Raw genomic sequence first — 71,529 nt, 5'->3', positions numbered from 1 at the left:
AAAAAGGCACCAGGCAGAGCTTGGAGGAGCTGGTGACTGTCTGGGTGCTGCTCCCAGCTGTAAGGACAGACAGCGTGTGGTTTCTATGCACACAATTAGCCATCTGAGCTCCCTGCAGGAGTGCTGCTCCTGCCAGGATCCTTGGAGAAGTGCCCGCATCCACACCACGCACTTCCTCTTCACACACCTGCTTCTTCTAAGTGAACGGCCCGGAAGTCCTGAGTGAAGGGTTTGTGGCCTTCACATCTTCCTTTTACACTGTTCACCCCGCTCTCCACAAGGAGGATCTGACGGGGTTTGAGGGAGGGGGCAGGTCTTTGAGGAAATGAAGCTCCAAGCAGCCAAGAAGCAGCATCCAGCACAGAGCAAGGTCTGAGAACTCAAACCAAGCATGAGATGGAGGACGCTGACTCCCTGCATTAAGCCAGGTTGCCTCTCAGCAGGTGTGAGGTACCCAATTTCTGGGATGCCTATGCTTTACACGTCAGGGTCTACTTGACACTGTACCTCTGGGAATCACGAACTCATCCAGCAGCTGCCAGCCCAGCCCTCCTGACTGTTTCAGATCCGTATGAGCACAAATGTAGCTGAAAATGTCTTTGGGCACAGGAAAGGGAGGGACCCCCGGTACCACCTTTTGGGAGTTGTTCCTGTAAAGCACGTGGTCAGCCCTCGCGAGGGAGCCGGTCCAGCTCCCTCTACCCTGGTCAGAGGAGTGAGCTTGAGACCCACGCTGCACTAACGGCTCTCCCCCACCTGCCTGCCTGGTGGAGGGGAGGTGGGTCACATGACCCATGATCCTTTTTGTTTATCTGACTTAGGGCTGGGTTTCTACCAGTGGAACCAAGGATCCTGACTCACGGCAGAGTAGGAGGGGCAGGATGAACCTAGGCAAGCGGGGCTTTGACAAGGGATTCTAGTACATGCACATAAAAGACACCCCATTCAAAACCTATTAAAATACTGCAAACTCAGAAGCATACAGGGTTACACAGGTGACATAAACAAGCTGTACAGGTTCCAGTCAAGGCATCAAGAATTGTTCACTCTCCTCTTGACACAATTAGAAACTATGCCCTGAGAAAATCGGGGATTTGGGGGACTGTGTGGACTAGAAAGGTCCATCTCTAGGGGCTGTCCCAATTCAGAGTCAGCAGCTGCTGCCCTATGGAAGTGAGACCCCAGGAGCATCAGATCTTCCAACTTCTCAAGTGAGGTCAGAAATCAGAATTTGTATATAAAAATGATATCAGCTGATTTAGAAAACTGTAAAGCACCGCATGGTGAGTTATAATGATAGGCAAGGAAACCAAAACCAAAACCAAACCAGCAAATAAAAACCAAAACCCTGAACCCATCAACCCTCAATTGCACTTCTGGAGGTTGCTAGGGTAACGACTCACTATTCTGAAAACTGATAAAGAGGCAGAATCAAGCATTTATCCTGTTTTTGTTATATGAACTGTACTTCAAGGTCATTAAGTACTTAACCAGTGAACAATTACTCTTTATAAGAGAATCACAGTTGATAAATTTAGATGAAATGATAGAAATAGGAAAATCACCATTCTGTAACCTCTAACAATGGTGATGATTAAGGCTGTGAAGACACTTGTTGAAAGGGTAATGGAGGACACTTCATACCGCACAGAACAGGCTGATGCCATGGGAACACACTGATCAAACTCAGCAACACTGAAAATGAGAGGGGCAAACATCAGGCACTCTGGGTGTCACATGAGAGAAATATGTTCACAGTATCACCTCTGCCGCAGTCTGGCAGGAAAAGAAAATAGAGACAGAAAGAAAAGAAGGAGCCTGGATTCCATCAGTCTTCTGGATCCAAACAGTAGTTTACAGGAAATCGAGAGAATAGAGGAACAGGTAAAAATGAGGGTAAATCTGCCAAATCCAGAACGGGGGATATTCTACAAGGCAGTTTCTTCCACAAACGGCACAAGAAACAAACGCAGACACTTAGCATGCAGACCTCGGCTGCTCATACCATTTTCTAATTAAAGGGACCAGGGTTCCTTGGAGAAGTACTAGGGCTAGGGCAAGGAAAATACAGGATGAGCCTGGAGCATCTTGGAGTGTCAGAAAGTGAGGAAATGCTGAAGAGAGAGAGAAAAGGTAAAAAGGGGAGAGGGCTACATGGGAAGAACACAAGAGCCAACCTGAAAGAGCCCCCAGTGGTCAAAGCTGGAACAATCTGAGCAATAAAATAAAGTATCACTGGATTTTAATCCAAAGGATAAAATGAATATTCTTTTAAGTTCATGGTGATATAAACAAATGAACAGAATAAATAATAACGGAGGAGAAAAAGACAAAGCTTCCTTACATAAGAATTCTAAACGCAGATACCAGGAGGTGGGGCTTAACTCCCATCCTTGGGAATGCGGGCTGAATTTAAGCGTTCTTTTCCAAAGAACGGAGGGAAAATTACTCACTTTACAATGAAGGAACCTGGCAGACACCACCTTACCTGGCAGCCAAGCCTAAGAGCACCAGTGACGACTCACGTGAACTTCCTGTAACCCCTCATATGATATAATAAGAAGGACACTTCACTCCGTGGTCTTATTCCCCCCAGACCCCAAACGTGGTCTAATCATGAGAAAAACATCAGACAAACCCAAACTGTGGAAGAGTCGACAAAAAACCTGACCAATACTTTTCAAGACTATCAAGGTGGTGCAATAAAGGAAAGACTAGGAAACTGTCCCAGATGGAGGAAAGCTAAGGAAACATAATGACTAAGTAAAAGGTTGCATCCTGGGACAGTAAAAGGACATTAGTGGAAAAACCAGTCAGATTTGAATAAAATCTGTAGTTTAGTTATGCACCAGTGTTAAGTTTTTGGTTTTCATGTAGTTAGGTAAGATGTTTTCTTTAGGGCAGACAGTGACAGTTACATGGGAACACTCTGTACTATCTTTAGAACTTTTCTATTCATGTAAAGTTATTTCTGTATGCAAAGTTTATTGCTTTTAATGCAGAGGAAATGTTGTAGAGGTTTTACTGAGCAATCTCTGTTTGGATTCATTTCATCCATCCCTGAAACACTGACCACATTCTTGAAGGGCAGCTAGTTTCATGTCTCCCTACACATGGTACCAGAATATTTTCTGATGTATTTCTGGCATTGTGCTCCTCTTGGATCAAAAGCCCCCAGAGCTTCCACAACCCAAGCTCTAAGTATCACCATGAAATTACTTTGAATAGAGAATTCCAGACTGGGTCTGAGTAAACCAAAATGTTGCCGAAAAAGTATAACTTGGGGAAAACTCATACAATTCTTCCTCAGAGTTGATTTTTATAGAATGCCCTGAGAGTCAAGGAGCTACGTTAGTTTTCAGGAAGGCTCACAGAAGTGAAGGTTGATGCCCTAGCAATGCCAGGCACTATTTTTCTTGGTCCTCTGATCTCGGTGCCAAAAATGCTGAACAGTCCACCACTTTTTCAAATGCAAGAAGATAATGCTTTGTTGTCTTCTCTTTGATCTGGGCCATCTTGGCATTGTTTTGATCAGGTGGGCACACTGGCAAAAGCATGATCATTTCACCCCAATCTGTCATACCCTCTGCATACATATATGTCTGAAAGACAAAATGACCAAATTGTCAAATGTCTCCTGCCTTAGATTTTACAGCTGAGAATGGATAAGAATGGGTCATGACGAGGTGGCAAAGTAATTCACCTCCATTGGGTACATTTTTCTGTGCCAGTCATACAGCTATGATTTTTATTCATTTTAACATTTCATTCTAGAACAAGCCATTGAGTCGACATATGTCTAATATTTTTGTTACTCACACGACCACGCATGGGGACAGAGCACATCAGGGACCCATGCAGAGGAACAGACAAGAGAGAATCAGGTGGAGTCACTGCAGGTAACCACTGAGACCACACGTAGGGTTTGCCATCTCTGCTGTGATGTGTTCTGTGCACAGTTAGTGTGACGCATTGGTACCACTTCTGTCATGTCCAGGGAGAGTCCAGGCATTATGGCCCCAGTCACATCTCTCTCCCTGTCCCATCCTGTTACACTGCCAGGCCCATTTAGATGCCCGATACCAGCACTTCCTCCAGTTATTCCCCATAGAACACGGTTCCACAATCCTCTCCACATACTGTTGCCCAACTCTGGCCTTGTTTGCATTTTTCAAGACTCCACCCAAAATATCCCCTGAAATAGTGCATTTCTTCATATGGTGCCTGCAGTGCATATTGCAGGTAATTTTGTTGTTTTTCTTCCAAGCATGGTTTCCTACAAGATTGTTTTTAGATAAAAGTTTTATTGAAATAGAATTAACGTGACATAATGTCACCCTTTTTTAACTCACTCAGTGGATCAGTTTATTGTGGACCTACATGATCTCATAGGTTCAGACTATACAGACAATGAGGTGTGTGGGCAACAATGTATAAAGTGTCCAGGTCAAGACAACATAAAGGATGTGGGTGGTCACTGTGGGAGGATGACCGAGGTGGGATGGGACTCGCTTGTGTGATGTAGTTTGTGAGGCTGATGGAGATGGGTGGGGTTGTGAGGATCAGCCTCTGAGCTCAGAGAACCCAGAAGTCCTGACCAATGGCCTCTGGTAAGCCTTGCCCCACACCCTCCTCAGTCAGGCTGGGCTGCACAAGGGAGGCCTGGGATGCTCTCAGCATCTCCCCCTACCTCACCCTCCTGTGCTGAACTCATCCTCCCCAGGGGCTCTGAACACATCCTGGAACCCCAAAGCTGAACCCGTAGCGAAAACTATGGGTTGTTGATTTGTAGAAATTAAACAACCTAGCCTGGCACTGTTTGACTTTTTGTGTATTGTCTCTTCATGAACTTGAGAACCTATGAGGCTAATGTCCTGTGCATTCATGAAGCAATCGAGAAAACATAATCCCGGGGCTTAGGTAAACACGCTGTTAGGAGGCCCAGGGAGCACACCAGAGGTTCCCTTTGCAGGACAACACCTCACCTGAGACCCTCCTTTACTGCTTGCTCTTCCCTGGGGGACCCGATCTCTGGAGTCTGTCCATGACTCCCTCCCCAGGAAACCCTCACAGAGCTGCTGGCTCCCTCTGACCTGGGCTGGGAGGTGCTTTTCTCAGTGACACCTCTAGAGGGCAGCACTCAGCAGAGTCCCACAGAAACCTACAAGTTTGCTGCTGGGTATCTGGCATTTTAACAGTGTAAAATGCTTGTGTCCCCCTAGGTGCTCCCCCCCTCTTTTAACTACCCACTTACTTGTCTGCAACCTCACTAGAGTGTAAGCTGCCTGAAGGCAGAGACTGTGTTTGTCTTGTTCGTCCCTGTATCTCTAGGACCTGGTAGGGAACCTGACACTTCAAGGTGCCCAACCAATTCACTGCTGAGTGAGTGCCTTAAACCTACAGGCCGTGTGTTACCATCAGCCCCTCACCGTATTTCTGGATTATGTTTTAACTGTAATTACATTAATTTTCTAGTATTTATATTTTTGTCTTTTTATCATGGAAATTAGTGGCATGCACAAAATAAACAGCAAATTACAATGATCCTCCCTGTACCCATCAACCAGCTTGAGTAATTATCAGCTCAACCCAACCAGGAGTCATCTACATGCCCATCCCCTCTCTCCCTCGTTGTAATTTGAAACAAATCCTAGATATCATATGTCATTTTAAAATACTTCAGTGTGTATTTCTAAAGCATAAGAACTATTTTAAAACTAAACACAGTATATTAAAACACCTGGCACATTAACAATAATTACTTATTATCAATTGATATTTAATATTCACATTTGTAATTGTTGTATCAATGTCATGAATAATAGTTTATAGTATTAAAAGTCAAAATCCAGGGAATTTTTTGTGGCCCAGTGGTTAAGACATGGGCTTTTACTGCCTTGTGCTCAGGATTCCATCCCTGGTCAAGGAACTAAGATCCCGCAAGCCACGCAGCCGAAAAAGGAAAAAAAATTACAAGTAAGGCCCACTCACTGTGATTAGTTTCTTAAATTTATTTCAGTTGTTTATTCTCTTTGATAAGAAGAAACTTTAATAACATATCTGTTTATCTCTCAATACCTAACAGACTTTTTAAAATTCTTGAAGGGTCATTTAATAAGAAAATCTCCTAGCTTATGTGAGAAAAGTAGTTTGATACAATCAATTTAGATCCAACTGGAGAAGAAAAGAGCTCAGGACCTACCCTCCACTCCAGCGGCAGCCAGGAGCCACCGGATGCTCTCCATCCTGCCCCGTCCATTGAAGTAGTGAAGAGTGGGCTTCCCCGCCATGATGGCAGTCTCCTGGCTTCTCTAAACCTAAGGAGAGAATGAATGAGTGAATGAATGAGTGAATGAGTGAATGAATGAACAAAGAATAGAACCACAGAAGCAAACTGCACTGTATGATATATGGCTGAACAGCACCAACAATGCTGAAGTATCTGCCTCCCTCGGGGCAGAGTTGGAAGAGTCCCTGGAATGTCTTCCTTGGCCCACATTCCCACCCCCAATAGCTAACTGTCAGAAATTGCACCAAACCATTCTCCAGTCTCCACTGGCTAAAATCTGATTGTCTTGGCAGCCTAAGAGGTGAGTCCGTGGTAAGGATGCATGGGTGGGTATTAGGGAGGGGAAGGACTAGAGAACTAGGATTTACTGAAAACCTAATGGGCCTGACGCAACACTAACACCTTGGATGCATTATATCTTTAGTCCTCACAACAGTCAGTCGCATGAAATATTTATAATCTCCATTTTTCAGTTGCTGAAATGGGACACTCAGAGCTTAAATGACATTCATGGAAATTCCATGCCCAGGATTACAAAGAGGGCAGGGCTGAAACTCACACAGATACAGGCCCTGGGAGCCTGGGAGGGAGGGGCCTTGGAGCCAGAGGGCTTCACTGACAGTGAGAAGGAAGAGGCAGCAGAGACTGTCTTCAGCTCTTTGGCTGTTATGCTGCATTTGTTCAAAAGCTGAAATTAGGGCTCAGATTTGCACAACTGTTGCTCAGAAGATCCTAATTGTTTCCATAGACACAAGATGCTAATTCTTTCATTCCCTCCCCCGAATTCTACATTGCCTCTCTGGGTACATCTTATATCTAGAAAAAGGGATGTTGCTGCATTAACTTTACAGTCAGATGGAACTGACATTTGTTCAATGTCTGTCATAGGCTGGGCACTCTCACAAACTGATCTTCATTTAACCCTACAAAAATCACCTGCCGTGAAGGTTGTCATTGCTCTCATTTTATAGTTGATGATACTGAGGTTTCTAGAAAAACATGACTAACCTCAGAATCAAACTCAATTCAATACAAAACCAAGTCTCCCCACAACAAATAATTACCCAGGGCAAAATGTCAATAGGGCCAAGATTGATAATCCCTGCTTCAGCCAATATCTAGGTTCCCCCATGAAGTGGTTGAACTCGAAAGACAGAAGGGGACGTGCCAGCTGGCTGACCACAGCAAAGACTGAGTGAAAATCTAGTTTTGCTGACGATGACTTAGTTATTCCTCTTATAATAAATCTTAATTTTGAGTTTCCAAAGCCCACGTAGTATTAAAGCATCACAGTTCACACCTGCTGTGTGTTGACTGCATCTACAGAGCAAGGAACTTTAGCATAAACACCTACACTCTCTCACACACTAGTCACTTTCTCTGATTGTCTAAAGTACTACCATTCTCTTTTCTCCTCATATCATTACTTTTTCTCAGATTGAAATTCTCATGCCTGAGTTTCTAAATTCTTCATTTTTATATTTCTGTAACAATGTGTCCAACAGCAATGGACTAAAATTGTGGCCTAAGCACAGCAAGAAGGCAAGATGTGAGTATAAAACAGTTTTTCTTGTGCTATGGGCATATTACACAGATGTATAAAATCAGTACTTACCCTATGAAAGTGTGTCTCCCACTTGGCTCAGCACCTCAAAGCCGAGTCAACCTGTGTTTATAAGCTGTGTTTACAGTTGACTAACTCCTCCTCCCTGAAGGGGAGAGGGTCCACTTAGGGAAAAGCCGCTCCCAAGGTATTCAGGGCCTTGGGTTCCAAGCTAGATTAAAAAAAAAAAAAGATAAGTCGTCCTTCTATCATGATACAATTGGTTAATATGTTTCTTTCAAGGTTGACAATTAAAAGATAAACATAAACTTTCAGGTTAATTGGACCCTCTCTGCTAGTCAGTGAATTATGGCATCTTGAAAACACTAACTGTAAGGTTCTTATGAATTGGATGCAAGCACTAAGGCAGATGGTAAACCTCTCCTGTGGGGATACCAGGGAGCTCCGGTCCTAAAAGGGCGGGTGGACCTCTGCAACACTTTTTACATTGAGTTGCAGATAAAACACAGGACACCCAATTAATGTGAACTTCAGACACATAATAAACAACATTTTGTGAAGTACATCTTAAACATGGTATGGAGCATACTTATAGGAAAAAATTATTTATTGTGTATCAGAAATTCACATTTAACAGGTATCCTGTATTTTATCTGCTAGATCTGACAACCTGATGTTTTACACCTTTTCCTCTCTGCGACACTGAAATCACCCTTCCTAGGCTCTGTGCCTTTGCACATGCTATTTGTTCTGTTTGGAATACTCTACCTTGAGCTACTACTGTATTTCCCCTATGAAGTCTTTTCTTACATTATCTTGACCTTATAGGTTTAAGATTATTTCCCCCATAGACTATGAGCTCCTGGGAGCCAGGCCTTCACTTTGCTTTCACTCAAGTCCTCACAGTTCAGCATAGACCTGGCACATACTAGGAGCTCAATAGATAACAGAGCTTTTTCAAAGTTATTAAGTGGAAAATTTGTAACAAATACAAAGTAATAGACTACTATAAAAACCTCAATGCACCCATGCCGTGCTTCAGCAATTGCCAACAATCTTTTTTCATCTCTACCCCATTTTGAGTGGTATGGTAGCCTCCGGAAAAAAAAAAAAAAAAAAAAAAAGTCCATGTCCAAATACCTGGAAGCTCTGGATGGGACCGAATTTGGAGAAAGGGTCTTTGCAGATGTAATTAAGAAACTTGAGGTGAGATCATCCTGGATTACATGCATAAGCCCTGAACCCAAAGACAAGTGTGCTTCTAACAAAAGAGAAAATACACACACACACACACACACACACAGCATGAGGTGATGTGAAGTTGGAGGCAGAGACTGAAGCGACGCAGCCACAAGACATGGAAAGCAAGGTTGCAAAAAACGCCACCAGCAGCTGGAAGAGGCGGGAAGGACTCCCCCTTAGAGCCTCCGGGGGAAAGGCAGTACCTTGACTTTGGGCTTCTGGCCTCCAAAAGTGTGAGAGAATTCATCCTGCTGTGTTAAGCCCCCAGCTGTAGTAAGTTGCTATAGCAACTGTTGCTGACACTGGGCCTCTGTTCACAGGGGCCCAATAGAAATGTGGAGACAGAGTTTTGGGTGAAGTAGAAAAGAGAAGGTTTTATTGCTTTGCCAGACACAGGGGGCCACAGTGGGCTCATGCCCTCAACACTGTGTGACTCAGCTGGAGGGGAAGTGAGGAGTTTATAGTGTGCAAGGAGCAGGGCGTGATCAGCTCGCGGACAGTTCTCGGATTGGTTGGCAGCAAGGTGACGTTTCAAGCATCCTCAACCTTCAGGTTTCAACCAGTCTAGGGTCTATGTTCTTGTGGTCAGCAGTTTCCACCTGGTGGGGGTCTGCTTCCTGTGAAAACAACTTGGGAATGTGTGTCAGGCCTTTATCTATATCTTCTAGGGAACTGGAAGTTAGGTGACTCTGCTATGTGGCAGAATTATTACCAGTTCCCTAGCCCAACAATTATTCTTTGTTTCTACATATTCACATATGTTCACATTTCCCAATCATTAACTCTTTCATTTTTAAAGACATATTTCATTATTTATTTTATTTATTTATTTTTTGGCTTTGTTGGGTCTTCGTTGCTGTGCATGGGCTTTCTCTAGTTGTGGTGAGTGGGGGCTACTCTTTTTTTTAAAGAACTTTTATTGAGATATAGTTAGACAATAAACTGCATATATTTAGAGTGTACAATTTGGTGTCCCGATCTCCCAATTCATTCGAGTGGGGGCTACTCTTTGTTGCGGTCCACAGGTTTCTCACTGCTGTGGCTTCGCTTGTCGCGGAGCATGGGCTCTAGGTGTGCGGGCTTCAGTGGTTGTGGTGCACGGGTTTAGTTGCTCTGCGGCATGTGGGATCTTCCCAGCCTAGGGCTTGAGCTCATGTCCTCTGCATTGGCAGGCAGATTCTTAACCACTGGGCCACTAGGGAAGCCCCCCAATCATTAACTCTTGAGTCAGCATTTTACTTTGAAAAACAAGGACACAGGGGCTTATACACGGTTCCACAACTACAGGAAACCAATACACACTCCCGCTTACTCTCCCACACCGCAGGGTTACTGGGAAGCAAATCCTACACAGCTCATCACCTCACCCATCCAACATTTAGTAAGTTACTCACTGAAAGCTAAGGACTCTTTTCTAAACATAATCACACTATTCTATCACGCTAACATTTTACAATTTATATAATGTATAATTATAGTTTCTTCATTTCATTAAATGTTCAGCATTCTAATCTTCCCCATTGTCTCATAGAGATTTTTGGGGAGTGGTTTACTTCCAATAGGACCTGATGCTATCATTGGAGTGATAGGAATACGTATGTCTTGAAGACTTGGATGAATGAATACAGCTGTCAGGCAGATGAGAGTGTTGGGGATTGTGATGAATTCCCACAGCCCAGACCTGCACTCGGGGGGCATGAGGTGTGTGTGGAGCTGTACATGGTGTTATGACCGCTCATGGTTCAGTCCTGAGGAAACAGCAGGGCTGGGACCACAAAGGAACTCACAGACTGGGGGGAGGCCAGTGGTCTTCAGGGTTATTGGAGGTTTACTGGGCTCCAGAGGGAGGCACAGAGGCGCACCCAACTCTCCCCAGAGAGTGCGAAGGCGAGGAGATTAGTGCAGCCAAGGGGATGAGCCGCCCAGGCAGGGAGCAAAGGTGCTGAGGCCGGAAGGAGATGGCCCCCCAGGCCCCAGTGTGTGATGGGGCTGGAGCTCAGGGGGTGAGGATGGAAGTGAGGAGGCCACCCTGCAGGCAGCAGGAGTCACTGAAGGAGGGACAGCAGGGGGTGAAACTCAGGTGTGCATTTTAGGGAAATAGCTTTGATGTCAGTAGAGAACAGAGCAGTGAAGCTGCAGTCAGGGAGCCTGTGTGTCTGTCTGCTCTGGCCTCCCCGAACATTACCTGGGGGGAGGCTCACCCTAGGAGGAAGAAAACCCAATACTCTGAAGGCCAGATTTCCTGGGAAGTGTTCACTGCAGGCCGTGTATGTGACTAAAGCCCGAATTACTCCTAATCCAGGCTCTCTGGCTCTGTGACTCTCAGGCTGGGAAGTCGACTTTCTGGCTAGTCCTCAGTTTGGCTCAAATAAAACTCTTTTACATTCTTTTTTTTTTTTCTTTACAATTTGATGAGGGTTTTTTAGTAATGTATCGTATATATAGCAAACCCAATCTCCCAACTCATCCCATCCCAACTCTGCCACCCCCTGCCTTCCCCACTTGGTGTGCATATGAAAAACTTTTATATTCTTATTAGTGGTTGTTTGTTGATTACTTTCGTTGACATCAGAAAGATAGCTCTTTCCTGTGGAAACATAAGAATGTCAGATATGAATTTCTCTACCTGATTCTCTGATAGGCTATGTGACAGGTGTTATATGACAATTCCTAAAAAAGATCAAGGGGACTACATAATCTATGTTTCCCTTTTGTATTTAATTTTTAATTCCAAGAAAGAGACAGGCTAGAAGGAGATGGAAAATCTGATTTTGTATTTGATTCTAATGAAAAAGAGTAACTCAATCTGCTCATAGGAGCTTTATTATTTAATGACCACTAAAATTTTGGAATCATCTACTAGCCTCAACACCAAGGATCTACACTTAGGTAAAAACTTCATTGCTGGAAATTTCATAAGATTGGTCCTGCGTGTCCTAAGTGGCCCTGCCTGCTTTATTAAAATGTGAAAACCTTCCTGGCGTCTTCTATAGTTTTCTCATCTGGGCGAGGCTTCCTCTGGCTGCCAGGCTGCAGAAACTTCTTCACGGCAGGGAGATTGCTGACTCTGGTTTTCAGGGCCTGCAATGCACAAGAGCACAGCTCAGAATGAAGACAAAGACCAGCCCCGTCATGAGCACAACTCAGGGACCTGAAGGCCCTCCTGGACAAGGGCCAGCTGAGGCCCCTCCATCAGCACCAGGATGAGGCTGGACACAGACCCCCAGTGAGACAGGAAGATAACAGTGCAGCAGCGTTTTCCCCAGAGATGTCTTAGATTAAGACTCCACTCAGCTCAAGTCTTCCTGATCTTCCGCCTACACGTAAATCCTGCAGATTCACCCTCTCATGCAGTATGAGGAAGAGTAATGTATCTCACATCACAACACAGATAAAGGCTCCAAGATATCAAGGCAGGAAGTTATAGGGGAATTGCGCTAGAACTGAGGACAGAAAACATGAAAGATAAATGATGAGGCCAGTCAGAACCAATCTGCCCTCAGAGAGGGAGAGTCGGGCAGAGAGAAACCAACATGTGAGAGAAGGAACAGGAGCTGAGGGGAGGAAATGAGATGGTGGGAGATGCACTCAGACAGACTCAGGTAGAGAAAGAGGAGGACACAGCTGGGACAGAGGGAGGCAAAGAGGAAATGAGGACAGAGACTGAAATGGAACAGCAGTCGGGAGATGCCCAGTCCTGGGTCTCTCTCCTCAAAAAAGGCAGGTCATTCTGTTTGGGGCAGCGTCCACCTCCACTGTCCTTGGCGTGACCAGATTCTTCCCATGCCCCAGACCAGGGCCTTGGAGTGACGTGTGGAGACCTGGGGACAGTGAGGCCTGGACAGTGTGGGGGACCCTCGCATCACATCCCAGGGTCCAGAGAGCAGATTCCGAGGTGGGAGGTGTGGGTGGCCCCCCGAAGGCGGTGGGAGAGCTCACCTTCAGCAGAGGGAAGTTGGCCAAAAGGCTGGGGTCCAGCTCTTCCACATAGTAGAGAAGTTCCACCAGCTGGATGTCAGCCTTGCTCAGCTTGTTGCCCACAAGGTAGTCTTGTCCGTGGCCCTTCAACACCTGGTGAGTGGAGGGGTCAGATCAGGAACACAGGCCCAGGCAGGCTGGGCGCCTGCTCCTCCCCTGTCTCCCCAGCCCCACGTCCCCCTCCGCCCCACACTGAGCGGGCAGGAACCTCGAGACCTTCTGTTCCCCATTGACTCAGTAAGACGGGCCAGGTGGGTCCCTGCTATTCACTCCTGATCCTCAGTGGAAGCCTGGCCACCATTTCCTTGTCCTGTTCCCACCTCGCTGTGGCTGTCTTCCATGCTTCTTCCACTGGGTCACGGGTTTAGCACCGTCTGCACTGTGTTTCTGTTGGCCCCACACCCTAAAGTGTGCAGCCCTGAGCTTAATAACACAGCCCTTCATCTCTCTCTCATCTTTCTCCAGTGGGCGGTGACTCCAACTTCTTGACAATCTTCTTCAACCCTGAGTAAACTATTTCAGAGTCCACATTTCTCCCCTTCTCTGCTTCCTGATTTCCTGGTCTCTCTCTGGGATCTGAAATAAACCTGGACCAACTTGAACTCCCATCTCCCTGACTCCTAACTTGCACTCTGTTACAATCCATATGCTGTGATGTTGCGAAGTGAACTTCACTGATGACTTAAACTCACTTTGTCATATATCCAAAATAAGATGTTTGATTGACAGAACAGGAATGGAGAGATAAAGAGATATGATAAGGGAAAACAAAGCTTAATTTTGGAATCCATGTGGTGGGTTCATATGAGTTTATTGTATATATCTTTAAACTTTTCTGCATGTATGTGATTTTTCATAATAAATATTGGGGAAGCATGTGATATTTATTAAAATATTCCGGCAATATGGAAATCATAAAGTACAAAGAGAAAATACACATACAGCACCACCAGCTAAATATAATAACATTTTGGCAAATACACTTTCTGATTATGTATACATACAGAAGTATGGACAAATGGATAAATATTTGGAAAAGAATATAATAACATCAAAACATATTCTGCAATAGGGAATTTCCTGGCTTTGTCCAGTGGTTAGGACTCCACGCTTCCACGGCAGGGGGTGCAGCTTTGATCCCTGGTGGGGGATCTAAGATCCCGCAGGCCAAGCGGCACAGACAAAACAACAAAAAACAAGCATATTTTGTAATATATGATTTTCACTTATGTGACATGGGGCCCTTTGTTTTCAAAGTACAGATGGACTCAAATTGCAGTCACTGAATAGCTTGTCATCAGGTGAATGTGCCCTAAACTCTCAGCACCACAAGGGCCAGGAGGATGTGTTTTCTGATTTCTGTTAAATTCTTCACTTCCTTGGATATGGCCAGACATGCAAGCAATGAATGAGCTTTTGCTGAATGAATGAAAGAATGATTCTATGCTGTGTAAAGATGAGGGTGTTGGTTTTAGTCTTTTTATTTATGTGTAAGTAAGTCCCCTGAATCTCTTACAGTCATTTTCAAATTATTTATTTATTTATTTAATTTATTTTGGTTCATGATTTTCATTTAGCATGATTTCAGGTAGTTTTCATCTTGAAATGTTCTCCTCTTACCTTCAGAGGGAAACATTATGATGTACACTAGGTATAATGATGGAACATGATTTCCCTGGTTTTGTATGACTGTCTTCAAAAGTCTGAGAGCCATGTCCTCAAAATTTTTAGAGTATTTTTTCCTGAACAGCTTTTCCTCTGTCTCTTCCTTCCCACCCCACTGCCCCATCTCTGTTTAGAAACATCTCATCCATCCCCTAAACACTACCACATTCTCCTGAGGGGCAGCAGGTCTCATGTCTCCCTCCACAAGGTACCAGAATATTTTCTGACGTATTGCTGGCATCGTGCTCCACTTGGATCAAAGCCCTGCACTGTGTTCTACAGGATCCATCTACTCCAGGCTCCAGTGTGGCTCTCAGAGCTTCCACAGCCCAAGCTCTAAGCACAACCATGAGATTCCAGTGAGCAGAGAATTCCAGATTGGGTCTCAGTAAATCAAATTTTTTGAAAAATTATACCTTGGATAAAACTCATGCAATTCTTCCTCATAGTTGAGTTTTATAAAATGCCCTGAGAGTCAGGGTGCTCCATTAGTATCCAGGAAGACTCACAGAGGTGAAGGTCAATGCCCCAGCAATGCCAGGCACTATTTGTCTTGGTCCTCTGATCTCAGCGCCCGAAACTCTGAACAGTTCACTTACTTTTTCAAATGCAGGAAGATAACGGTTTGTTATTCTTTCTCGGATCAGGGTCATCCTGGCATCTTTTTGATCAGGTGGGCACACCGGGAAAAGCATGATCATTTCAGCCAAATCTATCACGCCTTCTGAATACATATCAATCCTGAAAGACAAAATGACCAAATGTCTCCTGCCTTCAATTTTATAGTTTAAGAATGGATAAGAATGGGGCATCAGGAGGTGATAAAGCAAATCTCCTCCACTGGGTGCATATTTCTAAGCCAGTCATTCAGTTATGAGTTTTATTAAGTGTAACATTTCATTCTGGAACAAACCATCAAGGTAGATATACGTCTAATATTTTGCTTACGCACATGATAAAATATAGGGAGAAAGCATACCGGTGACCCGTCGAGAGGCACAGGCATGAGGGAAACAGGTGCAGTCACTGCAGGTAACACCTAGGGTTTGCCGTCTCTGCTGTGGTGTGTTCTGTGCACAGTGTGATGCATTGGTACCACCTCAGCCACGTCCAGAGAGCATCCTGGCTCAGTCATGCCCGTCACGTCCCTCTCCCTGGCCCATCCTGTTACACCACCAGGCCCGTGTAGAGGCCCAGTGCCAGTCGTTCCTCCAGTTATTTCCCATAGAACATGGTTCCACACCACCCACCACATACGACTGCCTGCCTCTGCCCTTGTTTGCATTTCTCAAGACTTCACTCAAAATATCCCGGGAAATAGTGCAAATCTTCGTACAGTTTCCACAGTGTATATTCCAGCTGATTTTTTGTTTTTGTTCCAAATAGGGCTTCCTATAAGGAGTTTTTTTAAATAAAAGCTTTATTGAAATATATTTACATGGTGTCATTTTCATCCTAAAAGTGTACTATTCAGTCGTTTCTAGTACATTCTGAGCCATCACCATGTTCTAACTCCAGAACACTGTTATCATTTTATCCAAAAGGAAACCCAGTCCCTTGACAGTCACTCCCGGTTTCCTCATTCCACATTCCAGCCCCAGGCCACCACTCAGCTACTTTCTATTTCTATGGGATTGAACGTCTAGACATTTCATACATTTGGAATCACACAATACGTGGCTTTTTGTGTCTGGTGTCTTTCATGTAGTATTTTTCAAAGTTCATTCATGTTGTCACATGCATCAGTACTTTACTCCTGTTCACGGCTAAAAATATTCCATTGTATGGATGTACCACTCTTTGTTCATCCATTCATCAGTTGGACATTTTGTTTGTTTCCACTTTTTGAATATTACGAACAACATTGCTATGCACTTTTGTGTGCAAAAGTTTTAGTGTGGATATGTTTTTGACTCCCTTGGGTATATACCTAGAAGTGGAAGTGCTGAGTCATATGGTAACTATATGTTTAACTTTTTAAGTAACTGCTACCAGTTCATTACATGATTTTAGTATCAATCTTGTGGCCCCATCACAACAGAGAACAAATGTCCCTCAAATATGCTTGTATTGAATGAATCTGGGTGCTTCAGACTTATAGTGAAATGTTGCAGATAACCCTGGCATCTTTGTCAACTCTGTCAAGTGACCAGTCCATAGAAAGGACTGCTAAATTAGGTTCCTGGTCATCATTATAAAATTTCTGAAACTTAAGAATCAATTCCTTTAGATGCTTCCCTTTCCAGGCTTTATTCTCTAGACACTCAGATGCTTTGAGCCTTGTCTCTAACTGGTGGTGGGTATCCACCTTGAGCCCCTGGAGGCATGGTTCTACCATCCTTCTGGCTTCATAGTTCATCAGTGTCTGGAAACCTCCGTCACTGTGCTATATCCATGGACCACATCCTCTTACATAAGCTCTTGATTCCACTCCAAGTTTACTGTTCCCTCATCCTCACAGGTCTCTGCAGTACTGGACCTCAGTTATACCCACTAAGGGCATGTTCCCTGTGAGTACATCCTGCTCACCCAGGGAAGGACCTAGATTGTTCCTATTAACCCTGATGAAAGAACAGAAAAAGTACCGTACAGCGCTCTCTCCTTCATGTCTTTTCCATAGAGGTTGTATTTGCTGGCAATGTAGTTGAGAATGGCTCTGATCTGCACTAGCTTCATCCCATCAATTTCAACCAATGGCACTTGCTGGAAGAGCAAACTCCCATCTTTTGAAAGAAGAAAAGAAATAGAGTGAAATATTTGATGAATTACACCCTTCTAGGATAAAAAACTGTTGAAATAACTGCAGATATAAAATGAAACACTACAATGATCTGGTGCACATAAGCAGGATGGCATTTTGCTTTTAGCTTCCTATAGTCCTTCTTTTCCCTATCAATCTGCCTCTTACTTTTTGTTTAAGAGTTATTTAATTTATTTATTTATTTATGGCTGTGTTGGGTCTTCGTTGCTGCGCACAGGCATTCTCTAGTTGTGCTGAGTGGGTTCTACTCTTTGTTGCAGCGCCTGGGCTTCTCATTGCGGTGGCTCCTCTTGCTGCAGAGCATGGGCTCTAGGTGCGCAGGCTACAGTAGTTGTGGCACATGGGCTCAACAGTTGTGATTCATGGGCTCTAGAGCACAGACTCAGTAGTTGTGGCGCACAGGCTTAGTTGCTCTGCGGCATGTGGGATCTTCCCAGCCCAGGGATCAAACCCGTGTCTCCTGCATTGACAGGTGGATTCTTAACCACTGTGCCACCAGGGAAGCCCCTGACTTTTACTTTTTAACCTATTACTTCATTTATCTTTTTATTTTCCATTTAGATACATGGGAGTTCCCTTTGAATTCTGCGTCGATTTGCCTTCATGGATATTTTAGAAGGAAGTTGGAAGAGGCTGCCTTGGTCGCCACTTCAAATGGGAAGTTCTCAAGGAAGTCTCACATCATGTAAGGTAGGTTTTGAGAGATTTCTATATGGGGTCCCTTTCCCTGTTCACTAAGTCTGCAATATTGCTGGGATGTTACCTTGTCAAACCTGCCAGAGAAAAGAACTCACAGCCACTGCTGGGCCTGTTTCTCCCCCTCTTCTCTCTGATGCATGTATTTTCCTGTCCTTGGGTGGGATGGCTGTGTAGTATCCTGAACTGATTCAGTCACTCATGGTGCAGAAAGGCAGGGAGAGCACAGAGAGGGCACTCACAGGGCACCAGTATTTGTGGTTCCTTTAGCAAATACTCAGAGTCCCAGCCCTTCCTAGTCCTGAGTGAGCCACAACACCTGCTCAAGGAGCCCCACCCCTTACCTTTAACCACATTTCTCCCTCTCCACTGACCTTGCTCCTACCATGCACACACATGGCATTGCTGGGGTTCAGACCTCAACTTATGACTTCTACTAGATCCTCCCATCAGAGAAATTTAGTTTCTTGGTCTTACCATTTCTTAATTTATCCAAGTCTTCTGAAGTTTCCAGAAATTTCTCTTCAAACTGGAAAGCAGAAACAGTCAATGAGTTCTCGTTATTTGATTCCACAGCATAACTGAACTCGAATGACCCCTGTCTGGTGCAGACTATGGAGAAGGGAAGCTTTCCAAGTGTGGGAGGGTGCACAGAGGACAGTGATCATGGCCATTTGGAAATTTAGATTAGAGCCACCACGATAAAGTCATGGGTTGCAGCATGTAACAGCTCATTGTACAAGTCAACTCACCTCCACCGTGTCCCCACCTCTGTCCGTGATTAAGTAATGATTTGGGAGGGGTATGTTATTGGGGAGAAGGGACTTGGAAGTTCTTCTAGTTATAGAATTTTAATACCTCTGGGAAGCCTCTCTCTCCCTGTGAGATCAGGACAAGGTACTGTGTGTCCCCCAGCACGCGGTATCCATGGGCCATTGACTCCCAAGATGCTGCCTCTGCTGTGCATTCCCTCCCTCCATTCAATTTTAAATTTTAAAAAGGGGTCTTGGTCGTGAAAAGTCTGAGAATTGGGGGTTTCGAACCTGCTTAGTGTAACAGTTTATTGTGGATCTACGTGGTCTCATAGGGTCAGACTATACAGACAGTGAGGTGTGTGGGCAACAATTTATACAGCACCCAGTTCAAGACAACATACAGGATGGTGGGTGGTCACTGTGGGACGGTGATCGACGTATGACTCGCTGGTGTGATGTAGTTTGTGAGGCTGATGGAGATGGGTGGGGTTGTGAGGATCAGCCTCTGGGCCCAGAGGACTCAGAAGTCCTGACCAAGAACCTCAAGTCAGCCTTGCCCCACACCCTCCTCAGTCAGGCTGGGCTGCACAAGGGAGGCCTGGGATGCTCTCAGCCTCTCCCCCTACCTCACCCTCCTGTGCTGAACTCATCCTCCCCAGGGGCTGTGAACACATCCTGGAACCCCAAAGCTGGACCACAGTAAAAACTGTGGGTTGTTGATTTCTGGAAATTAAATAACCTAGCCTGGTACTGTTTGAATTTTGTGTGTATTGCCTCTTCATGAACTTGAGAACAGGTGAGGCTAACGTCCTGTGCATTCATAAAGCAATCGAGAAAGCATAATCCTGGGGCTTAGGTAAACACGCTGTTAGGAGGCTCAGGGAGCACACCAGAGGTTCCCTTTGCAGGACAACACCTCACCTGACACCCTCCTTTACTGCTTGCTCTTCCCTGGGGGACCCGATCTCTGGAGTCTGTCCATGACTCCCTCCCCAGGAAACCCTCACAGAGTTGCTGGTCCCTCTGACCTGGGCTGGGAGGTGCTTTTCTCAGTGACACCTCTAGAGGGCAGCACGCAACAGAGTCCCACATTTGCTGCTGGGAATATGGCATTTTAACACTGTAAAATGCTTGGATGTCTTCCTAGGTGCTCCCATTCCTCTTTTAATCACCCACTAACTTGTCTGCATCCTCACTAGAGTGTTCGCTGCCTGAGGGTAGGAGCTGTGTCTGTCTCATTCATTTCTGTAACCCCAGAACTTAGTACAGAGCCTGGCACTAAAGATGACCCCCCTCAAAAAAAAAAAAAATCATTGCTAAGCAAATATATGAAATCTTTAACAGATGGTTTGTTACAGTTGGCTCATTCCCATATTTGTGATTGTATCAACTTTAAGTACATTTATTTTCTAATATTATATGCATTTATCCATTTTGTGGAAATTCCTAGCATGTACAAAAATTTTTTAAAAAGTACAGTGGTTCTCATACCCTTCATACAGCTTCAATAATTATCAACTCAAGCCAATCGCATGTCATCTATCTGCCCATCCACCCACACCTTCTTGTAAAAATGGAAGTAGATCCCACATATCATATCACTTCATCCTTATATACTTCATGCATATTTCTAAAATGGAAGAACTATTTCGAACATAAACACAATGATAAACCTAAAATCACACCTAAGATATTAACAGTAATTGTTTAATAACATATTCAATCAACAATCAAGTTTCTACTTGTTGTGTGTGTCATAAATAATATTTACAATTTGTTGAAATGAAATCCAAATAAGATTCGTGCAATTGTATTAGTTGATGTTTCTTTTGTTTCCTTTAAAATTCAAAAAAAGTTGTTTAAATGCTCTTCCATAGGCAGGATTACTTACATATTCATTGGGTCAAATCGGTCCATTTATTTCTTAATGTGCAGCTATTTTTATGTAATGCAAAATCACCCCCAGCTTCCTCCTGGAAGTCTCCCAGCTTATGTGAGAAAACCACTATGAGAGTCAGTTTAGACCCAACTTAAGAGGACCTATGTGAGGACCTACCTCCACTCCAGCTGCAGCCAACAGCCACCGGATGCACTCCATCCTGCCTCGGGCGTTGATATAGTGAAGCTTGGGCTTTCCCGCCATGATAGCAGACCCTCAGTTCCCCTGAACCTGGATGAATCAGACCACAGAAGCAAACTGCAATTCATAATGTACATTCGAACAGAAGGGGTAGTGTCTGCCTTCTTCAGGGTGGCATTGGAGGAGTCCCATGTGGTTCTTGCTTGAACCAAATTCTCACCTATCAGTGGGCGTCCTTGTGAACGTGCACCAAAGCAAGTCTCAGGTTGCCTCTGTCCTCACTCTGAGGACATAAGTAGAGCAGCCTCGATCATACACAGCTGTCACCTTGGGCCTATGAGGGGCTGTCAAACCAGAAAACTTCACTGACGGCGAGGAGCAGGGACAGAGTCAGTCTTTGGCTGCCATGCTGCACTTGTTCAAAGACGTTACCTGGGGCGGAATCCTGCCTTCACTGTCCCCAGAATCTTCTAATTCTCTCCACAGAAGAGGAAGCGCATTCTTTATTTTTTTCTATTGGAATTCTATATTTTCTCACTGCTGGGTGAATTTTAGTTTACCATCTAGAGAAAGAGATGTTACTGCATTACCTTGACGGAAGGAACTGACCTATGTTTAGTGTGTGCCACATAGTGGGCATTTTCTCATTTTTATCCTCATTTCATCGTCACAGAAATTGCTTGAGGTAAATTCTGTCATTATTCTAAGTTTACAGCTGGGGATTTTGATGTCTCCTGAGGTTAGGCGACTAGCCTAAAATAAGTGGTGAACCTAGTCAAGGGCACTTTTATTTGACCCCAGTGTCTAGGAGCTTCTCTATCCCAGTGCTTGCCAACTGCGGATTGTGGCCCACTGTGGACTGTGAAATCAACACAGCAGGATCTCACTACCATTATTCAATCGAAATAAAATAGTATAGACCAGGGTGAATCATACCTAATAAGGGTAAGTACTTTTTGCTAAAACTTTCATTTAAGTTACATTTATGTCTTGTGTGAAAGTCTGTAACAGAGGAGGTGGAACCTGCCTCCACATCGGATCTATTTCCAACCTTTGTGCTCTGTAGCCTGTGCTTAGTCATGCTGGCTCTGCTCCTTGTATAAAGAAATGCTGCCTATAGCCTGAAATACACAGCATAGCCCAGTCTCAAGGCTCTGACCTTTACATAGAGTAAAAAAGTTGCAGAACAAAGAAGAACTTCTGTCTTGCTGCCGGTTTATAGGGACATCATGACCAGACCTATATAGATAACTGCAAGAACAAAAGGTTCACGTCCCCTACAGTTAGGGGCTGGCCAGCATCAAGAACTTTGCAACCACCAGCCACATCCCCCTTCCTTTTTAGTATAAAAGCAGGCTGAATTCTAACTCGGGTAAGATGGTTCTTTGGGACACTCGTCTGCTATCTTCTCGGTCTGCGGGCTTTCCCAATAGAGTCGCTATTACTTGCCCCAACACCTCATCTCTGAATTTATTGGCCTGTGGTGTGGCGAGCAGTAGGAGCTTGGACTGGGTAACGTGTCCATATGTGATTGTGTGGTCTGGGTTGTAAAATGTAAGATATACATTTGACTGGGACTAGCCAAAGAGGTCTGACAGATGTTGCTCTATTCTAAGGTGTCCCTGCACATTTGAGGCTGGGTCATTCTTTGCTTTCCTGTGCATCAGAGGATATTTACTTAGCCTCAGAACTAACCTCTGCCCACAAGCTGCCAGTAGCATAGGGCCCCCATTCCCATCATGACTGGGCGAGTTCAGCAGTGGTCTTGGGCAAGTTTTATTAGTGATGTGAGTACAGAAGCACAGGAGTCATTAAAAAGCAAGGATTCAATGGCCTAGACTCAGGGAGGGACAATTTCAATCCCATTTTTAGTCATCAGACCTCTGACCAGAATTTGTTGTTTTAGTTCTGGTAAGATTTTGTGGTTGTTGCATTTTTAGCACAAATTCTTTGCACAATATTTCTATTTCAAAAAAGGCATGTGAACCTAAAACCATAGCCTGTAACTTACAAGGCCCATAAAGTAGAAACAAAATGATACACCAAGAGCACCAGCTTGTTTTGCAGAGTACCAGAAAACTGCAGATATGGAAACACCTTGATGACAGCCCCTCCAACAGAGCATGGCCCACTCACACTGATGGACTAGGATGACTGATCATCACCTTTAGCGGTCACAGGCTGAGAGGATACCACGGTGCACAGAGAACGCTTGAAACTTACATTGAAACATTCACTTATTTTCCATCAGCCATTTCTGACCCCTGTTGCTCCCTACTTCCAAGATAAATATGCCACTCAAAAGGGATCAAAAGAGCCCTATTTCTCAAAAGCCTGCTTGTTTGCTTACATAACAAGTTTTTATTTGTCAAACTAGTTTAAATGTTCCAAGGACCTGTATTTATTTGTATATCTATTTTCTTAGTGGACACCTTATTTCTGGTTGACATGCAATGCATTTCTTCTTTGTAATAAATTTCCTTCGGACTTCCCCCCCGATACCCCTTGAGTACTTCCACATATCAAGCGATGATGGCTGGTTGGGAATAAGATAGGAGACTGATGTGGTCCCTGCCCTAAAACAGTTTAAATCTAGTCAGAGAAACAGCTTTGTAGACAACCTACAGTGCACAAAGAGCCCAGCGGTGAGTTCACTTTAATTGGTTCCAAGCCAAGAATCATGATCTCTTAGCCAAGCAAGTCAGAGCAAGGTGATCAGCTGCAGGCTGGGAAAGCTGAGGATGGTGCCCACCTGCCCAGGTTGGCCTCGCCTCCACGGCTGCATCATCCAGGCTGTGACTTCTCCATTCCTCGGGTGTTTGCCTCCCTACCCTACATTAGGGGTGCTACTCGTGTTTGTCTAAAACCTGTTCTCAGACATTATAAAGTGCTTCTTCTTCATTTCTATTTCAATATCTTCTCCCATGGGCCTGTTTTATTTTTTCCTATGAACTCTAGCCCTGGAAGCTCCAACATCATTGTGAATTGTCACAGGGTCTTTGACATTCCTAGGCTTCTGTGTATAAGACCTTTGTTTTATTCTTTTTAAGTTGGCATTTCTACTGACTCTCATTATGCTGCATCCTACTTGGTGACTTCATGTACCTTTTAAAAACCAATTCTGTGCTCCACTGATGTATCTAGCTCTCCCCTCAAGACCTCCCAAGTTATAAAAGTAGAATTCAGGTAGCCGCTTCTCCAAGTGTGTGAGAAATACACTGCACCCCAGAGAGAGCATGTGTTGGACAGCTATCTAGTGGGAAAGTCTGCCTTAGATTCCAGTCCTCCTGACAGACTAGTTTCTTCCTATTATATCTCTTCTCTTATTGAATTTTTGCAGGCTGCAGAGATTACAGTTTCTGTGCCCCGCACTAAGCTGTGAGCTCCCAGAAAGCAGAGACATCACCATAGTCTTCAGCACCAGACTTTGCTCAAAGTTCAGTACACCCTCTGTGTGACATGGCGTGATTAGATAGCCCAAGAGCCACACGTTTGTGTTTTAGCATTTCCCTTAGAGGGCTTGCCACTTTGCAATACGGTAGTATAGAACAATTAAATAATCATGACGTAGCCAGTCCTGATTATGAAACCCAACATTGTGCTGTTTAAACAGCACTATCAAAACAGTAGAACTCTCCCATATCGTGAAAACTTAATGACTATGCAAAAAAAATGGGACAGTGCTTTGGCAGGGTAACCCAGGAGATTATTTAACTTGGCAAATAGATGCAGTTTGCACATTCTCCGCTGGACTGGGAACAGGACAGTTCAAGAGAAGGGCATTATTTTCTTGAAGTTGCCTAAGAAATAAATCCAGATGCACTTGTCTTACTATCCTAAAAGCCCTATGCACTTAGATTCACTCATAATTTTGAGTGTTTTCTCCATACGAAACCCTGCCTGTGCTTTGGTCCCCAAAGACTGAACTCAGAAGAGGAGATGGAGGAGGAAGGATGGAGAGGAAGAAGGAAAGGAAGGAGGAGGAGAAGGGTAAGTAGCCCGCTACTCTGTGCTCACTCACAAAGTCAGTCATATGAGCAGCAAGCTCCCAGCTGTGAGACCAGCTTTGGAGGTGTAGGTTCAGATTCTGACCCTCAGCCACTGATGACTGACTTGCCAACAGGAGATGCCAGTTCAGGTGGCAGGCAACCACTCCGATATATTGTCTCATCCTCACTGAAGTGGGATTCCCAACATGTGTGACTCTGCCTAATTCAAGTCCAGCACAGTTGTGTGTTGACTCCTACATGAATCACACTACTATCCCATCTATAATAGAGCAAGCAACTCTAACATGAGCTCATGGATCCCTCCCAGCACTGGCTTAGTTGTATTTTCAGATTGCCCTTAGTAACACTCTTTCTTTCCCATATCATCAACTTCCGTGCCCTCACTTTCTAAATTTTTGATTATTATTTTCCTCTAAAGACATGTCCTTGAAGAACGAAAAAACAACTCTTGAATTGTCTCCTGAGCACACCAAGAAGATGCAATCACACCAAGTACCCACATAAAATTACACATTGCAAGCATTTTCCTCTTGAAACAGACATGAGAAAACACATGAAGATACGGTCAGTACCAACCTAATTAAAGTCCAGCTGCCTCTCCACTCAGCTCCTTGATGCCAGTCCTTGCACGTATGTTAGATGCTTTAATACTGTGACAACCCTCTCCCTCCGGAGGGGGTGGTGGGTCCGATAGGGAACCGCCTCCCATAGCTCCCCAGGGTGCCATAGCATTCCAAACATGCCACAGAGAAAATGATAAGTCAACACTGTGTCATTTCAAGGCAATCCATTAATGCACAAACAGAGACTCCAGGTTTATTTGGCTGCCCAGCAGACCCGTGGGGACCGGACCTCTTATCAAACACTGCTTATGGGGGAGGTCATGACATTGGCCGCAAAGTTTATGGCAGATGGAAAAATCTTGGAGGGACAAGGACAGTGTGTCAGAGGACGGTGGTATCAGAAAAGAGAGCATGGTAGCGAGAATAGGGAGACAGCGATCGAAATTTGTGAAAAGACTGCATGGTGAATACCGTTGCAACCCCCCAATTCTATACACCCAAAGAATCGGCCTGGGTTGTGCTCAGTCTGGGTGGGAGGGCTCAACTGCACCACCCGGGCCATTTTCAGCCCCTTCTCTTCTTGACTGCGCTTTGGCTTTGCTCTCTAGCCCCAGGGCCTTTGCCTGTGCTGTTTCTTCTGCTTGGAACCCTCTGGATTCCTGTGCTTCCTCTAACACATCCCTAGTTTTTTGTTTGTTTTTAAAGTTTTTGACACTGAACTATAGTTGATTTACAATGTCATATTAGTTTCAGGTGTACAATATAGTGATTCTGTATTTTTATAGATTATACTCTAAAGTTATTAATATCATATCACTATTTTGACCTTGTGTGTTTAATATCTGCCCCCTGCCTGTTGAATGTGAGCTCCTTAAGAACAGGGCTGCCAAGTGTCCATGGCTGACTACGGTGCCTGGCACATGAAAGGGAGTTCATAAATATATACGTAATTTATCTTCTTTTCTTTTCCGGCTGCACCACATGCCACATGGGATTTTAGTTCCCTGGCCAAGGAAGGAACCTGGGCCCACAGCTGTGAGAGCACAGCATCCTAACCACTAGATCACCAGGGAATTCCCATAATTTCTCATTTTCTAATGGAAAATTTCTAATATATATAAATGTGGAAAAGAGTATAAGGGGCCTTGACATACCCGTCACCTTGCTTCAACAATTGTCAGCAATATTTTGATACAAACCCTAGGTTTCATTTTATATTGTCAATACACAATTTAATACATAGCTTTTAAACTTTGGGGAAAGTATTTATATGACAGAAAAATTGCAAAGGTGGTACAGAGTTTCCAAATACCCTTCGCGGAGTCTCCTCTAGTGTTAAATCTTACACAACCATATGACCGTTCATAGTGCAGCCCAGGGAACGCAGCAGGGCCATGAAGCAGGAGTTCACAGATAGCAGGGGACACCCGTGACTTTCAGGGTTATTGGAGGGTTACTGGGCTCTGGGGGAGGCGCAGGGGGGCACCCAGCTCTCCCCGGGGAGCACCGAGGTGAGGAGGTAAGTGCAACCGGGTAGGAACAGCTGGCCAGGAAGGGAGCACGGTGCCAAGGCAGGAAGGCCAGCCGCCCCCCACGCTTGGTGTGTGATAGGGCTGGAGCTCAGGGGGCGAGGATGGAAGTGAGGAAGCCACCCTACAGGCAGTGCTATGGAGTCCAAGCTCGTATTGCCCACCACACGACAGCCCTGGCCCTACTTGTCCTCCTTCCTGGCCGGTCACCTCACTCTCTCAGTGCAGAGGGCTTCGGTTTTTCCCTCTGATGCCCAGAACTCATCTCCAACCTGTTCTTCCTCAGGCCCCTCAACTTCAGGTTCTCAGAAACCGAACCTGGTGTCTGCCCCTCAGCAACCATCCCCTCCATTCTGTACCGGGAGCAGGGGCCATGTTGCCAGCCTGGGCGTCCACACCAACAACCAGAATCGCTCTCGAGTCTTTCCTTGCTCCCACTGACTGGGACTCCAGCCATGGCAACTCTGCCTCCCAACAGCCTCCTGTGTCTCTCTCCTTATCTCAGCCTCCTCCACTGCCCACAATAGAGCCTCACAATTTCTCACCTGCATCCCCTGCCCAGTGGGGCTCCCTGGCTGCAGCTTCACTCACTCTGGTCTGTTCTCCACTTACATCAGAGCAATTTTCCATCTGCCTTCCTTCTGCCCCTTTTTCTTGGCTACCTCCTCCTTACCTTTGAGGCCAGCTAAAGTGTCACTGCCTGCTGGAAGCTTTGCTGACACAGTTACACAGACCAGGGCTGGGTAAGGGCTTGACTTTATGTCATGGTGGTATTTATAAGCATAGCCTCTGGAGCCAGACTGCCTGGGTAAACCGACTCTGGTATTCAATACTTGTTACTGCGTGGCTTGGGGTGAATTACATTCTCTCTCTGGTGCTTCAGTTTCCCCATCTGTTACATGGGAATATTAAACCTACTTCATAAGCCTGTTGTGAGGATTAAATGTAAAGTACTTAGGTTAGCTCCTGGTAGTAAATAAACATGATATATTTGTCCTAATCATTACATTTCTTCTCCTGTCATAGTGCTTCCTAAATGCCAAGCTTTAACTCCAGTAGATTGTAGGTGGGGTGTGGGAAAATATGAAAGCATATATATTTTCTTGATTAACAATGGTTATCTTGGGGTTATGAAAACAGAGTGTGTGCATGAGCACATGTGGTTTTTTCACATGTTTTATGCATCAAGCCTGTACCATGTTTGACATTTAGAAAAATGTAATACAATATTTAGACAACTAATAAAAGAATCAGAGGGACTTCCCCAGTGGTCCTGTGGTTGAGAATGCATCTTGCAATGCAGGGAGTGCAGGTTTGATCCCTGGTCAGGGAACTAAGATTCCAAATGCCGGGGGGCACCTAAGCCTGCATGCCACAACTAGAGAACCCACATGCTGCAACTACAGAGACCAAGTGCTCTGGAGCCCGCGTGTCACAGCTAGAGAGAAGCTCATGCACCACAACGAAGTGAAGAGCCTGCGCCACAATGAAAACTCCAACGTGCTGCGACTAAGACCCAACACAGCCAATAAATAAATAAATAAATATTTTAAAAAATCAGAATACTCAATTATTTCTATGCTATGGTTACACATATATGAATATTTATATGTACAGGGGCAAAGACACAAAGGACACACAGAGCAAGAAAAATAACATGTTGTGGTCCAAGCACGGTTTGGAAAAGAATTTCCAGGCACAAGGCAGAATGCAAGGAAGACAGAGTTTATTAGAGAGAGGGGTTGCTGTAAGAACAGCGGGCTGACTTCCTGGTAGCCAGGGAAAGTCGACAATAAGCATGGGTTGCTTGCCTGTTTTTAAGGCAGGGAACTTGCAGTTATCTGTTGACTGGGCAGAGTATGTATACTTTTAGTGTGTTGAGTGGGAGAAAAATGGGGCAAATATGTTTCCTTATATGCAGTGGTTGCATAGTACAGACTGATAGGAGTCTGTAACTCTCTGTTCTGGCAACATTGGCCCTTTGAGTTGATCTTGTTCTTTGTCTCTGGAGCACACCACATAATGTGCACTGGGGTTGTGAGGTTGTGAGTACATTCATTTTCTTTAAGAATGTATTGGAGTTTTAGTGTGATACCACTTCTTTATAAATTAAAGTAATTGAAATCAGGGGAACAGATATGACACAAAAGGAAACTTCCTCTATGAGCAGGAGAGAGGGAGGGAGAATTGTGTCAAATGAAAAAAAAAAAAAAAAAGCACAATGTGAGAGCTGTGAATTAAGTTTTATTTGGGGCAAAATGAGGACTACAGCCCAGGAGACAGCCTCTCAGAGAGCTCTGAGGCACTGCGCCGAAGGTAGGGGGGAGGTTAATACGTGTATGATTTTAGTGATGGGGGATACAGGCGACTGAGCACACATGTTGGCAGAGGTTTGCTGCTAGTCACGAGGAGCAGGCGTCTCCATTAATGATTTTAGTGCTTTTCTAGATATGAGAAGATGCAAACTTTCAGCTCATGAAATCTCCTAAAATTATCTACCTGAAGACCTGTGCTGCCAGTTTATCCCAGAGCACAGAGTGCCTCATTCTGTTGCCAAAATCTTGCCTCTCTGTGCACCGATACTGAAAAGGATTACAGTGGAGACAGAGTTTTGGAGGAATTGGAAAAATGGCTTTAATCTTTCCTGACAGTGGGAGGGGGGAACACGGCAGGCTAGCACCTCAAGAACTGTGTCCCCTTCCCTGGGGAATAGGCAAGGGTTATACTGCCCGGAGCTCGTGGTCTGGGGTTGGTGATGAGGCTCAAAGTAATGAAGGTCTTGCATTCCTTTTCTTCTGCAAAGTCATGGCCACAGTGGGTGTCAGGCGACTCCGCAACCAGGTCTGGCGTCCCTGAAGTTATTGTGCTGTGACCTTGTCTCTGAAATGAAGAGTGCTACAAGGGAGTGTAGGGGTGAAGAAATGCCAGGTACAAAGTGTAATTCTCTCGGAATCGGAGAATAACCAGCTTTGTCAGTGAAGGACAGGCTAGCTACACGTGTTTGTTAGTATAACAACTAAAGAATAACCGAGAGTGCTGAACTCTTTCAGGCTTGTTTCTGTTGTTTCCCCAGGCTGGTTATTGCTTCCTTCTTTTCCTTGTTTATCAGAAAATTCTCATCTCTATTTTTGCTGCAAAAATTCATCTCAGCCCTGAACTCCTTTCAGGGTATGTTGCGGCTCAGCAAATGCAGTGGCTGTGATACGGACCAGTGCCCTTGGCCTTCCCCAATCAGTAGAAGTTGGCTAGAGGCCAGACAAGAAATTCAGGCCAGGCTTTACTGGGGCCCCTGCTGCAGCAGGGGGAGTGAGAACAAACAACAGGTCCCCTTGCTTGCTGGCTCCATGGGCAGGGGGGGGGAGGCGGTGGGGGGGGGGCTTGTTCCCTGCACTGGGTGAGAGTGTGGCTGTGTCCAGGGGTCTGGGTGGAGGGGTGGCTTGGGTGGTTTGCCCACCCCTTAGGCGATGAGTGCATGCAGGGGTCATACCCTACTTTTGCTCCCAACACCCTGTTTCTGCTCCCAGCTCTTCGGAAGTGGCAATTGAGTTTTTTGGTATGTTTGTTTTTTGTTTTTTTTTCAGTCTTTTGTATCTTTTGGTCCAGAATTTGCCCCAACTGCACATGCACACAGTTATTTTTAGTCCCATATAGCTTCTTTGTGTTTTGCAGCTTGAGGAGAGGTATGTCCGGGTGCAAGCCTTCTCGCACTGCAGCAAAAGGTCCTAGGTCCCAGGCCTGTCTCAGCTAGTGACCTCATCCTTGTAGACGCAGATGGCAAGCGGCAATTTTTAGCTGGCAAATAAAGGGAAGAAGGAGGAAGCAGCATGCACTTTACCTTTACACAGATTTGCACAGCCTAGCATCACCCAGTGCCATGGAAACTTGCTCAGCCTTGCAGGCAGCGCACCGTATAGTGAATTAGTCCTGAGTACAACACACGTTAGCATTGCCCGCTGGGCACATTGCCTTGTATTAGCTTAGCATGTCCTTGTATCTCATCAATTATGGTAATGGTACGTGACTAATGTGGGCCTTTGAGTTCTAGGTACAAAACAAGCTCAACCACTTACTAACTTTGCAAACTTGGGAAATTTCTTCACATCTCTGAGCCTGATCCTTCATCAAGCAAGTTATTGTGAGGTTTCAATGAGATGATACATGTAAAATAGTTGGCACATAATTCCTCACAATTGTCCAACATCACCATCATCATATGTGTGCCAGTTTGTGTGGGCAGAGAGGAGCTATAGGCTAGGATTCTTGCAACGGCAAGAATCTCAGCCTCCAGGGCTGACGTGGTGGTGCTGGGGAGAGGGTGATGGGGTCAGGCATGTTTGAAATTCTGGGAGAGACTTTCCAGGTGGAATTTCACAAAAGGACTGGCTGGGCCAAGGCAAAGATTAGATTATCAGAAATTCAATCGAAAACAAATTGTGGGCTAAAGGAAAAATGATATAACCACAAAACTAGAGATCTTTTGAGCTGATAAACAAAAAGACCCAGCCAGGGTGGAAGTCAGGCAAAAACTGAAGGTCTCTGGGCAGACACTGGGGTGGGCCTTAAAGGGACAGACGGTGGCCAACACTGCAGGCACCAGCCCCCAAATGCGCAGAGTCCCAGGTTTTCATTAGAAAGTGGTTTCTCAGCAACTACTTTTGTAGCAGGTACCATGCAAATTGCCTTTTCACATCATCGCCTTTAATCCTTACAACGCTCCTTCGATGCTGGTATCATTCTCCTCCTCACTCTACAGATGAGAAATGTCAACTACGATTGGCACTCGCCATTGGTACTTACATCTACCGCAGCTGCCGATTTTCAACACCCCCCAGGCCCCTGCCAAAGGAGCTCAGGGTGGAGAGCAGAAATGAGGCACTCTGTGCTCTGGGGAAAAACTGGCAGAACAGGTCTTCAGATAGTTAAATATTTTCAGGAGCCGATTTTATGAGCCCAATTCTTGTATCTCCTCATATCTAGAAAAACCTTCATGGTGACGTCTACTCCTCATGACTAGCAGTAATCTTCATGAGACTAGCAGAAACTTCTACCAAAAAATACGTGCTTCATTGCATGTTTTCCCCCTTCACCAAAATACTGACCTTCCCCTCTACCTCTTTGGAATAGTTTCTCAGAGCTCTCTGAGGTGCTGTCTCCTGGGCTGCAGTCCTAATTTTGCCCCAAGTAAAACTTAACTTGCAACTGTCATGTTGTGCATTTTTTTTTAGTCCACAGAAATCTGGGGCTTTGAAAGTTTAAATAATTTACCCAAGGTCAGAGCTAGAAAGGATATTGGGAATTTGAGCCCACTTTCTTGAACCCATTATTCTACCTCCCAATTTGGTTTAAAAAGGGGGGGGGGAGGGGCAAGAGGAAGTCTCTAAGTGGTCATCCGTGGACCCCCATCTATCCCAGCCTTTGACTTGTCCAATATTTTTAAAACTTGAAGCCAACACTGAAAGGGGAAAATTTCACATAAACATCCAGATATCAAGCTTCTTTTGTAAAGCTTCAGAAAAATAGGGGAAATTGGGCCTGATCTGACATGTCAGCAGTAGGCTGGGGCCCAGCAGGGTCCACTGCCTGTCACTCACACACACACACGCCCTGTGCCCAGGTCCCTCCACCCACCTCCACGTCACTCATTGGCCCACACCCACCCTGTAGGCATTGAATTTGCAATCCTGGATCTTCCCGGGCTTCCTTAGAGTTCTTTTATCTTCATTCAATTTCCCCCTCCTTTTTTGTATAAGCAGAGTCATCAATTTTTTTTTTTCCATCTCAGTTTAGTTCAGTTTTGTTTAAGGTTTTTAAAATTAATCCACACTCTTATTTTCAAAGGAATTAGAGTCCTCAAGTATGAAGACTTGGGGACTTCCCTGGTGGCCCAGTGCGCTCCCAGTGCAGGGGGCCTGGGTTCAATCCCTGGTCGGGGAACTAGATCCTGCATTCATGCTGTCACTAAGTTCACATGCTGCAACCAAGAAGCCCACATGCTGTAACAAAGATCCTACACGCTGCAATGAAGATCCTGTGTGCCGCAACTAAGACCCAGCGCAGTCTAAATGAATAAATAAATATCTAAAAAAAAAAAAAGGAAAGAAGACCAATTCCAAAATCCCATCTGGGAGGCATCTACCTCTAGCACTGGAGTCACACCTCCTGTCTAACCAGCTACAAAGTCAACTCTTTCCTGTACATCAGTGGAGCAGCCTAAGTTCCCACCTAAGGCAAGCCACCCCTCTCTTCCCAGCAAGCCCACCAACAGGGCATTTCTCAGAGCAGTGCTCACTCCAGCTATAGCATAGGAAAGAATTACCCAGAGACTTTGTAAAAGCACAGATTCCCGGGCCTCCTTGAGGAGAGATTCTTTTGTAGCTGGCTCATGTGGGGGCCAAGAATTTCTATTTCTGTCCAGTCATTAGAGAAGGAAAGCTACAAAATGTCTGGTGAAGGCTGTGACGTTACCAGCAGGGGTACTTCTCCCCATCGTTGTTAGAGACATGGGCCAAGGCAAAGCAAACAACGGTCCAGTCTGATGGCTTCTGCCTGGTATGTTTAAAGACAATTGGTTTTCTCATTTTACAACAACTAGAAATTCCAAATTCATTTCAATAAACTATTCTAAAAAGAGTATTTATTTCAATATTATCCCCTTCTGCTACGTGGCTCTTACTGTGAAAAGAAGCTATTTGAATCTCTCCAGTCATCAAGTTGCCATCTCTGTTAAAGCCAGACCCTTACAGCGTTAGGTTGAGAAGAACCATCTGGTCTCTCCCACATCAGGCCTGGAACACTGGCAGGAGCCCCTCCCTCAGGACAAAGTGCTTGGAACTATGCAGAGGATGAAAGAGGTAAGAGAGGGTAAAATTGGCTTCCTAGCCTAAAAGGAACAAGCTGGCCCAGACCAGGAATGAAAACCCATGAGTCAAAATATCTGTGTTAACAAAAATTGGGCAAGCTGGAAACCAAAAACCAAAATCAGGGACTTCCTTGGTGGTCCAGTAGTTGGCTTTGCCTTCCAGTAGTGAAGACTTCGCCCTCCAGTGTAGGTGGTGCAGGTTTGATCCCTAATTGGGGAGATAAGATCCCACATGCCAAAAAACCACAACATACAACAGAAGCAATATTGTAACAAATTCAATCAAGACTTTAAAAATGGTCCACATTAAAAAAAAAAAACTTAAAAAAAAAAAAAAAAAAAAAAAAGGAACCCTAATCCAAAGTCTTGACTGAGGAAAAGCAAGCAGATATAATATTTTAATCCAAGCTCCTCTTTCTTATTATTTGGAAATATTGTTTCCTTAACTTGAACCCAGATCCCTAAGCTGCATCTGCAGTGTTGAGGGCTAGTGCTGGGACTCTACTAATTTGACTTTAAAATCAAATTAAACTGTAGCAGCAACATACTTCATAAAACTGGTATTTCCTTAACTTTTTGATTATTCAGATATTATTTTATATATATATATATGGCTTGCATAATATACCTGATGAAAATAAAGATTAAATATATACATCAATTTCAGCTTCTTTTTTCCCCATTTGGGAAAAAAATACTGCCAAAAAATTCAACTTCCTCTCTCACTGAGTTGCCAACAGGAATAGAATGGGCCTTCTTGCCTCTGCTAACCTCAGGTGGGGTCAGCAATCGTGGTTAAAAGGAACAGAAAAAGCAGGTGGAAATGGAAGGGGAAGAAAAGGACACACTCCTTGTGAACTGCGTGGAAATCCCAAACGTGTTTTAGTTAGAAATGCAATTTAGACCACTGACACCAAAACTCATTGATTGCTGATGGTTAAATATGGTTTCCTCTCAAACAAAAGGTTGCCATAGTTGCAAAAATAATAACCATGTCATTCCCACATTCTATCAGGGAAGCAGCTGGAGTGAAGAATCTCAACCCAAGTTTGCAACCCAGAAACTCCCTAAATCAGAGCTGAATTCAGGGCAGACCAGTTACAGATGTTATGTGGAGGCGGCACTGGTTTATACCATAAGGGCTGTTCACATCCCATTCTCTGGAGTTGTTACTGGAGAAGGGTATGGACCCAAGGACAACAGTTATCAAGAGATCATCAAGGCCACCAGGGATGTGGGGCAGCAGAGCATCCTGTTTCAGGCACTATCTATACAGCACGGAGAGGACAAATACCCTTACTGTACAGATAAGGAGACAAAGGCTCAGAAAAATAAAACTGGCTTCATCATCCAGCTGCAGAGCCAGACCCCAGGTCTTCCTGATGCCAAAATCTGTGCTAGTTTCACCAAGTGCCTCTTACCCTCAGTGGAAGAAAGGAAGCAAGCCATGAACTGGGGTTTGAAATATGTACCAAAGCCACCACCACTGGGAGCATGTGAGGGTCTCAAATGTAAAGCGGGCAGAGACAGAGCCTGGAGGTGGACAGGGAAGCCCAGGACTTTGACTCCTGAGTAGATAAAATACAGGACACAGGCAACGTTTTGAGCATGCTTGTACCAAAAAAACTATTTGCTGCTTACCTGAAACGCAAATTTAACTGGGCATCATGGATTTTTATTGGTTAAATCTGCAACCCTACTCCTGGGTACCTATTGTGTCTGATTAGAATCAGAGGCAGGGCCTTGAAATTGTCTTTAATAAGCAAATGTTTGATGACTCCTATGGTACAGACAGCAAATAGGGGATGAAAGAAGATAGAACATTCTCGTACCTGGTGAGGGCTGCATTCTATGAGGGGAGCCAAAACTCTGTTTGTTTGGAAAGATGAGTAAGAATACAAGGCCAGGGACTTCCCTGGTGGTGCAGTGGATGTGACTCCATGCTGTCAATGCAGGGGGCCTGGGTTCGATCCCTGGTCAGGGAACTAGATCCCACATGCATGCTGCAACTAAGAAGCCCGAGAGCCACAATTGAGGAGCCCGCCTGCAACTAAGACCTGATGCAACCAAATAAGTAAAAAAAAAAAAAGAATACAATGCCATGCCTAAACTGTCAATGGGCATCCTTATTCAGCAGGTCTGGGGCTGGGCCTGAGACTCTGCATTTCGGCTCCCAGGGGCTGCCCACGCTGCTGGTCTGGGGCTGCACTTGAGTGATAAGCTTGAGTGATAAGCATGAACCATGCAAGTCGTTCAGACCTGAGTGCTCTACAGATGGAGCCATCCACACTGCGTTGGGCAGGAGCCACTGGGGCCCGCAGCTGAAGTCTCAAGGATCGGTGCTTCAGACGCCATGGTCTGCTATGTTGTGCCTCAATTACAGTCAGGCTGTCAGACTTAATCGTTCCCTTTGGGCAAAAGACACACAAGGCACCATTCAGCCAGAATTGTTGACCTGGGGGTGTTATCTCTTTTCCATTGGTGATTTCTGCAGTCTTCTGCCACGTGGGACGGAACATTTATTTTCCCTCAGATATCTGTGTTAAAGGATGCAGAGATCTCATTTCATCTTTCTGTCACTAAAGAACCCCCTTCCCCACAATGCCACTTTTCAATGCTTAATTCCATTTGAATTACGGGGAGCAGGACTGAACTGTAGGGCCAGATCTAGAGAGGCTGCTAAGGGGCAAACCCCAACTGCAGGAAGGCCAGGCGGGCATTTGAGAGCAGAGAGGCTTCCCTGCCCAGGACCAGCCAGGAGGCTGCCACCAGTTGCATCTCTGTTGTGGATGTCAAGGCCTCGCACCTGATATTGACCAACTTGGAGGCAAATGTCATCTTCGGGATCATCAGCACAAGTCTCTACTCCCCCTCGCAGGTTTGGAAGGAGAGAAAAACTGAGATTTATGGAGGGTCTGCTGTGAGCCAGGCATGGAGCCTAAATCCACCATTGGATTCACACATGTGCCCGATTTTTAATTTTTGTTCATTTCATTTCATTTGTGGGAATAAACACCTGTCTTTAGAGTTTATAGAAAACCAGACACTCAAGCATATCTTTTTGTTTTTCTTGATGTGGATGCCCTGGTTAAACAGAAGATGATTTTAGAAATTGTTCAGATAGGGGATAATCTTTCACATGAAAAAGGCTTTGTAATTCCATTCCCCAGGAGAGACTGGGGTTGCCCCTCTCTTTTGGCGGATGTGTCCCTGGAGGCATCATCTGCTTCAGTGAACTCCGGCATCCCTTCGAAGCCCATGACTCTTCTCTCTGCTTGTTTCACACTCGACGGGATGCTTTATCACTACATAAAGCCGTTTTCTATGACACCTTCTGGGAATAATAAATGCAACTCAATTATAGTTGTAAATTCTACCACAAAGATCTGAAAGGAAAAATAATCGAATTAACTAGATTTTTGGGTTCTCTTGCAATTGTAAAGGGACAACAGGGGCATTTAGACTCCTGGGAAATAGCAGCAACTTCTAGGTGTATATTACAGCTCTGTGAATAGGGGATCCAGCTTAAAGGGGGACTTGGAGGGTGTTCTCCACACCCTCATCCACTGTACTGGTTCCTTGTCACTCACAGTCTAATAACAATGCAGGTCCTTCCTGCCCCTTGACCCTCCTCTGCCGTTGAGATCGACAGCAAGCATTCCTGAGCTGGGCAGATCAAAATTCCTTTCAACCTCTTACCTGCTCTATGATTGTGGAAAGTTACTTTCTCTCTGGGACCTACCTTCTAAGATGGTTAAGATTAAGTAAGAGGCAGAAGCTGCCTAGCACAAAGATAGACACACAGCAGGCACTCAAAGACAGTAGCTATTGTAAATAGAAGAGGCGATGGAAAGAGAATTTAAGGGAAAATAGAACGTGCGGACAAGAGAGGTAAGCCTCCACATCTCCTGGAAAGGCTACTGTCCTAAGTAGTTAGAAGTCTGGCCAGGAAGCCAACCTCTGTTGGCCAGGCAGGTCCTGGGGATGCCCCAAAGGAGAATGGGCCACATAACCCCGCCCCCCCCCCCCACCTGAGGACTCCTGCAGTTATCACTGTGTGCAGATAGGATAGGGGGTCCCCAGAGAAAGAGAGCCAAACATGGCTTTCTTGACATAAGAGAAGCCATTTTTGGCCAAAACCATTTTGTGATCTAAGCCCGGCCACCATGCTTACCCTTGAACAGGTCTCAGTGATTAATAATCTTAAGGGACGTGAAGGAATGCAGGAACAAAGGAAAAGCAGTCAAGAAACAGGGACTTCCATGGCGGTCCAGTGGTTAAGGCTCTGCACTTCCTCTTCAGGGGTCCCTGCATGCTTCCGCCTGTGGCCAGAAAAAAAAGAAAGAAAGAAGCAATATTTCAGTGATAAAACAGTCCTAGTTCACCTTAAGAGAGATATGTATATCACACTTTGATACATATCTTGCAGTTCGGCAGTAACTAAGGCACCCACCCAGGTGGGAGAGGGTAACTACCCGTCCAGACCCCAGGCTGGTTGGAACCCCCAAAATGATGATGTTGACATTTTCTGACCCTCGTGACTTCAATCAGCTAAAGCTTGGGCTCTGGCAAACTTTGTCCCAATTCTATGCTGAATTATCTTCTGTTCAAGCCCCTTCGTGGATAAGCATGTACCCTTAGCTTAAAATCTTTCTAATTTTGCAGTTCGGGGACACACTGCTTTGGGAAAGATCCTTGGTGTTCTCCTTACTTGCTGCAAGTAATAAATCCTTCCTTCTGAGCTCTGGCTTGGTTGCGTCTTTTGGTTTGCCACCTACCAAGAGGCAAACACAGTTTTGGAGTATTGTAACAGAGAGCAAAGCTGCCTCCACGTTGGATCTATTCCTTTCGCTCTAACTCTTTTGCTCTGTAGCCCGTGCTTAGTCATGCTGGCTCTGCACCTTTTGTAAAAGAATGCTGCCTATAGCGTGAAATACCTAGAATAGCTGGTTCTCAAGGCTCTGACCTTTAAAAGTATGACACATTTCCATTCATGTAGAGATAAGAATAGCCCATTCTCAAGGCTCTGACCTTTAAAACTATGACACGCGTCCATTCATTTAGAGATAAAAAGTTAAGGAACAAAGAACAACATCTGTCTTGTTGGAGATGTACAGGAATACTGTGACCAGACCTGCATCTACAGCTGAAAGAACAGAGGCTTCATATCCCTTGTAGGGTCTGGCCAGCACCAAAAAGTTTGCAACCACCAGCCTTTTAGTATGAAAGAAGTCTGAATTCTAACTTGGGTGAGATGGTTCTTTGGGACACTACTCCACCATCTTCTGGTCTGCTGGCTTTCTGAATAAAGTCCCTATTCCTTACTCCAACACCTCATCTCTCAATTCATTGGCCTGTTGTGTGGTGAGCAGTACGAACTTGAACTCCGTAACAGTAACACCACCACCACTACCAGGAAAGTGAAAGTGAATCACCCCCCTCTTCCTATTCTGGGCCACTGGTCTGGAGGACCTGCTTGTTAGAATGCCCTCACTGGAGGCTAGGCCAGGCAAGGAGGTCCCTGCAGGGCTGGACTCAATGACATCAGAGGCCATGCTGAGAAATGAGATGGAATAATCTCTCCCCAACAGTGTCTGGATCATTTTAAAGCCTTGTCTTTTATAATCATTTGTTGTTATCTTTGGAAGAAGAAGGCGCCTTGGCCCTGGCACGAGCAAGCCTGGCTTCCTGCCCTCGTTCAGGTGCTGGCTCTGGGAATCTCAGTCCTTGGGCTTCTCAGGGCCTCAATTTTCTCACCTGTGCAAACTCAAATGATCACATGTCTCTTAGAAGGTTGTTGAAAGGATTAAATCATATAATGGATATAGAGCACCTGGAAGAGAGCCTGGTCCATAGAAAATGCCGGTAAATGTTATTTTTTCTCATGACCTTTGTCTAATGCAATCTCTGATTTCAATGTGGTGTAGTTAGAGCACGAAGGACCTCTGATCCCTGATCTCTCCATACTTATTTCCTAATACCTGAAATTCCTTTTGCAAGGGACAAAGCATGTACTACAGCTAAATATGAGGCATTGTTGCAGAAATCAATCCGTCGAGAAACCAAGCACCACACTTGGAGGGTTGGAGAACCCAGGTTTATTAAGCTGGCAGCACCAGATGAGCTAACGCTCCAAAGTTCTGGGCCCCAAACTTAGGGTGAGCTTTACTTTCATAGTGCACATGTTTACAGAGCACGGAAGTTTCCAAACCGAAACTTACAAGAGCAGGTGCAGAACATTCCATTTTATAGCAGAACATCTTAAAGTTACATTGGATTGTTAGGTCATCCTGTTTTTCTGTTGTTCTTGGCACGCCAAGCATATTTCACAAAAGCAAAACAAGCATGGAGTTATTTTTAACTGAGTGTAAGTTCCTAACTTTCCTCTTCAGCATAAAGGACAAACTGAAGAGAGAGGTTACATAAATCTGAGAACTAATTGTGAAGGGGAAGAAGGTTGCGGTTAGAGAACCCAGAAAGAGCAGGATCCCAGTTGGCTTCTTAGACAAGGAAGGTGGTATGTACAGGGTCCGGCAGCCCAGGGTCTGTCTGCCAGCTCTGCAGGTCCTGAAACACCATTGCTGTGCAAAGTGCACAGGAGGTAACACAACAGGAGGGAGCTGACTTTCGTTAAAAACAAACAAGACATGGGACTTCCCTGGTGGCGCAGTGGTTAAGAATCTGCCTGCCAATGCAAGGGACACGGGTTCAATCCCTGGTCTGGGAAGATCCCACATGCTACGGAGCAACAAAGCTCTTGCACCACAACTACTGAAGCCCACATGCCTAGAGCCCGTGCTCTGCAATAAGAGAAGCCACTGCACTGAGAAGTCCGAGCAGCACAACAAAGAGGAGCCCCCACTCGCCACAACTAGAGAAAGCCTGCGTGCAGCAACAAAGACCCAACGCAGCCAAAACATACAAAGACAGTACGTGAAATTCTGTCACATGCTGCAACACGGATGACCCTTGGGAGATTATGTTCAGTGAATAAACCAGACACAAAAGGACAAATATTGTGTGATTCCAATTGTTACTGAACCAAACTTGGGTCCGCTCGCCTGCTCCAAGTAAAGCCAATCTACTGACAGCTGTGGTGAAGGAAAGGGCAACCTTTATTGTAAGGCCCCAGACGATGAGCCCAGGATAGTTCATGCTCTAAAAGTCTAAACTCCCTGATGGGTTTCAGGGAGGCTTTTCTAAAGGCCAGATAAGGGAGGGGCATCCCAGGGTGTGTGACCAACTTGTGTACAATTCTCTATCGGAGATGGCGAGGTAACAGAGTGGTGTCGCAGGAGTTAATTAACATTATCAGTCCTCAGGCTCGGGGAGGTCTGGGGGTTAAGGGCTCATGGTCATCAAGTAGTTAAACTTCTTCCATTTGGTGGGGATTTTAGCATCTGTAAAATAACAAATAATTTCCAAGAAGACCAGCATGCTCCTGATAGCAGGCCAACACACCCTCAACCCTGGAGAAAAATCTACAAGAGAAGCTGTGATGGACTTAGAGAACAAACATATAGTTACCAGGGGGGAAGGCTGGAGGGAAGGGATAGTTAGGGAGTTTGGGGTTGACACGTACACACTGCTGTATTAAAAACGGATAACCAACAAGGACCTACGGTATAGCACAGGGAACTCTGCTCAATGCTATGCGGCAGCCTGGATGGGAAGGGAGTTTGGGGGAGAATGGATACACGTATATGTATGGCCGAGTCATTTTGCTATGCACCTGAAATGATCACAACATTGTGAATCGGCTATATTCCAATGTAAAATAAAAAGTTTAAAAAGAGAGAGAGAGAAGCTGCGATGAACACAACGCATGCTAGGAAAGTGGGGTGATGCTGAAAGCTGACTTGATTCATGAAATTATAAACTCAGGATCTACCATCAGTGCCCCCAGACAACCTCCCAACCATTCACAAACTGGCAAAGAGAAGAAATGGTAACACTTGTAAGCCCTGGGGGTAAACTACCAGACTGCTCCAGCTGCAACCCATCCAGAACACAGAGGTGGGAGAGCTCTGTGTTAGGGGTCCAGAATATTCATGTTCAAATACTAGAACAGCCTGCAAATTCCTGCCCTTTGGGAAAACTGCCAGTTGAATTACAACTTACTTTTGCATTAAATCCCATTTTCTTGAGATTATACCTCAGAGTCCTTAACCGATTTAGGGTCTTCTGAGAGTCCCCTAGCAGGAAGAGCAATTAACCTAAACGGGGAAACTTTTGGGGGTGAAGGTGGTGTTCTAAAGCTGGAGTGAGGTGCTGCTTGCACAACTATATAAATTTACCTAACATTATCGAACACTTTATATCAATTATCCCTGAGTGATCCTGCTTCAAAAATAGCAACGTGGCATTTGTAAAAACAAAACCAAAACACACACACACACACACACACACACACACAAAACAAAACACTGAGTTGTAAAGGATAAGATTTGTCCCCTTCATTGTATGTTTGTTTTACTTCAATAAAACGTTTTATTCAAAAAAACAATGCATCAAGTTCCAATAGTGCTATAATCTGAAAGAAAAAAAGTCCACCCTTCCAAGATATGGGGGAGGATCCAATAGATACTGGATGGGAATGGGCTTGGGGCAAAAAATGAAATACACTACCTCATAGCATTATAATGGCTGCTGAGGGCTATGAATAGAAACACCAGGTCCAAGTTTGCCAGGAAAGATCTATTGTAAGCAGATTTTGGCAGGAAAGAGCTCTTTGCAGGAAAGATCTCTCTGCAGGGGGCCCCTTTTGTCTTGACATTAACCTTACACCTGGCATGCTCATGTTCTACTCATCTCCTGCCCTTGCACACCTTTCAAATTTTTGATCACACAACACCTTGCCTAACCTGTTGGTTCTTCCACAGATCAAAGAAGTAGAAATGAAGAACAAGTAATTAGCAGATGACCAGATCTCTTCCCTCCCTTCCCCTTCAGTAATCTTACAAGCAAACTGTGTGAAGTTAGCATCTAAAGAAAAATCACAAGAAACTGCACACAGTGGGGGATGGTGGCGACTCTGACCCCCTGTCTCAATGATTAACTGAGGTTACTTCCCTTTTTCCCTTTAAAAACTTTCATGGCCAAGCAGAATATTTGGAGGTGGTTTTGGGGGGACACCAAGTCCACCATCTCCCCAGATTTGCTGGCATTCTGATTGAAAGCAACTTTCCTTTCTACCAACACTTGCCCCTCTCAAGTATTCATTTTTGAGCAGCCTGCAGAGGACTTGATTTGGTAACGCTATTTCCTATCTATCTTCAGTCTGCCAAACTGAACACCAGGCCACTGACAAATATATTGAAAAGACCATGGGTCCCAACTTCTGGACCCAAGTTCTGGTTCAGCCACTCAATAGCTTGTGATCTTAAACAAGTATGGCTCCTCTGTCTAGTTTGTCCCATCCCTAAAACCAGGATGTAATTCCTGCTGGCCATACACCACAGTGGGAGCTTGGCCCGTGGCATAAGGGGTCTGCCGAGCCTCACTTTCCCTCTCTGTAAACTGGGGAGCTGTAGACCTGTGTAGTTCTGTCTGTCCAGCCCCTCTCCTTTTTCTGCGGAAAATACCATCCCCACTCCTCTGAGGAAGCTCTCTTGCCTCCTTCACCTAGTTCCGCTGTGGCTGCAGCAGTGCCACAGGACCACCCTGGACAAGGACCAGACACCCACAGAACAAGGAAGAGACTGAGGCCAACACACAAATGAGATGAGGGCAGTCCTGATGGTCTGAGGTCCCTGAATTCACACTTGCTTTTTCAAACAGGTGTGCAAATAAACCCCTTCCTTGCTTAAAAGCAACAACTACAACTCCCAAACCACCCTCCACTCCCCTCCAAAAAAATCAGAAACCGAAACCAAAAGCCAACCCCTCTCTCCCAATTTTACTTCGGGCTGATGACCAAGTGGGAGCAACCACCTCTGGTTTGGTCTTCAGTTTTCTCTCTCGGGCCCTGTGCCGAGAAGCTCCTACAGCAAACACACGATTTGATGTCCAGGGTAGAGTCCAAAGGGAGGATTAAATATCAACATCAAGTTAGGAGGGGCCATTATGGGGACGTTGCCCAGTTCTTTGTTTTTTGTTTTTTGTGTTTAATATTTATTTGGCTGCATTGGGTCTTACTTGTGGCGTGGGGGATCTTTCGTTGCGGGGTGTGGGATCTTCGTGCAAGCTTCTCTCTAGTTGTGGCACATGGGGTCTAGCGCACATGGGCTCTCTAGTTGTGGTGTGTGGGCTCCAGAGGGCATGGGCTCATTAGTTGTAGCATGCAGACTAGGTTGCCCCATGGCATGAGGGATCCGAGTTTCCCAAACAGGGATTGAACCCACGTCTCCTGAATTGGAAGGCAGATTCTTAAACACTGAACCACCAGGGAAGTCCCGCACTGCCCAGTTTTTAATTCTTTGTATGCTGAGGCCGAAACAAACAAACAAAAAAAGGCTTTAAGTGAAATAGGGGAGAGTCATAGTCACCCCAAAGAGGAATTCTCATTTGCCAGCGTTCCGAACGCCTGAAATGAGAGAGCAAGGCTGGTACCAGGAGCTCCACCCCAGCATCTCCTGGAAGAGAGGACCAGGACCCACAAGGCCCCGCCCTCCATCTCTGTGGGCAGTATGAGCTGATAGCCTTCACTTGCCTTTCTCTTTCTGTCCAAAGCTAAGACTCCCTGGTGTTGGAGGAGGACAAGTGGGATCTTGAATGTTGCTGGAGGCCACTGAGGTCTCTGAGGCCCGCTTCCTTGGGCACCCAGAGTTACTCTACTAGCTTGTGTAGTGGGCCTTCGACCCAAAGAGAGCCCTACAGGGAAGGAGGAAGTGATCAGGACTCTTATAATAAGGATAGCAGGTCGCACTTAATGGGATTATCGGGCAACGAAAGCTGCTGGGGCTTTGGGGGGGGCTGTGCCTTTGTCAGTGCCTTTGGGGTGCATGCCAGACCGGGGTCAGGCCTAGAGCTTGTGTTCCAAACTCATGAAGCAGAACAAGGAATAACTGGCTTGGAGCTTTGGGAACTCAACCACAAGGTGCTCCGCTTCTCAAGGAAGGCACAGGGCAAGGAGTTAGGACCCAGGAAGCGGTTGCTTTCACAAACAATCCAGGAGGAAAGGCTTTTATCTTTCATCATGAACGCCTTCCAAACTGAATTATTTACCAAGACCATGTGCTGATAATGAAAGGAAACTGGTTTATAGTTTTGAATCACCCCAAACAAGTTTTTTCTTCTTCCACTTCATTTCTATCAGGTCAGACACTTGGCTTTGGTGGAAGTCAGAGGAAAAAGTCATCCCACACAGAAGGCCCTAGGATTCCTCTGAGATGCCATCCCTCTCTTTCTTCTTCTCCATCTTTTGGCCATGGCTGTGCAGGTGGGGGATGAGGTGGGGCCGTTTGCGAAACGCGATCCCCAGGTTGGGCTTTGACTGACTGGGAGCAGGAGCCCAGGCCCCACCCGGACTGGGCGAGGGCTGATCACTGGCCCAGGTGGTCATAACTAATGATCCGTCCATTCGTCCTGATGGGAGGAGGAATGGATGGGACAGGGTATAGTGTAAGGATGGTCATGCCCACGGTGGTCCTGAGGAAACGGCATGAAGGCTGGTGAGTCATTAAGTCACTTCACAAGTAAGGACATGGACCTGGATGTATGCTCAGAAACTGATCCAGTGCACAGCCCGGGCGGGATGTCCCAGCAGCAGCTTAGAGTGGTAAAGCTGTGTACCCCAAGCCATTGGCAGGGGCCCTGCCCCAGACCAGAGACCCCCCAGAAGGAGCCACAGTCGCCTGGAACATCACCCTGAATAGCTCTCTCCCTCACCCAACAGAGCCCTGATGTGGGGCTGAGTTCCAAATTTCATGGCTTCAGAACATAATAGTTACCCTTAAAGAATGTACATCAAGGCTAGGGAATCGTTGGGTCAATTTGTGTGAATATTCATCGGTTATATGCAATCTCAGTGTTACTTGGAATTGTAAGCACACAAAACTAGTCTCAGGTGTCTCTGTTACATGGACTAGGCTTGTCTAATTGTCCAAGTGTTTTTCAGGGGTGCAAAATGCTGCTTCCTGGACCCTCTCTGTCTCCCATGCTTCCTCTTAGGATTTACTGGTGTCAGCTGTCATCTGACTCCTGATTTGTTACTGGCCACTGTTCGTCTCTCCCCGATACTCAGCATCAGTGTGGGTGTTGGAGAGATCCTGCCTCCTCACATCTCTGCTCACTCTTCCCTCAATGGTCCTGGTCTCCATGCAGACAGCAAGAACAGTGCCCTCTGTGGGCCACTACCAGAAATACATCCGCCTCCTCCTGAGTTACACACAGCAGTGATTTCATAAAAGTTGTTACCATCATTCACAACTGACGAGCTTAAAAAAATTTCATATATCAGAATGGTTTTATATTGCATTTAATGGGCGTTTGCTGCAGATGGCAATATGGTTTTGTTCTTTGCAGAGGCTTTACTCCTAGAATCTACACTTTACTCCTAGAATTTATAGTTTGCCTCGATTAGTGACATGAGGCAATAGTGCAAGTGGTTTATGAACTTGCCATCGTAAGCCTTGTGCCTTTAGAACTGCAAAATGTTCCTGACAACTTCAACATAGTGGCTATCTGGGGGTGGCTTCCTCTGACTCCCAGGCTGCAGGAACTTCTTAATTGTAGGGATGTTGCTGATTCTTGTTTTAAATGCCTGAAAAGAGAAACAGTAAAATCAGGGTCTCAAGAGCAGTCACAACCTTTAAGACAAACCAGAACTTTGTCATGAGAGGGAGGAGCTTCGATTGTCAGCTTGTGACCATCTTGTGAGGCCCCGAGTGTTGACTCCAAGTCAATCCCTCAAAACATGATTGCTGGGTATTCCTGAGAAGGATAACACAATTGCTGGCCTGTTTAGCATGAGTGAAATTTTCTTATTGAAAAATTATTCACACCAGCATATACTAATAACTCTAGAAATTCATATATTTTGAAGTATCAACCCTTGTTCTAGGAATTTATCATAAGGGAATAAGTAAGGGTATGAAATAATGTTAAGAATGTTAGCACAATGGAAAACTGGAAATAACCTATGTTTCTAGGTTATAGAAACTGATATATAAATTATGTTACTTCCCTGCAAGAAATATGTCAGCAATTTAAAATGATATTATATATATATATATATATAAAAGGAAAGACGAAGATTCCTGTATTGACAGGAATTGCAATGAATGCATTGCATTGTTTAGTTTAAAAAAAAAAAAATCCAGGGCAGAACATAATACACACTATTTTCTGTTTGTTTTGAGAAAGTGGGAGGAGGGGAGATAGTTGTATATTCATATTTTCTTATATCGGCATAAATAGGAACACCAGAAGGGTACAAAAGAAACCAATAAAAAAGATTATGGGGGTGGGAAGGTGGTAAGAATGAGATTCCATAATTAATGTCCTTTTTATATTAGTTCTGGTTTTTAAAAAGACTTTGTTGCCCAGTGAAAATAAAATAAAATAATATTGCAGAAGAATATGTGTTGACATGTAAACATATTTATAATAATTGAAAAAAATGTTAAAAGCAGGCCACAGAACAATATTTAGTATGATGTCACTTGGGAGTAAAATGTAAAACAAGATGTCAGGAAGTCTACTGCAGAAACATTTGGCTGGTAGGATCATAGGTCTCTTTTTTTTTTCCTCTCTTTTCTTCTTTTGGTTTATGCAAATGCCTTTTGTATTTCTTTTTTAATACCTACAAGTGCTATTCTTAAACTACAAAATCTGTGGTCACCTAGTAGAGGAAATGTTTGTAAGGAACTGGAACAGAAGCCAGGTAAGGTCTGGCAGGGGCAGGAATCAGAGAGAGGGGTCTGAGGATGGGCAGCACAGCAGGAAAGAGGCAGTGCTGTGTTGCAATAAGGAAGAACAAATCTGACTCCGAGTTCCATCTGGTCCTTTTCCTGTGCTTAGTCATGCTGCCTCTGCACCTTTTGGAAAAGAATGTTGCCTACCTGACATATACAGGATAGCCTATTCTCAGGGCTCTGACCTTTAAGAGTCCATTCATTTCAAGATAAAAGGTTCAGAACAGAGAATAACCTTGGTCTTGTTGAAGGTTTACAGGAACATTGTGACCTGACTTAGGTGGAGAGCTGCAAGGATGAAGGATTCCTGCACCAAGACGTTTGCAGCAACTAACCATGGCCCTCCCTCACCTTGCCTTTAAAAGTGCTTTGCTGAAACCCTTTGAGGAGTTTGGGGCTTTAGTGCACAAGCCACCCATCTCCTTGAATGGCCCTGCAAGAAAACTTTGCCTGCTCCAACGTGGCCTCACTGTGCGTTGGGCACACGAACTTGCGATTGGTAATACTCTGAGCAATTGAGGGGCTTCATGGGGACCCCTGGCATCAGGAGGACTGGATGGGGCAGGATGGTCTGGTAGGAGCTGAGGAGGAAAACAACACAGGCAGACTGGTAAGCCTTGCTTCATCAGTAAAATAAATAAATAAATTAAAAAAAAAAACAAAAACACTCAAAGCACTACAAGAAAGGGAAAGCACTAAATGTTTATGCTAGAAATCAAAATAGTTTATTCTTCTTCCCTCCATAAGGTTTTATTTCCTAAAAATCCTATCATGTGAGCAGAAGAAAATAACTAAAATGAATGAAGTAACAATTTTTAAAACAGTCTTCTTGGGACTTCCCTGGTGGCTCAATGGTTAAGAATCTGCCTGCCAATGCAGGGGACGTGGGTTTGAGCCCAGGTCCAGGAAGATCCCACATGCTGTGGAGCAGCTAAGCCCGTGCGCCACAACTGCTGAGGCTGCACTCTAGAGCCTGCGAGCCACAACTACTGAAGCCCATGTGCCTAAAGCCTGTGCTCTGCAACAAAAGAATCCAATGCAATGAGAAGCCCATGCACCCCAAGGAAGAGTAGCCTTTGCTCACTGCAATCAGGTAAAGCCTGCATGCAGCAATGAACACCCAACCAATACACAAATGAATTAATCAACTAAAAAATAAAACCGTCTTCTTAATTGTCCTGGGGGCACATTTTGTTTCAGACTTTGTGTCCTCATTTTCTCCTGGGTTTTCTGTGGATGTTAATACACTACCTTTAGCAGAGGGAAGTCAGAAAGAACAGAAGCATTGAGTTCTTCCACCATTAAAATAGCTTCCAAGAGCTGTATGTCTGCCCAGCTGAATTTGTTGCCAACGAGAAAACCCTTCCCATGGTCTTTCAAAATCTGCAGAAAGAAAAATAATAGAAAGAATATCAAAGAAAAGTAAAGCCTATTTTGCCTGGCTAAACACATAAAAACTTGAGCTTTTTTGGAGAGATCATATTTACTTAAGAATCTTTTTTTGGATAATCTCCAAGAATGCTGGCAAGGATAGGATGAAACTAACACTCTTATACATTGCTGTAAATGGGCACAGTCTTTTTGAAATTTGTCAGGGATTATCAAGACACCTTGGATGGTGAAGTGCTGGAGTGGAGGTCCTTGTTAGGAGCCGAGAGCTGGTTAAGTGAAACTGTATCTACCAGCACAAGGAGACACACAGGTCATAATTAGCTCAAATCTGGCTACTACACAAGTAGAAATAAGGCACCAATGGGATACCAGAAGCTCAGACTTGAGCCTTTTCACCATCCAGTGGAAAATGAATATAAAATTTCCTAAGGTTTTGCTTTGAGGAGCAGATGTATAAAATACAGCTTTAGAGTACTTCATAAATAAGGAACAAAGGTAAATTTAGGCACCACATCTTGGGATACATACAAGAATCCAAATAAATGTCAGTACGGATGAAAAAAAAGTCTATAATCTAATTCTAGAGTGTCCCAGCCAAGGCAAAGATAAAAGCAGGGCTTGGTGTGATGAAGCCCCTAAAGCAGTCTCCTTCAACTGTCACCTGCTTTGTTTTCCCTAGTGCCCTTCAAATATTATCTTTCTCTATGAGTACCATGACATGAAAAACTTAGGAAACATACAAGTAACCAGAGCTCTTGGAGAAATGGCTGGTGGCAGGTCTGGAGAAGGAAATGTACAAGGTGAGCCTGGGGCATCCTGTCACATTAAGGGGCAAGGAAGCAGCAAAGATTGTTGAGGTCATGTCAAAGGAACCAGTGGAAAACTTGCAAGAGCTACCACTGGCCAGAAGAGAGGATACTTGAACCCCATTCAGAATAAGAGCTCTGAAACTAATCAAAACACAGCAAATATGTTTACATCCATGACAATAGGGGACTTCCCTGGTGGCACAGTGGATAAGACTCTACGCTCCCCATGCAGGAGGCCCAGTTTAATCTCTGGTCAGGGAACTAGATCACACATGTGTGCTGCAACTAACTGTTAGCATGACACAACTAAGGAGCTGGTGAACTGCAACTAAGGGGCCCACCTGTTGCAACTAAAGAGCTCACCTGCTGCAACTAAGACCTGGAGTAACCAAAAACAGAAAAAACCCCCCAAAAATCCATGACAATAAATAGTATCATAATGTGACTCAAAGAACAAAAAATTAGTAAACTCACTGGTCTCCTTTGAAGATGCTAGGTAACTAACTCATAGGAAAAGTAGTGAATACAAATAAAGAATCAGGCATTTCTCCTCCCTTCCTACATAAACCATACCCCAGAGTAACCAAATATATTAGGAGGGGAAGATTCATTTTCTAGAAAGCATTCCAGCTAAGAAATTAAAAGAGCCCGACAGGATTGGGGTGCAACCTTTTGCATTCACTAAGAAATCAGTGGGTTGATCATCAACCCCATTTAGTTATAGGATGAGTGACAACCAGATAAATTGTTCTCCCTAATGACCTATACGACACAACCTATTAAGTTGTCTGGCCCAAATAATCCAACCTGAACATGATCAGGCTTCTACTTCTAACTCCAAACTGACAGGAAATCCAGGGAATGAAGGGGTATGTTGCACTTCGTAAAATCCAGACTGTGGGAAACTCCACAGGACAAACGTAAGAGGAGACCGAGGGGAGAAAAAGAGAGGAAAGGGGGACCTTGTTGACTAAAAGAGGCTTACAAATGTAATTGACTTATCTACAAAGAAGGAACTTGAGTTTGACCCTGAGTTGAACAAATAAAATACTTTAAATATTTGGGGATGTCCTGGATTTCACCACACAGATTTCAAAATCTGTAGTGTGATAAAGCACACGTAACACTGTGACTCAAGTAACATAGTAGTTTTTTTTAAACGGCAAGTATTTCAACAACGCTGTACGTTGTCCCCAAATAAAGAGGAATTCTAATACTCTGAGGTACCAGCAGAACCCTTCATTATACTTTAGGCAAAAATAAGTCATTATTCCCTAAGGCTGAGAGTGGGGAGAAATACCCCAGGGTTCTTTTGTCAAACAAGCCTATATTTATAGATCCCTATGTAGGAGAATAGGTACTTTTACGGTCACCTGCTGTCTCCAGGTTTGGAAACTCACCAGATGTACTGAGAGGCTATTTGTAATCAGTAGTCACTCCAAAATGAGGTTGGGAAAATTGTAACTTTAAGAGACTTTGTCTTTTGATTGAGGCTTGGTAAGTCTCCAGTATGAAACTTACAGAAACATCTGACACAGTGACTTCTGGATGGTGATGCCTTGGGCTGAGAGCCTATTTTAAAAATCAGAATAGAAATGCCATATCCTTTCATGGCCCTTGGTTTATTCCAACTCAGTTTGGTTAGAGGTTCCATAATTACACGTCATTTGTTTTGGGATCCTTGTTAAAGTTTTGGTCCAAAAGCGGTACAGCTCTAACAGAGTGTCTGTTTGTTTACATTTCACTCCTTATTCTCATCAGCAATGGGAAATGTCACAGTCCTGGATCCTGGGAGGTGGAGGTGGGGACCTGCTGTGCGGTGCACCCCCTCCCCCAGTTCTCGCCTGCCACTCCCCCACTGCCGCCTGGGCGGAGGGGGCTGGAGGGACCCTGTGTGGCGGGTACTTGGGGGATTGCCTCTTGGATGTCAGCCCTGCCTTTCTCCCCCCGCCCGCCCGTAGGATCTGAGCAAGCAGCTGTCCCCGACCTGGACATTGGCCACACCTGCCTTGGCTAAACTGGATCCCTGCAGCCTACCTTTTCAAAGACGGGGAAGTACCGGCTTTTAGCTTTCTTCATGATTAAAGCAAAGTCCTCCTCTCTTTCCTTGGGGGGTTTGAACGCAGCCAGCACCACCGTCATCATAAGGTCCAGGGTACCATCAGCATACATGTCGATCCTGACAAAACAGTGGGGACGCTCAATAAAAGAGGAACCTCTGAGTATGAGGTTTCCTGATACAAAACTTTTTTTGGTGCAGCTAGATATTGGAAAAATGACTCTTTTTCCAAATTGAAGTATAGTTGATTTACAATGTTGTGTTAATTGCAAGGGTACAGCAAAGTGATTCAGTTATACGTACATATATATGTATTTTTTCAGACTCCTTTCCCTTACAGCTTATTACAAAATATTGAGTATAGTTCCCTGTGCTATACAGCAGGTATACTACTGAACAGGTCCCCTGACCCAAATCCAGATAAAATTTTATACTTTCAAGTCTTTGTTTTGTCTTACGTTTACTCATCTCCTGTGAAACCGAACTATTCCTGGGAGAAAGAACCCAGTCATCCTCAGCCAGGCCTAGCACAGTGCTCAGCACAGAGTGGATAGCTGTGGGGTACAAATGCAGAAAAGAAAAAGAAAAGGCCACAGGTCTTCACCCTTCAGTATTTGTGGAAACCCGTGGCAGCGCCTCCCATCAGTAGATGAGGTCCGCTGCCTGGGCTGGCCCCGTGACTTGCTTTGACTAACAGAATGAGGTCCCAGTTCTACGCCTAGAACCTAAGAGCCTGAGAACCCTCTCTGAGAACCCTGCCTGGCTGCCAGGAGAACAGGCTCAGGATGAGAGAACCAGAGACACGGGGCCACTTGTCCCCCCAATTGATAGTCAGCCAACACCCCAACCAGGTGTCCTCGCTGACCACTGGTTGACCACAGGCATAGGACTGAGTGCCGCCAAGACACATCAAGCCTGGTGCAGACATGCTGACACCCAGAGGACCCACAGATGGGTGAGCAGTAGCTAATGCTTGCTGATTGAAGTCCCTGGGGTTCAAGGTGACATGTTCTACAGCATTGTGTGCAGGAATTGACCATGATACAATGCTCACTGTTTGTTTGCTGAGGCAGTCATTTCCACCTTCATGCAGCATAGTTTACCAGGTCATTTGAGGAGAACATACTTTGTTAGGACGGGGCAGAGTCTATGAGAATGTTGAATGCAGATGGTGATGACGGGCAGACGGGGGAACCTGGAGCAGGGATTCAGAGTGTGTGCAAGACATGCGGGTGTAGCATGAGCAACTCCCCTGTTCCCTTGCTTCCTCCCCTCCATGCAGGCTGAGAGGCCACATGGGAGCTGGGTTTCAGCTGGTGCAGGACCAGAGAGCTTGCTTAAGAACCAAGTGTAGGCGCGAACACTCTGGTACCTGACTGTCTCCTTCAGGTCCTTCCCATGCAGGTTGTCCTTGGCAGCAAGGTAACTGAGGATGGCTCTCGTCTGCGTCAGCACCATTCCATCAATTTCAACCAGAAGCAGCTGGCCAAAAAGCAGGCGTCCGCCTGTGGTTTGAGGAAAGAGAGGTCAAGATACTCTCTCTCCGTGGTTGTGATGAGCCTGCAGGAGGGTCTGCTTCTAATTTCACTGAGTGAGTCTTAGGTTTCACCCAAAGTGGTGAGTTAAAGACCCCAGTTGTTGAGCAAATGCCTACCATTTGCTTCATGGAAAAGGTGAGATGCTTGATGGTTTCATGAATTTTTGTGTGTTGGTTAATCATGAGTATTTAAGGTTTTCTACATTGACTCTGACTGTGTTAAAGTATAAGTGCTTTTGGTTTTCAAAGTTTCAGGTGTATCAGAATCACCTGAAAGAGGTGGGCTGTTAAAAATACTCACCCCACCCTCCAGATATTCTAATCAGGGATGGAGTCTGAATTTTTAAAAAGCACAGCAGGTATTACTGTAAGTCTACACAGCAGCAGGATGGGCATGACAGCAAGAACACAGGTCCTGGGTCTGACTGTCAGCTTTAGCCCTTCCCAGCCATGTGACTTTATGTAAATGACTTACCTGAGCTTCAGTTTCATTTTCTCTAAAAAGTCATGATGTCCAACTAGCAGGACTTTGAAAGGATGAAACAAGATAACGTAAGTAAAACACAATACTGTCAACAATCAATGTTCAGTAACATCAGATTTCTCGTCTCTGTGAGTAACTGCCTATATAAATGATGCATTTAAAGATGTACTACAAACAGTGCTCTTTTCATGAGGTCTTGAAGAAATGAATAGCCTTTCAAGTTTTATTCACACCTGTACATTAGTGAGAATAAGGAATTTTGCTCAGAATAGGGCCCAGACTTCACTAGTGCATTGGCAAAGGCCACAGTTAATGCACCCAACTTCCAATACTGTTCCTCCTTGACTTAACGAGAGGCAGGAACTCAGTGGAAGAGAACCAGCACAGGCACCAGTGACACCTTTGCAGGGAGCCCGTGTCTCTGTCTCGTGGGTTGAGGGAGGACTATAGGCAAGTCTTCAACTTCTCTGAGCCTATTTTACGATCTGTAAAAAATGTGTCCTGTCCATCTTACTGAGGTTCTTTGATTGGGATCCTACTTGTGACCATACTTTGGAATATCAATACTATTGTTAATGGAGAGACTACAAAACCTCCGCTTCCTAGAGGCAGTTCTACATTTGTCCAAAACTGAATGAACACCTAAAGCTGGGCTCCGTGCTGCTGCTTATGACTGATGCAAACAGCCATTAGAAATGATCTGTGCTTCTAAGAGCTGATCGTCCTCTTTAGAAAGATTAAAAAAGAAATCTCAGATCAAGAATGTAGGAGAGGATCTTTAAGATCATTTAGTTCCATTCATTCATGTTAGAGATGATGGCACTGTGGAGGCCAACGGGGCAAAGTGCCTTGCTCACACACAGAGGGGACAGCTAAGTCGGCAGAAGTGGCCTCCTGACTCCTTGCCCAGTGCTCCCGCTTGTCCTGGCTGTGTCTGTTCACAAACAACAGCAATGCCCTGGAGGGTGTCCCAAGCACAACAGCAGCATCATGGACTCAGGGAGGGCTGGAGGATTTCCTAGGTTGTTAGAGAGCACTTCCTGCCAGATCGATCATGGGAGAGTTTATGGAGATATACCCATTTATTTATTCGATACATATATATTTCACCATTATTATGTACCAGTGACTGCTTTTATGTAGAGTAAAATGGGGCAGAAATAAAGAGGAAGAGGGGAAGAGGTGCTTCCTAGGTATTCTAGGTACTAAAGGTCCTGGATGAGAACTGGGGAAGGGCTAAGCATGTCTTCTCCCTCTTTGTGATCTCCCAGCATACTGCACTCTAGGCCCAGAGACTCTGTTATTCTATGGCAGGGAGACAGGATGCAGAGAAATTAAAGGCCTTGCCCAAAGCCATGCAGTTTGTAAATGGCAGGTCTGCTGATGACTCATTGAATGGCTTTGTTAAAAAATAGTTTATGTTAATGTCATGACTCTTTATCAACAGTTGGGACACTGGGTTTTCCTTCCATAAAGAAAATATCAATAACATTGTGGCTGTTAGAAGTTGAAGAAGGACTGGGAACTTACCAGTCTTCTCTTTCAGTGTGAGAAAGTTTTCTGGGGAATTGTAAGGATTCAGGACCTCTTCCAAATTTAATCAAATTTGGGTCTTTTCCATAGTTTTGATTCTACAGTTGTGACCTGGTATAATGGTGTCTGTTAATTTGCTAAAACAACTGAAAAAAGTGACTGTGACCCATGAGAACCAGAAAATAGCTTAGGTCTAATTCATCTTCCCTCTTACTCTGTCTCCTCCAACCCACTGGATCACTGTAAAGAATTCTTAAAGGATTCTCTGGTGGGATGGGGATTATTGAACCAGTTGGCACTGGTCAACCCAGGTTATCATATCTAGCTAAGGCCAGAGTCATTACCTACTTGATAAGCTTGTATGAATGTTAAGGAGGTCGTGCCAATGACACATTTAGCCTCGTGCCAGGCACACGGTCAACAGTCAGTGTTAGCAATCATGCTGTGTGCCTTTTCTAATAGCTATCAGTCTAGAATTCTGTGTTGAAACGAATATTTACAAGAACATATCTGTATTGTTTCCAATAAGATAACATTGACTCAATCAAGGTTTACCTTTCTGCAACTTCTTATATTGTTCTCTTGTTTCAAGAAATTCTTCTTCAAACTAGATAAAGGATAAAGACATTGTTATAACCTTAAAGTGAGAGAGAGAGAAATACAGAAAGACAGACAGAAAGAAAATAAAGGGAGAAAGGGAGAAATAGAGAAAGAAGAAAGAAAGAAAGAAAGAAAGAAAGAAAGAAAGAAAGAAAGAGAGAGAGAGAGAGAGAGAGAGAGAGAAAGAAAGAAAGAAAGAAAGAAAGAAAGAAAGAAAGAAAGAAAGAAAAAGAAAAGAAAGAAAGAAAGAAAGGAAGGAAGAAAGGAAGAAAAGAAGGAACCAAAAAAGAAAAAAACAAAAAGAAAGAAAGAGAGAAAAGAATTGCTCACAGTATAAAATTCCCAATGGCTTCCAGAATGAAAATTATAAGAAGACCCACAACACTATCAACTACCACGTAGCTGAAAATTCTGACAGACCGTGTGTGTCGAGTAGCTGAGACTGACATGGGACTGGCACCCCTTTTGGGTGTTGCCTGCTTAAAGGATATCCCCAAGCACCCACTCATATTTTTCCTTTTCTTCATCTTGCTCTGCCTTCTCTCCAAACTCATCCTTTCCTCCAGCTCCCCCAGTGATTTCTCCTTTTCCCTTTCCTCTCTTTCTTTCTTCTCTCTCTTCTGTGTTATTCTCCCATCACATTAGGTCAAATCAAGTGTTTCTTTGATGCTCACATATTCAATGAAGGGGATGCAAAGATCACTCCTCAGGTGGGGGTATCATCATTTATTGATGGAGTTTCCATAGCTTTGGTGGGAAAGAGTGACCTTTTTATCCCCCAGACCTTGAGGTGAGGGTAAGATAAGATGAGTAAAACAAAGCAAAATAAAGAAGGTCCTAAGTCCATGTTCTAGGGGAGATGACATTCAAACAGGGACAAAGGAGTCTACACCCAGATGAGACAAAACAATTCTGAAGCACTTGTGATAATCTACAGAAAAGCCAGTGAGAGGGAATTCAGAGTTAAAGAGAAATAAATCCTGGTGGGGCAGACCTTTGAGAGGAGGGTCGAGGTGGGCCCAGACTGCAGTTAGGCCTGAGGTCTCAGTGGGCAGCCACGAGTAGAACATGACTGAGGTGAGGCCCAGGGAGAAATGATTCAGCTGCAGGCCTCCTCCCTATCCTCTGTCTTGTGATCCATCAAGATCTTTCCCGGCTCACGAAGCTTCCAGGACACCTCGCTAGGCTTCCCCCTTCCTACCCCTGTTTGAGCAGAGGACTGTGAGCCCTCGTCCACCGCTTACAAAGAAAGGCAGTTGGAAAGGGAAAGAGTGGATGCAGCTTGAAGACACCATCCTGACTTTGAAGGGGGAAGGGGACCACTTCATTCTCACCCAGATCAGCCTCCTTCCCTTTCCTAATCTGAACCAACCTCCACGCCAGCTGCAGCCAGCAGCCAACGGATCGACTCCATCCTGCCCCGGCCACGGAAGTAGTAGAGCTTGGGTTTGGCCACCATGACTCCTGGCTTGGGTTTTCTGAAGGGCAAAATAAGAAAAAGATGTGTAAAGAGCAAACTAACACAGACTGTATGGTGTGTCTCCCTGAAAACAATTTCCAAATCGGTGAAACAAAACTCTTTTAGGGATGCATACATAGGAGGTAAAACTAAGAAGAAAAGCAAGAAGATAATTATCACGGATACAGATGGTGGTTCCATCTAGCGAGGAGAATGGCGGTGGTGATTGAGGAGGGGGCTGTGGGGGCTTCTGGGATGCTAATACTGTCCTGTTTCTGAAAGAGAATTGGTAATTAGCCTTTATAATTGGTCTTTAAGCTGGATAGAAATGTTTTTGCACTCTCCTGGATGTATGCTCTATCTCACAATTTAAGAAAAAGGAAAGGACAAAGTGTACATATCAAGGTATCTGTGTTCTGTAGATCTGAGAGCCTGCCTCTGGTGTTTTGAGAAAGGAACAAGGGGTTAATAAGATGGTTTCATGAATGATGTTGCAAAAGAAATCTTTTCTAACAATGGGAAGCAGCTGGACCTTTGGGTTGGGAACATTCTGTGGGAACTGGGGTCCCTTTCCTCTCTGTCAAGAGATTTTCCTGCGTGCTGGGACAAGCACAGGAGCAGCCTGAGCCTGGATCAGGATCTAGTCCTTACCCGGCCAAAAGGAGCTGGGTAAGCTCAGGCCCAATGCACTCAACCTCTGTGTGCCTGCATGTCCCCATCTGTAACTGGGAAGAATTGCGCTGAGTGACCTGCTGCCCCCCCCCCTTTAAGAAGTTTTATTGAGGTACAATTGACATACAATAAACTGCATATATTTAAAGTGTGCAATTTGATAATTTTTTTCTCATTAGTAATGTATATATGGCAATCCCAATCTCCCAATTCATCCCACCCAACCTCCTGCTCCCTTGCCTTTCCCACTTGGTGTCCATATGTTTGTTCTCTACATCTGTGTCTATTTCTGCCTTGCAAACAGGTTGATATGTACCATTTTTCTATAGTCCACGTATATGTCTTAATATACGATATTTGTTTTTCTCTTTCTGACTCACTTCACTCTGTATGACGGTCTCTAGGTCCACCCATGTCTCGACAAATATCCCAGTTTCATTGCTTTTTACAGCTGAGCAATATTCCATTGTATATATGTACCACATCTTTTTTATGCATTCATCTGTTGATGGACATTTAGGTTGCTTCCATGTCCTTGCTATTATAAATAGTGCTGCAATGAACACTGGAGTGCATGTGTCTTTTTGAATGATGGTGTTCTCTGGGTATATGCCCAGCAGTGGGCTTGCTGGGTCATATGGCCGTTCTATTTTTAGTTTTGCAAGACACCTCCATACTATTCTCCATAGTGGCTGTATCAATTTACATTCCCACCAACAGTGCAAGAGCGTTCCCTTTTCTCCACACCCTCTCCAGCATTTACTGTTTGTAGATTTTCTGATGATGCCCATTCTAACTGGTGTGAGGTGATACCTCATTGTAGTTTTGATTTGCATTTCTCTAATAATTAATGATGTTGAGCAGCTTTTCGTGTGCTTTTTGGCCATCTGTATGTCTTCATCAGGGAAATGTCTGTTTAGGTGTTCCACTCATTTTTTTACTTGTTTTTTTGTTGTTGTTGCTGATATTGAGCTGCACGAGCTGTTTGTATATTTTGTACATTAATCCCTTGCCCGTTGCTTCATTTGCAAATATTTTCTCCCATTCTGCGGGTTGTCTTTTCACGTTGTTCTTTTCCCTCAAGATTGCCTTGGCTATTTGGGGTCTTTTATGTCTCCATACAAAGTTTAGGATTGTTTGTTCTAGTTCTGTAAAAAGTGCCATAGGTAATTTGATAGGGATTGCACTGAATCTGTAGATTGCTTTGGGTAGTATAGTCATTTTCACAATGTTGATTCTTTCAATCCAAGAACATGGTATATCTCTCCATCTGTTTGTGTTGTATGATTTCTTTCATTAGTGTCTCATAGTTTTCTGAGTACAGGTCTTTTACCTGCTTAGATAGGTTTCTTCCTAGGTATTTTATTCTTTTTGTTGCAATGGTGAATGGGATTGTTTCCTTCATTTCTCTTTCTGATTTTTCATTGTTGGTGTATAGAAATGCAAGAGATTTCTGTGTGTTAATTTTGTATGCTGCAACTTTACCAAATTCATTGATTAGCTCAAGTAGTTTTCTGGTGGCATCTTTAGGATTTTCTATGTATAGTATCATGTCATCTGTGAACAGTGACAGTTTGACTTCTTCTTTTCCAATTTGGATTCCTTTTATTTCTTTTTCTTCTCTGATTGCTGTGGTAAGGACTTCCAAAACTATGTTGAATAGTAGTGGAGTGACTGGACATCCTTGTGTTTTTCCAGACCTTAGAGGGAGTGCTTTCAGTTTTTCACCATTGAGAATGATGTTTGCTGTGGGTTTGTCGTATATGGCCTTTAGTATGTTGAGGTAGGTTCCCTCTATGCCCACCTTCTGGAGAGTTTTTATCATAAATGGGTGTTGAATCTTGTCAAAAGCTTTTTCTGCATCTATTAAGATGATCGTGTGATTTTTATCCTTCAATTTGTTCATATGGTGTATCACATTGATTGATTTGCATACATTGAAGAATCCTTGCATTCCAGGGATAAACCCCACTTGATCATGGTGTATGATCCTTTGAATGTGTTGTTGGATTCTGTTAGCAAGCATTTTGTTGAGGAGTTTTGCATCTAAATTCATCAATGATATTGGTCTGTAATTTTCTTTTTCTGTAGTATCTTTGTCTGGTTTTGGTATCAGGGTGATGGTGGCCTCATAAAATGAGTTTGGGAGTATTCCTTCCTCTGCAATTTTTTGGAAGAGCTTGAGAAGAATGGGTGTTAGCTCTTCTCTAAATGTTTGATAAAATTCACCTGTGAAGCCATCTGGTCCTGGACTTTTGTTTGTTGGAAGATTTTTTTTTTTTTTTTATAAATTTATTTATTTATTTTATTTATTTATTGGCTGCATTGGGTCTTTGTTGCTGCACACGGGCTTTCTCTAGTTGCTGCGAGCAGGGGCTACTCTTCATTGTAGTGTGCAGGCTCCTCGTTGTAGTGGCTTCTCTTGTCGCGGAGCACGGGCCCTAGGCGCATGGGCCTCAGTAGTTGTGGCACATGGGCTCAGTAGTTGTGGCTCATGGGCTCTAGAGCACAGGCCCAATAGTTGTGGTGCACAGGCCTAGTTGCTCCGTGGCATATGGAATCCTCCCAGAGCAGGGCTCGAACCCGTGTCCCCTGCACTGACAGGCAGACTCCCAACCACTGCACCACCTAGGAAGTCCTGTTGGAAGATTTTTAATCACAGTTTCAATTTCATGACTTGTGATTGGTGTGTTCATATTTTCTATTTCTTCCTGATTCAGTCTTGGAAGGTTATACCTTTCTAAGAATCTGTCCATTTCATCCAGGTTGTCCATTTTATTGGCATAGAGTTGCTTGTAGTAGTCTCTTATGGTGCTTTTTATTTCTGTGGTGTCTGTTGTAACTTCTGTTTCATTTCTAATTTTATTAATTTGAGTCCTCTCCCTTTTTTCTTGATGAGTCTTGCTAAAGGTTTATCTTTTTTTATTTATCTTCTCCAAGAAGCAGCTTTTAGTTTTATTGATTTTGGCTATTGTTTTCTTTGTTTCTATTTCATTTATTTCTGCTCTGATCTTTATGATTTCTCTCCGTCTACTCACTTTGGGTTTTGTTTGCTCTTCTTTCTCTAGTTTCTTTAGGTGTAAGGTTAGATTGTTAATTTGGGATTTTTCTTGTTTCTTGAGGTAGGATTGTATTGCTATAAACTTCTCTCTTAGAACCGCTTTTGCTACATCCCATAGGTTTTGGATCGTTGTGTCTTCATTGCCATTTGTCTCTAGGTATTTTTTTATTTCCTCTTTGATGTCTTCAGTGATCTCTTGGTTATTTAGTAGCGTATTGTTTAGCCTCCACGTGTTTGTGTTTCTTAGAGTTTTTTTCCTTTAATTGATTTCTAATCTCATAGTGTTGTGGTGGGACTAGACACTTGATATGATTTCAGTTTTCTTAAATTTACCAAGGCTTCATCTATGACCCAAGATGTGATCTATCCTGGAGACTGCTCCATGTGCACTTGAGAAGCAAGTGTAATCTGCTGTTTTTGGTTGTAACGTCCTATAGATATCTATTAAATCTAGCTGCTCTATTGTGTAATTTAAAGCTTGTGTTTCCTTATTAATTTTCTGTCTGGATGATCTGTCCATTGGTGTAAGTGGGGGGTTAAAGCCCCCACTATTGTTTGTTACTGTCGATTTCCTCTTTTATACTTGTTAGCATTTGCCTTATGTATTGAGGTGCTCCTATATTGGGTGCATATATATTTATAATTGTTATCTCTTCTTGGATGGATCCCTTGATCATTATGTAGTGTCCTATTTTGTCTCTTACATTTTTTCTTTTAAAGTCGATTTTATCTGATAAGAGTATCACTAGTCCAGCTTTCTTTTGATATCCATTTGCATGGAATATATTTTTCCATCCCCTCACTTTCAGTCTCTATGTTTCCCTAGGTCTGAAGTGGGTCTCTTATAGACAGCATATATATGGGTTTGTTTTTGTATCCATTCAGCCAGTCTGTGTCTTTTGGTTAGAGCATTTAGTCCATTTACATTCAAGGTAATTATCGATATGTATGTTTTATTACCATTTTCTTAATTGTTTTGTTTGTGTTTTTGTAGGTCCTTTTCTTCTCTTGTGTTTCCCGCTTCGAGAAGTTCCTTTAGCATTTCTTGTAGGGAAGGTTTGCTGAATTCTTAGCTATTGCTTGTCTGTAAAGCTTTTGATTTCTCCGTCGAATCTGAATGAGATCCTTGCTGGGTAGAGTATTCTTGGTTGTAGTTTCTTCCCTTTCATCATTTTAAATATATCATGCCACTCCCTTCTGACTTTCAGAGTTTCTGCTAAGAAATCAGCTGTTAACCTTATGGGAGTTCCCCTGTATGTTATTTGTCGTTTTTTCCTTGTTGCTTTTAATAATTTTTCTTTGTCTTTAATTTTTGTCAATTTGACGACTATGTGTCTTGACGTGTTTCTCCTTGGGTTTATCCTGCCTGGGACTCTCTGCGCTTCCTGGACTTGAGTGGCTATTTGCTTTCCCATGTTAGGGAATTTTCCACTATAATCTCTCCCAATATTTTCTTGGGTCCTTTCTCTCTCTTCTTCTGGGATCTCTATAATGCGAATGTTGCTGCATTTAACATTGTCCCAGAGGTCTCTTAAGCTGTCTTCAGTTCTATTCATTCTTTTTTCTTTATTCTTTTCCACATCAGTGATGTTCACCATTCTGTCTTCCAGGTCACTTATTTGTTCTTTTGCCTCAGTTAATCTGCTACTGATTCCCTCTAGTGTATTTTTCATTTCAGTTATTTTATTGCTTATCTCTGCTTGCTTGTTCTTTAATACTTATAGGTCTTTGTTAACCTTTTGTTGCATTTATTCAATCTTTGTATTCAGTCTTTTTTCAAAGTCCTGGGTCATCTTCACTATCATTATTCTGAATTCTTTTTCTGGAAGAGTGCCTATTTCCTTTTCATGTAATTGTTTTTCTGGGGTTTTTTCTTGTCCCTTCATCTGGTACAAAGTCCTCTGCATTTTGTTTTCTCTATCTTTCTGTGGCTGTGGTTTTCAGTTGCACAGAACGAAATACTGCTGATACTGCTTGATACTGCTGTCTGCCTCTTGTGGAGGACGATATCCATGAGGCTTGTGTGCTCTTCCTGATGGGAGGGATTGATGGTGGGTAGGGCTGGGTGGGCGGAGCTCAGTAAACCTTTAATCTGCTTGTCTGCCAATGTGATCCCACCCTGTTGGTTGTTTGGCCTGAGGTGACCTAGCACTGGAGCTTACAGGCTCTTTGGTCAGGCTAATGATGGTCTCTGGGAGGGCTCATACCAATGAACAATTCCCAGAACCTGTGCTGCCAGTGTCCCTGTCCCCGCAGTGAGCCACAGCTGCCCCCCATTTCTGCAGGCAACCCCCCAACACCAGCAGGTATGTCTGGTTCAGTCTCTTATGGGGTCACTGATCCTTCCCCCTGGGTCCTGGTGCACACACTACTTTTAGTGTGCCCTCCAATCGTGGAGTCTCTGTTTCCCCCAGTCCTGCGGAGGTCCTGCAATCAAATCCCACTGGTTTTCAGAGTCTGTTTCTCTGGGTATTCCTCCTCCTGTTGCTGGACTGCCAGGTTGGGAAGCCAGACGTGGGGCTCAGAACCCTCCCTCCAGTGGGTGGACTTCTGTGGTATAACTGTTCTCCAGTCTGTATGTCACCCACCCTGTGGATATGAGATTTGATTTTTTGGTGATTGCGCCCCTCCTACCATTTCATTGCAGCTTCTCCTTTGTCTCTGGATGTGGGGTGTCTTTTTTGGTGAGTTCCAGTGTCTTTCTGTTGATGATTGTTCAGCAGTTAGTTGTCGTTCCAGTGCTCTTGCAAGAGGGAGTGAGCACACGACCTTCTACGCTGCGATCTTGAAACATCTCTCCCTGCTGCCTTTTCAAGTAGAGTATAGTGATAATGCAACTGTACCCAGTGGCACTTTCTATCTTGCTGCTGCAAAAGCCACAGTGACTCTGACGTTAGTGACCCCTGCCAACCTCCCAGGAATATAGAGGTGATGAAATAAAATAACATAAAAGTAAAGTGCTTTGAATATATTAAAGCTCTATACCAACTTAGAGGGTGGCTGGATCCTCTTTTCTCCCGTTTGCCTCTGTGACCCCAGATGCAACAAGGCATCCTTCAAGGAAACAGCAAAAATGCCAGCTGCTGGCACAGTGCACAAGGCGCTTGGAGGCATTTGGACGTGTTCAGGGAGGGTCAGGGTGTCCGTGGATGGGGAGGCTGCCCTCGGCTTCCCAAGCAGAGCAGCACTCACTATGGTCCTCCTCCCAGGAAGCCCCAGCTGCCCTGCATCCCAGCCTAGCCGGGATCCCACTTGAGGATGCTGCCTATGCTAACAAAACTCACAAGGAAGTAGAACAAAAACAGAAACCAACAAAACAAAACCCCAGAATACCAGGAACTCAGTTTATGATGAGAAACGAAACTGTTAGTACCCACAATCATATGACAACAAAGTCACTCAGGTTCCCAGCGTCTAGCAGGTGTTTTGAAGCCATTTTCCCTCACAACTGTCTGCTTCTCCTCTGTGTTGGATTTACAGTGTAACTCTTGGAGAAGTTTGATTCTTTTCTTGGTGTGGTCTTGCCACCCCCAGGCACTGCCTATGTTTGGTTGTTGTCAAGATTCATTCCTGGGCTTGCTAGGTGGCGCAGTGGTTAAGAATCCGCCTGCCAATGCAGAGGTCACAGGTTCGATCCCAGCTCCAGGAAGATCCCACATGCCACGGAACAACTAAGCCCGTGTGCCAAAAAAAAAACAAAAACAAGATTTATTCCTTTTCAATTGCCTCTTTAGGTACTACATGTTCACACTTTCAGCATCTTCCTGAAAACCACTTTATTGTCCTGGGAGACACAATGACTAAAAAGGTACCACAATTCTCTGATTAGAGGAACTATGTTTAGATCCAGCAACTCACTACTAGCAAACCTTAAAGTGAATCTTACAATAAAGTGAATGCAGAGAAAACATGAGAAGAGGGAGACGGTGACTGTGTCTTCTTAACCTGTCTCCAAGAAGACAACTGGTGAATCCTCTGATCTCCTGCAGTGTCCCTTGTAGGATGGTTAAGGACCAAACAGAATCAGCTCCTCACACTCTTGCAAGTCAAAAGGAGGCAGGCACAGGGGTTCACCAACATGCCAGAGGCTCAGCAGGACACACACCCACAGTGGGTTCCCAAGCCCAGGACATTCACATTCCAGGTGAAGCAGCTTCCAGGTCCTGACCAGGTGTCAGGAGGCAGCAAGGCAAAAGAGACTGGGCGACTGACAAATGATTCAAGCCCTCATGTAGAGGATCCCCTCTGGGTCCCCAGGCATCCTGCAGTCTTTAGACAAAAATCAACAACACTGGGACTTCCCTGGCAGTCCCGTAGTTAGGACTCCGCGCTTCCACTGCTCAGGGTACTGGTTCAGTCCCTGGTTGGGGAACTAAGATCCCGCATGCCAAGTAGTGTGGCCAATAATAATAATAATAATAATAATAATAGTAATAATAAAATACTGGTGAAGTTAAATATCAGTGTCTCACTTGGGAAGCTCTGTCTCTCCACTTTCCTCTCAATGCAGAGCTCCCACCATTGGACTCCTCTCTACCTGCCCTGAGAGATGGGGTTGAGGCTGTAAGTCTGGCTGGGGCTGGTCTGAGGCTGATTCCTGTCATTTTGTCTCCATGAAATATTTAACTAATCCAAATTCTGTTGAACTAAATCCAATGGGACGGCTAAATCTCTCTCCCTCTCTCTTTTTTGGTTTTTGTTTTTGGTTTTTGGTTTTTTTGGCTGTGTTGGGTCTCCTTTGCTGTGCGAGGGCTTTCTCTAGTTGCAGCAAGCAGGGGCTACTCTTCATTGCAGTGCACATGCTTCTCATTGTGGTGGCTTCTCTTATTGCAGTGCCTGTGCTCAGTAGTTGTGGCTCATGGGCTTAGTTGCTCCGTGGCATGTGGGATCTTCCCCAACCAGGGATCAAAGCAGTGTCCCCTGAATTGGCAAGTGGATTCTTAAGCACTGCACCACCAGCGAAGTCCCTAAATCTCTTTTGATAGTGATTCTATTGTGCTTCCCCAGTAAAGCAAAGTGGAAAGTTATCCTTTGGTTTAGCAACTGTGGATCCAAATACGATCATTTCTGGTTGTTTCAAGAAAGCTGTTTCTGAGCCGTGGGTGCTTCAAATGCAGGCTGAGTAGGCTTTCTTCTGTCTGGTTATTCTCTCAGTGATTTGAAACCCAGAGAGATGAAAACTCCCAGCCTGGATTGCCCACGGGACATGGGTACCTCACATGGCCACCGAGTGTCATGACTTGGAGGCTCCAGACTGTATATTGGTTCCAGAGACCCAGTCAAGAGTGAGCTACCAATGGCTGCGCCTGGTGCCAATAATACTGAACGCTCTCAGACCAAAGCACGGGCAGCAAAATGCCATCTTCAGCTTATTAAGAATGGGGCAAGCTTCTTGTTGGCATGTCAGAGTGGACGTTCAAAGGGATGTAGGGATGTGGGCCATTGGAGGTGGAGTCAGTGGGCACCTGGCAACACTGGACACACGGACAGCAGTCTGGGTGCCAGGAATGGAATATTGTACTTCCCGTGGGGAGGGGAGAGCCACTGAGAGGGAAACCTGGGCTCCCTGGGGTATAACCTCCTGGATAACTGCCACTCTGGCCTGTCCAAGGGAATGACACTGAGAAAGCTGAGGGCTTGTAACCCAGCAGGACCCTGTGGGGCCTTCCCGGGACAGACTCCTTTGCCCCTGTCTTCAGCTGTCGCTCCTCACTGAAGTACCTAGAGAATGGTGTCTGGTGGTTATTTCTCAGTTGTTTTGCAGATGCTAAAAGCACTGCCAAGTGGAGGATGTTAACTACTTACCCATGAGCACATAGCCCCCAAGCCTCCTGGCTGCCTGAGGAGTGATAATGTGACAACGCCCCCTTACCTCCCCATCAGCCAATCACAGAATCGGGCACCAGCTGATGCCATACCCTGGGACGCCCCTCCCTCACCCGGCCTTTAAAAATGCTTTGCTGAGGGACTTCCTCGTTGGCACAGTGGTTAAGAATCCACCTGCCAATGCAGGGGACACGGGTTCAATCCCTGCCCCAGGAAGATAACACATGCCCTGGAGCAACTAAGCCCATGCGCCACAACTATTGAGCCCGTGTTACAACTACTGAAGCCTATGTGCCGAGAACCTGTGCTCCGCAACAAAAGAAGCCACCACAATGAGAAGCTAGCACACCACAATAAAGAGTAGCCCCCACTCGCCGCAACTAGAGAAAGCAACTAGTGTGCAGCAACAAAGACCCAATGCAGCCAATAATTAAATAAATTTATTTAAAAAAAAAATGCTTTGCTGAAACCCATCAGACAGTTTGGGCTTTTTGAGCAGTAGCTATTTGGGACTGCTTGCACCTCACCCTACAATAAACACTGCCCTTTCCTTCACCACAATCCCATGTCAGTAGATTGGCTTTACTGTGCATGGGCAAGTTGGACCCAAGTTTGTTTTGGTAACAGACTCTGGTGTGGATGTGGTTCTGTTCATGTGTAGCCTACTCCGTACTAGACATGAGAGGTTGGATCCTCAGATAGAAACGATAAGCGGATGTGACTATCCCCATCTTTCAAAGGTTGGGGTCTCTGGGCTTCAGAGTCATGAGTCCTCATTATTGTACAAACTTTCTCTAAGCCTACGTCCCCTGTTCCCTAAGATGGGGGTGGTGATTGTACCCCCGACCCCAGGGGGTTATTGTGAAGACCAAAGATTGAGTAAAAGTAATAGACAAAATACATATCTCACCCACATCAAGTAGAGTCCTCCATGTTTCTTTAATCAAATTACAAGTGGATTTAGTGTTTTCTTAGAGGTTGTTATGCTGAATGGCTTGTTTCATATGTGATTTATAAGTGTTTGTCACAAATGCAATTGATATTTGTAAATGAGAGCTAAAATTTCGGGAAATTTGACTCAATATTGCAATAAAAGATATTTAAAAAGTAAAATCTGGTTTGTTTTTTGCCTTCATTTGTGATTACAAGTGTCATTGGAGCATTGCATGGTTTGCTGCTGTATGAAAGTGCGTTTGGGAATTTTATGTCACACTTTGTGCTCACCATGTCCCCCCACTTACTTGTGCTTGCCCCTTGCACATTCTCAAGATGTGTAGGAGGTTGAAGAATGTATCTCGGGAACCCAGTGTGGAATTCCGAGAGACAGAATCACTCCCCTCCCTGCCCCCACCTCCAAGCCTTCCCTGGTGCCCAAGGGAATCCCAAACACCCAGGGTCACAATGAAGGAGACCCCACTTCAGATAAACAGGACTGTAGCCTGCAACTACCTTCTAGTCCAAAAGAAGGAAACTTTTTCTCGTTGTTAATAATCGGCCGCCACTTCTTGTAAAAATTCCAATAAATGTCCGTGTGCCCCATTGGTGGCTACCTCTGGCCAACCAGGCGCCCTTCCTCACCGCTCAGCCTGGGCTCAATGACATTCTACATTGGGCTCTCAGGTGAATGATGGAGTCCCAGCAGGACTCCAGTCCCCACCCCAACTGCTCCTTGAAGGAGTTGTTTCTTCTAGAATAGCAGAGACAGAGGAGGGGCCCAATATCTCTTACAATCTCACACCCTAGCCAAGAACCAACTGCTGCTCTGGATTCTACACTGCAAGATGCTAAGGAGGCAGCCAGCTCCTGGGAGGCAGGGGTCACAGCATAGTTCCTCCATCTCCTATAGCACCAGCCAAGCCTCATCCGGACACACGTGGCTGTTCCCTCAATGTGGCACACTGAGAGACAAGTTTCTTCATTTGTTAAGATTTCTGTGTTTGATCTTTCATTCTTTCTTTCAACAACAAACATTTATGGAGCTCCTTCTATGGCTACAGTTGTAGGCTGGACATTCCAAGCATATAAAGGTAAATAAGATGTAGTACCTGTAATTGAACACATTACGAACCTTATAACTAGTGATGGACATATCCAGACTGACAAGAGGTACGTCAGAATGAAACACGTGCTTAATAAAAGCATAATATAGAATTACAGGAATAGGTATATATACATATGTTTGGTTCTTTGAGCCCAACCCCCACCCCTCTGGCAATGTAGGTTAAGGGCCTAAACCAAGTCCTTTAGTCCTTTTTCCTTGACCTTTAATGAGTTTCAAAAAAGATTAGGATAAACCACAGCTTGGTAATACAGAGGACCAAGTTTCTGCTTTGAAAGGTAAACAATTCTTATTGTTTAAAAAAAGTACATTGTCAAGGCTTAAAAGCACAGGTGCAATGGAAATATTCATTTTGTCTGTGGGAGACAAAGAAGCCAGGAACAAAGGAGTTCCTTCTGGATTTCACCCAAAACGCAAACACCCTGAGAACACAGCTGCTAGAAGACCCAGAACCCCGGGGGTCAAGCTGAGCAAAAACTCATGCCCATCTCGTCAACTCTGCTTTTCGTACTGAACCTTGGCTGACAGATGTGTCCTGAATTCAACACACCTCACTCTCCAGGTATGTTCCCCACATGAATCTTGACATTAGGAATGGCAACCCACTACTCAGGGCTGTAGAACTTCAGCTGCGTGCAGCTTTACCTGAGATGAGCAGGGTTACACATGGAAGGCATTCTTTAGTAGTGTGATTCTGGACCCAGAAGCATCAGCTTAACCTGGGAACTTGTTAGAAATGCAGAATCTCAGTCCCTGGGCCAGATCTACGGAATCAGAATCTGCATTTTTCACAAGCTCCCCAGGTGATTCACTTGTACACAGGCAGACCGCAGAGAAATTGTGTGTTCGGTTCCAGATCGTGGCAATAAAGCAAATTTTGCAATAAAGTGAGTCACATGATTTTTTGTTTTTGGTTTCCCAGCTCATAGAAAAGTAATGCTCACACTATACTGTAGTCTATTAAGTGTACAAGAGCATTATGTCAAAAAACCAATGCTATATTAATTAGAAAATACTTTATTGCTAAAAAGTGCTAGCCATCACTTGAACCTTTAGCAAGTCATAATCTTCTTGCAATAGTAACATCAAAGATCACCGATCACCATAACAAATATAATAACAATGAAAAAGTTCAAAATATTGTGAGAATTACCCAAATGTGACACAGAGACACAAAGTGAGCAAACGCTAATTGGGAAAATGATGCTGATAAACTTGCTTGAAGCGAGGTGTTCACAAAGCTTCCATTTGTTTAAAAAAAAAAAGCAATATGTGTGGATTGCAATGAAATGATGTGAACCTGTACTAAAATTAATTTTGAGAAGCCAGGTGTAGAGCGAAAACCCAGCTCAACTATCCCTAGGCCTCAGTGTGTGGCCCCAGGTTCTCCCAGGGGTGGCTGGGCAGGCACAAAGTGCAGAATCTGATGTCTAAAAAGTAGGCTGCGTAAATGGTGCTGTGCAGGAGTGTATGGGGCTAAGAACAGAGAAAGGGGAGGGGAGAGGGAATTAGGGGGAATTATAAGCACATTTCCCATGTTGGATCATTTATATTGACCCCCTTTAAGGGAAGAAATCCTGAGATGCAAGGCCTCTATCAATCCCAAAGTTTAACCAAGTACCAGGTGTGAAGGTTCCAGCCTTGGGCAGGTCTGAAAGAGGTGTCAGTTTTCTCTAAAGTGAAGAGGTGGTTCAGAATTAGATCATCTTCGTTTCCTCCAGTTTTAACAATCTTTCTGATCTTATTTCTCTTCCCTTGTATTCTTTCGCCCTGTGCTGAACACACACGTTGGGAAATCAGCCAGTCTGTCATGTCTACTGACAATATTAGCAGTCGTTCTGGATAATTTAAGCAAAACAACACACATTTTCCTTGATTTCAGTTAGACAAAGAGCAGGCTCTTGTTTAATTTTCTAGATAATGAAACTTAAGAAGTTGCCAGTTTTAGCAGACGTTTTGGGCTGGAATATAAGATGCTAATTCTAAATCGATTATCACTAGAAATATCCTTGACATTTACTCTGGCTTCTCCAATGTCTCAGTACCACCTATCCTCATGACAACCAGCACATCAAAATCTGTCACTAAGACAAAAAATTCTCCCAGAGAACCCTGTAATCCCCATAGACTTTAAATATACTAGTTTGGAAAGATGTAGCATCATTCTAGCTTTAAGTATATTATGTTTCAG

General features: G+C 44.5%; 2 protein-coding genes across 3 annotated transcripts; both read right to left on the bottom strand.

Annotated features, from left to right (window-relative positions):
• Window positions 1-11,794: 11,794 nt before the first annotated feature.
• On the bottom strand, window positions 11,795-25,669 carry LOC130831320 (glutathione S-transferase A1-like). Of its 2 annotated transcripts, XM_057699313.1 has the most exons (7): window positions 25,617-25,669; window positions 21,007-21,120; window positions 18,673-18,724; window positions 17,329-17,461; window positions 15,338-15,479; window positions 13,035-13,166; window positions 11,795-12,176 (listed from the first exon to the last, which is right to left on the bottom strand). In XM_057699313.1, the coding sequence occupies exons 2-7, from the start codon at window positions 21,091-21,093 to the stop codon at window positions 12,054-12,056; spliced, it is 669 nt and encodes a 222-aa protein (XP_057555296.1). In that variant the 5' UTR covers window positions 21,094-21,120; window positions 25,617-25,669; the 3' UTR covers window positions 11,795-12,053. The 2 variants fall into 2 exon arrangements, with proteins under 2 accessions (XP_057555296.1, XP_057555297.1); XM_057699314.1 differs by lacking the exons at window positions 18,673-18,724; window positions 21,007-21,120; window positions 25,617-25,669 and having other exon boundaries at window positions 17,324-17,369.
• Window positions 25,670-46,571: 20,902 nt separating this feature from the next.
• Window positions 46,572-57,720, bottom strand: LOC130831234 (glutathione S-transferase A4-like). Its single transcript, XM_057699120.1, has 6 exons — window positions 57,634-57,720; window positions 56,217-56,268; window positions 53,480-53,612; window positions 52,086-52,227; window positions 49,099-49,230; window positions 46,572-46,694 (listed from the first exon to the last, which is right to left on the bottom strand). The coding sequence occupies exons 1-6, from the start codon at window positions 57,718-57,720 to the stop codon at window positions 46,572-46,574; spliced, it is 669 nt and encodes a 222-aa protein (XP_057555103.1).
• Window positions 57,721-71,529: the final 13,809 nt, after the last annotated feature.

Source organism: Hippopotamus amphibius, chromosome 11 (genome assembly GCF_030028045.1).
Source record: "Hippopotamus amphibius kiboko isolate mHipAmp2 chromosome 11, mHipAmp2.hap2, whole genome shotgun sequence".
Lineage (NCBI taxonomy): Eukaryota > Metazoa > Chordata > Mammalia > Artiodactyla > Hippopotamidae > Hippopotamus > Hippopotamus amphibius.
This window is presented reverse-complemented; position numbering and strand designations above follow the sequence as displayed.

Coding starts and splice junctions, on each gene's coding strand:
- LOC130831234 (XM_057699120.1), bottom strand. CDS start 57,720: ATGGTGGCCAAACCCAAGCTCTACTACTTCCGTGGCCGGGGCAGGATG. Junction 52,228..53,479: donor GACCTGAAGGAGACAGTCAG/GTACCAGAGTGT, acceptor CTGTTTTGTCAG/GATCGACATGTATGCTGATG. Junction 46,695..49,098: donor CTGACTTCCCTCTGCTAAAG/GTAGTGTATTAA, acceptor TTCTCTTTTCAG/GCATTTAAAACAAGAATCAG.
- LOC130831320 (XM_057699313.1), bottom strand. CDS start 21,093: ATGGCGGGAAAGCCCAAGCTTCACTATATCAACGCCCGAGGCAGGATG. Junction 18,725..21,006: donor TGGCTGCAGCTGGAGTGGAG/GTAGGTCCTCAC, acceptor TCTGCTTTCCAG/TTTGAAGAGAAATTTCTGGA. Junction 15,480..17,328: donor GACATGAAGGAGAGAGCGCT/GTACGGTACTTT, acceptor TTTGTCTTTCAG/GATTGATATGTATTCAGAAG.